The sequence below is a fragment of the Lytechinus variegatus genome, chromosome 3 (genome assembly GCF_018143015.1).
Source record: "Lytechinus variegatus isolate NC3 chromosome 3, Lvar_3.0, whole genome shotgun sequence".
Classification (NCBI taxonomy): Eukaryota; Metazoa; Echinodermata; class Echinoidea; order Temnopleuroida; family Toxopneustidae; genus Lytechinus; species Lytechinus variegatus.
This window is the reverse complement of record NC_054742.1, coordinates 36,017,211-36,077,269: the sequence shown is the minus strand read 5'-3', so window position 1 is coordinate 36,077,269 and position 60,059 is coordinate 36,017,211. Positions and strand designations below refer to the sequence as shown.

General features: G+C 35.8%; 2 protein-coding genes across 4 annotated transcripts; one reads left to right on the top strand and one right to left on the bottom strand.

The window, feature by feature from the left end:
* Positions 1 to 9,034: 9,034 nt before the first annotated feature.
* On the bottom strand, positions 9,035 to 27,531 carry LOC121410892 (ataxin-7-like protein 3). Its single transcript, XM_041603257.1, has 10 exons — positions 27,333 to 27,531; positions 21,849 to 21,980; positions 21,098 to 21,273; positions 18,631 to 18,710; positions 18,018 to 18,089; positions 17,526 to 17,587; positions 14,474 to 14,586; positions 13,439 to 13,540; positions 9,744 to 9,880; positions 9,035 to 9,440 (listed from the first exon to the last, which is right to left on the bottom strand). Exons 1-10 carry the CDS (start codon positions 27,393 to 27,395, stop codon positions 9,283 to 9,285), a joined length of 1,095 nt encoding a protein of 364 aa, XP_041459191.1. The 5' UTR covers positions 27,396 to 27,531; the 3' UTR covers positions 9,035 to 9,282.
* Positions 27,532 to 30,526: 2,995 nt separating this feature from the next.
* LOC121410891 (angiotensin-converting enzyme-like) lies at positions 30,527 to 59,594 on the top strand. 3 transcript variants are annotated; one of them, XM_041603256.1, is made up of 13 exons: positions 30,527 to 31,031; positions 44,414 to 44,572; positions 44,945 to 45,032; positions 45,839 to 45,982; positions 47,774 to 47,965; positions 48,358 to 48,455; positions 49,388 to 49,560; positions 53,209 to 53,432; positions 54,512 to 54,656; positions 56,069 to 56,167; positions 56,495 to 56,617; positions 57,055 to 57,236; positions 58,287 to 59,594. In XM_041603256.1, exons 1-13 carry the CDS (start codon positions 30,819 to 30,821, stop codon positions 58,367 to 58,369), a joined length of 1,923 nt encoding a protein of 640 aa, XP_041459190.1. In that variant the 5' UTR covers positions 30,527 to 30,818; the 3' UTR covers positions 58,370 to 59,594. The 3 variants fall into 3 exon arrangements, with proteins under 3 accessions (XP_041459190.1, XP_041459189.1, XP_041459188.1); XM_041603255.1 differs by lacking the exon at positions 53,209 to 53,432 and adding an exon at positions 50,625 to 50,848 and having other exon boundaries at positions 30,529 to 31,031; XM_041603254.1 differs by lacking the exon at positions 53,209 to 53,432 and adding an exon at positions 51,390 to 51,613 and having other exon boundaries at positions 30,532 to 31,031.
* The last annotated feature ends 465 nt before the right edge of the window (positions 59,595 to 60,059 follow it).

The following is a 60,059-nucleotide window of genomic DNA, read 5'->3' as shown; positions in this document are numbered from 1 at the left end:
GAGACGTCTACGGAGAAGCGAGGAATATGATAGCCCCAAGGAATCACTGAAGGATATTGGTGAAAACCCGCATAATTATACAGAAGAAAGCTTTAAGCCCAATTTAATGTAAAATACAAAGGCCAATTTGAAGGGAGTTTTCAGAAGGGGAATGCGTAATATGAAATAAACATGAAACCGGTGTGGGTAGTCTTTTGGCAGTTAAATATCCTAAGGCAGGAATATGTCAACATGAGGATAATTTGAAAAAGTCGGTGTAATCACAATGAAAATTTACATTAAACACATGTAACCGAAGAATCCGACAAAGGAACACGATTCATAATATTTGCAATACAGATTCTTAGAATTTGATTTTTTCGGTGTTAATTTCTAGAATGGCATGAACGTAAACTCCAAATTCAGGGCTTTAGATGAAATCATATATTCGGTGGCTGAGATTTGAATTATTTGCCATATTATTGATATATATTTTGATTTAAATCTGAATCCAGATTACGTTTGGTCATTAACCGAAACCGATCAGGACTTTATCCTGTAATTCAGAGTGGGCAATGTACTCACAGCTAATAGGTTCCAGGTTCCAATGTTGACGGCGACGCCGCCCCCGTCGGAAAAGCGGCGGCTAGCCTCACTCTGGTATAAAGTCCAGGCCAAATGAAAATTACAAAGAGGGCCTGTGAAGAAAGGAAAAACCATATTCAACATTAACACCGCAGAGATGGAAATCAAAACCGCGATTCACACCGAAAGGACCAATGCATATTCGCAGAATCATGTTCAAAACCAAGAACGAAACGCAGCCACAACGGTTTCATGAGGAGGCAAATACAACCATCTCTTGGGATATTCGAGCAGCCGCAAAATGACAGTAGTCGTAACCAACATGCAACTAACTTCCATATACAAATCTTTCTTCATTTATTTCTACAATCCTGAAAAAAAAAATTAACAGACAAAGAATAACGCTTATGGACTTCATTTCTACCTGCAGAAATATACTCTCATTCAAAATAATGCTCGATTTAAACCATTTTGTCGTTTAGTACTGGATTTCCACAATTTTAACAACGACAATAGGCATTACATACGGTAGATAAAAGTGTCTTTCCATACATAACTACACAGAACCCAAATGCCCTCTCTATGCACTGCCAGAAATATAGAGAGGCAACCGATCGTCGTCTCAAACAACAGGTTTCAATATATTGGTAATCTTGCAATATTAGCATAATATATCTTGGACCTCTTCATGCAAATGAAATTATACTTTATATCGCAGGATGTATGATACAAATTGAATTTGGGTAATTATTATCCTATAATAACTCATTGTTAATAAAGATTTCCAAAAAAGATGTAAGTTTTGTTTGACTTACCCGCTATATTAGGCCTATTCATTCTAATAAACTATGTATGCTCTAAAAATAAATTTCTCGAATTCAAGGACAATGGATATGACTTCCGAATGTTAAAGGAAATCGATTATTAACACATTGTCACTTTCATGCCTTTTGGTATCAAATTGTTTTTATTGAATTGAATTGTGTTCTATCCCTGACACATTTCTATTCTCAAAATGGGCATCAGTAAAGGTACATTCTTTGCATGCATAGGTGATGAAAGATATTGACAAAAACTGAACTGTAGTGGACATGTACCTTCAAATGATATGAATTTCATCGTTTATGTTATTAAACCTATCCATATGAGAAGCCATTTGTTTTAATTAGACAAATTATCATAATCACCACTACCATACACTATATCAATATAAATCCTATTCCATGCTAAAATAAAAGATAGTAATCCAAATGCCCACGCCTCTGAAACATGAGATAAAATCAGACGATGATGGAATGTACTAAGCAATCTAGACGTATAAGAATACCACTCAAAGACTGTCTAGACATGCTGTCTATTGGTCGGCAGAGGTACGGGAGAGTAGAATAGCAAGTCCGGCTCTGTCCCAGTGCGATTAGGTGATGGAGAAGGGGGGGGGTAATTTATCTGCAAGGGGAACAGGGGTCTATAACTACCGTCATTCTATTAATGGGACAGAGGTGGATGGGAGAATATAGGACATGTAGGGGGAGGGGTCATACTTATTATATGAAAAATACTGTACTGATTAATTTTGCCTATACATGGTGTCAACCGCGCTCCGTTTGTTGGCAGAATTCTTGAGTATAGCTGAGCGAGTTCTACATCTTCTTTAGATAGCAGTGATTCCTACCACTGCATATGTCTGATGTCTATTATACTTTCGAATCTAGATCAGCCGTGTGGCTACAAACAATGATTATGATATGATATGATGAAAGCTCGACTCTGTGTGTGTGTGGGTGGGGGTGTAAGGATGGGCGTGGTTGTGCGTGTGTGATTATTAACTGCGATATGTCGGTGTGTGTGTTTTGGGGAAAACAAGGTGTTGAATAAAGTGGAAGTGCAGGACCACATGTTTGTTTACTTTCACATGAATTACAGTCGAAATATAGAGTTACATGACCAATAGTACATATCTACTATGATTTTCTTTCTTCTTCATTGTATTTTCTTTCTCTTATTTTTATTTTTCATTTATTTTTTGTATTCATTACTTGAAAAATCATTGGGGCTGTCGCTTCCTACCACCTGTAGCGTCGCCTCTCGTAACAATAGGCTTAAAGATATAGGCGGATCCAGGGGGCCCGAGGGGCCCCTCCCCCAATGGTGGACTGAAAAAAGAGAAAAAAAAGAAAGAATGGAAAAGAGATGAGGAAAAAAAAGAGGAAGACGAGTGAATGAAAAATGGTTAGGGGAAGACTTGGAAAATAAAATATAAGAATATCTTTCATGTCACTATAAAAAAAAATCGTTCACACTGCATGTTCGATGAGAAACATAATCATTATGCTCAATAAATAGGCTGATATAGAGCTTAAAATATCAATATACAAAACATATTATTCTACCTCGGACATCGAGTTTTTATCATTTTGTTTGATTTACAAATTACTTTTCAAAAAGTGCTCTGCAAAATGTGCGTTTTATTGTATCAACATTTATAACTCGCGTTGTGCGCTTGTATTACTAGTAAATGATTTGTCAAGTACGTATTCCCTTCGTGTATTCCATAACGTTCTCAATATATTTCTTTTCAGGGTTGGTTGTCAAAAAACTTATCAGCTATAACGCTGTGCGCTCACATAACGACTACTTAAAAATCCTCTTTTCATGAAAGTTTATCAAAAATTTCGACTCGCGATTTGCGCTCGCATTAATTGCTAAAAGTATATATTAACCTATATGCATCCTCTTCATAATTACAAAGTGCTTAAAATGTCCAAGTTTTTATGCGTTAATAGAAACAAATTTCGCTCTCTCATTAGAATTATTTTATCAATAAATAAGATAATATTTGTCCTTTTTTCAGAAAGGAATATCTACAAGTATTATCTCGCACTTGGGAAGAGGACTAGAAAGTTAATCATAATTTTTATATGGTGACAAAATTTCTTAGAATGTCCCGGTCCTATATAGGTAAGAATAAAAATAAATATCAGCTCGCGCTTTGCGCTTGCATCATTTTTAAGTGCAAAAAATATCCACATCAACATTTTCCTACAAAGTGCTTGAATTACTGCTTAAATTGACCATTTTTCGGATCAGACTATCAAATATTTTCAGCTCGCGTTTCGTGCCCAAATGATTAATTTTCATAATAAAAAATGTATTTAGAATGGCAAGATTCTAGGTCTAAGTCTAAAACACACGCACGCATGATTATTGAGATGCGCAGCTTATTCTTTATTAAAAACATGCTTAGGTTATCCAGTTTCTGATCAGAATATCAAAAATGTTCTGCTCGCGCTTTGCGTTTGCATTATAAATGTAGGAATATACCCAAGTACCCATCCTTTTCATTATCTACAAAACATGAATAGAGCGTCCCGTTCTAGGTCTAAAACTAGAATTTTTCAGCTCGCGCTTCGCGCTCGCATTAATTGTTTAGTTATATAGCTATCCTGTTCCTGATTACAAATGGCTATTGTACCAAATGGTGAGTTGAAGAAATGGCAATTAGACTATGTGAATAGTGGACGAACTGAATACAAAAAAATTGTGCTCGCGCTTCGCTCTCGCAGTAATATACTTACATACGCATCTTGTTCAGGATCACAAGTATTGTCCAGAATGTTTAATTTTCAGGAAAAATACATGAAATTTAAACAAAAATATTTAAATGGGGCCAATGATATTATCATATATTTACGTTGTTTATATAGCTAGGAAGTGACTGTTAGGACTACCAGTCTTCAAAGAAACAAACAAATATGAACTTTAGACGTCCGATCGGGAACAATTTAAGTAAAATAATTTGTGGGCCCCCTATTGGCGAAAGCTGGATCCGCCCCTGTTAAGATGTTGTCATATTAATTGTTATATTCAGTAACATGATACGAGTATTTTCTATGATATTTTGTATTAGTTGTGCACTAGCAGCGTTGAAGTATGCAAAAAGTAAAGAATCGAACCTTTCTTATTATTTTTTTCTGGGGGAGGGGGCTGTTTTCTTCCAGTTTTCTTCCAAAACTTCATTTTGAACCCACAAAACATCATAAGACTATACCCTATGGCCAGGTATTCTGGTAAAGGGACTTCACTGCAATTAACAGATGCTTAAGAGCGACACAACCAAGCAAACAAAATTGCCGTTCTAGTCGTGAAAACGTAAGATTGGAACACAAAATATACAATAGCGTTTATACTCTGCTTGTATTTTCTCATCACTAAAACCCCCAAAACAGTAAATTTTTACTTATCTATTTTTATTTTTTTTTAATTTTCATAATACGGGGTCACCCCTGTATACTGATAAATGGTCAGTACCATTTATAAAGATATTTGTCAGCAGATTGAATTATGATTGCTGACATATATCAAAAATATCAATTCATTACAGTTCATAACTATCAAAGTATTATATACCTCAGTTGACTTACAAAATTTAGAATATTGTTGACACTGTTCATTCAATTAAATACAGAAAATCCAGCTATGAGGTAGAAAAATATCACACTTAACTGGTCTGTAGGAAAGAACGATTATTTTGAATTGAAGGTCAAACTAGCACTTACAACGCGAGGCTCAGCTGGTTATGGTCAAGATACATTAGTTTCTCTAAATTTGTATTCACCAAAGTAGGTAGCAATGTTAAATGGACTTGGGTAATTATATTAAGTGAATAAATCAATGAAGAGGGTTGCTAGTTACAATCCATTATGGTCCTAATGTGTGAAGAGAATAGCTTGACTACATCTATAGTCATGAAATGCTATCCTTCTTGTCCATTAGGAACAGTGATCCTCCCAATTCGTGATTGTGTCCTTCATGAAGAACTTTATTAGAAATCAGACTAGTCTCCATTTAAGTAATTTGAATCAATTTCACTGCTTTGTGAGATAGGCCGTAAAATGGAATGATTGATTTGCTTCAAAACAGTCAATTGCTTTAATCAGTTTGAAATTTGTATTTCAGTCATTTCTTGGCAAGGAAAAAGAAAAGGGGTTGGAATTGCTTTTATGTTGAAAGAACTGATATTAACAAAACAAGACTCATCGTTGATAATTGTTATTCTTTGCAATAATTAAAAGGTATTTAAAGTATATAAAAGAAAATTAGTGCGCAGTAATATCCTTTTCTCTTACTTAAAGTGATATTTCAGTTGTGCGATTTCAAAGCTGTAAAATTTGAATTTTTTTTCATAAAGGAGAATAAACAACATAGAATTCTTCAAATGTCCTTACATTCAGGCCAATTCATATCAATGATTTCAATTACAAGAAACACATATTCTTAAGTGCATTATAAACAACTTTTCCTCAAGACTATGAAACATGCACTAAATCATTATCAGAACTAAAATGATTTCAGTCATGACTTTATATGAATTTAGGTCACTTTGGCCAAACACACTTTTTTCAATCTCAACCAATCACACTGTCCTTCCATTTGAACTTTCTTTCAAAAACATTTCCTTGTTGTCCTCTCTCTGGACACTCATAAATCAAAACACTTCATCACCACATTATCTATATAAACAAAATTAATACTTGAAGGCAAAACTTAATAGTCTTTGGTTTTATTTTCAGAAATAACATAACCCAACTGATATAAACCAAACCATTATGGTAACAATAAGTAGGGAAATAAGCAAGTCTTAGTTGTACAATTGTCAGTAGGATTGTACACTTTTCTGCTTTCTATGTTTTTAAATAGTGTCCAATGTACTTGAGACAATGACAGGCCTGCTTGGTCTTGCCAAAAAAACTTATCAAAGGATCTCTTCTTATGAAGCAACATCATAAAGATTGTGTAGAATACAATTGCAATCTGTTGATTACACAATCGCAATGGTCCAAGCCCTTTCATCATTATGACCTTCTTCTCTTCAATGTTTAAAAATTCAAGCACAATGCATGTGATATATAAAAACATTTGATGCTTCTTACTTGCATCTCGCATCATGAAAAAAAATCAAAATTACTTTCATTACTAATATCATAAATAGTTTATCATCACGATGACAACTGTCACTAGTTTTAAAATGAGCATATATTCTGAGTGTCATTGGCAGATATCATAACCATTCACTAATATAGAAATCAGTGATATCACATTCAAAATCACAGGTTTAGCATCACATGAAAACCTTTGTAAGAAGTATGAAATAATTTTGTATCATGTTGGCAAGCAAGTAATCTTTTGTCTAATATATAAGACGTATTAATTACATTTAGAATGGTTGGATTTAGGATGTAGAAGGTCAACAATCTATTCATTTTGCAACCACTGAATCTAGACAGTCATACAATTATACCACCAACATCAATTTGATTTTTGGTGCATGGATATTGGATATCTTAACATATTCAATTGACAACTGGTAAATTTAGTGTCATAAATGTACATGTATAATACCCTCAATATAAATTTCATAATTTGAATAAGGGATTTGGGGTATTACACCATCAATTGAGAGCTAGGGGTGTTAGTGTCATACATGTATATCACTAATATCAATTTGATTGTTTGAACAAGAGTATTGGATTTGTGTTACATGTTCAATGGAGAGCAGGGAATGTATGAGTAATACATGTATAATGATTTCAATGGGTGAATTCTCACTGACTGAGAGTGATTGAATGCTATCATGCGTACTTGGTTGTGAGAGCCAAGAGGATGGTTCACATTACAGCATTGATTGATGCTTCACAATGGACACGTCTGTTTGTGCATGGAGATATTATGAGTCGCTTCATACACCTACCCCCTTAACCTTCCTCCATCAGAAAATGACATCATCCAATTACAAATAAATTGGGATTATATTATACATCTGAGCTGGATGTACAAGAATCAGTGTCATATTTCCATAAGGCTTGATGCAGACTATAGAAATCAAAATGAAAATCGTAATTGAAATGCACGGAAGACTAAGCAATTCATTAGCGTAAATGTATCATGATGGAAAGGTTTTTACTTTCCAACAATGGGAAATGGTTAACACAAACTTTTATTTTTAGCAAATTTCTTTTAATGTAAAGCAGCCTATTTCTCCTAAAATATTTGCCCACAGCTTAATCTACCAGTATTTATTTGAAATTCAAATTTTCTCACAAACATTTTGCCAAGGTAATCATTGCATACAAAATGATATTAAAATGATGATAGATGTATATCAACATGTATACAACATATAGATTGCAAATAGCAGACCAAGCTGAACTTTAATAGCCCATTGAAAAGAACATTATTATACACATCTTATGGACAGGTTCATTTGAATAGCTTTCAGGGAAGGGAAACCAGACACCCCCATCCTCTCTTTCACCACAACAAAATGAGAGGTTATATTGCTCGCACCTGATGACAGAGCAACCATAATGATCCCCCTGATCCCAGAATAGAGGGGTTAATATATGATTAATGAAAGGCCATAAGATGGGACTGACATGACCAAACACAGCTTACGCACTGCCAGTCATGTGTCACATACACTAGGGAAGGGTCATATGATTAATTAGTCTGCAAATTCAGTGTGCTGTTATGTCCTTGATATAATGCCAGTCATAGCACACACACACAGTAAATCAAGGTTAGATATTTTCATTGTCACAATGTCATTGCTGTATGAAATAAATACAGACGATGATTTAACATATGGTGAACATGGGGTTTTAATTGTAAATGGATAACTGAGTCATATGACTCTGCCCTATACCACCATGAAACAGAAAAAAATGAATAAATTTAATAAATATTAACTGAAGACTGTCTAAATTCTGAATATTGAATTTTCCAAATACCCAAAGGTCTATGATACCTATCATCAACTTCGTATATATCTGGTGGGTTAATATGCCACTTGCACTTATTTTAATGAAATATGTTCATGTTTCATCAGGCAGTGTTTGGTGAATGTGATGCTCCCGAATGTAAATAATTCAAAAGGATTTGGAATTGTAAATGAAGGGTAGGAGACCTCATGCTAAAAGGCACTTATAGCATGCTGCTCCAGATGTGATAAAATAGTCATTTCAGGGACACACAATGATTGATCTAAACCCTAAGTGCAAATGAAGCATAAATACTTGAAGTAATGAAATGTTGCAGCATGCCTCTCATCGGGATAAAATTAGTGTCAATTTCTTTATTTAAATAAAGTCTAAAGGATGTGAAATGCCATGGTGCTCCTCATCATCATGATTATTAATTAAAGAATTAATAAATCAATGCAGCCTTACTTTGTCTCTGCTTTTCATATGATATACATTTTCTTTTTATGTTATCCCTTCTTAATTCCTCAAGAAATCATACAAAGAAATGTTCCAGCTGATAGGCTGATCAAATTGCTACAAGCACTTGCTTTCAACTCACACAAATCTTTATGCCATTTGTAAGGAGATTGAAATCTCAAAGAAACCTGCAACTTCTGTCATTGTATACTCACCTGGAGATACCATTAAAATCCTGGGATTTCAATCAAAACACATTTCTGCAACCAATAAACAGACACTGAATTGTAACATTACAACTTTATCAATCAACATTCAATCTCAATGCTCTATTCTCTGTCCCCCTGCATTGGAAGACATTCATCTTTCCTCCATCATTTGGAAGATCTCTGCCATCTTGGCATGGAAGGAAGCAGCATACGGGATGTCTCCCTCCTTCAATGACATCATTCCTTCATCAGGGGAATCCCCCTAATATCAGCAGCCACACCTTCATGCATGATCAGTCAATGACCTCATACTGCAATGCAGCTGCTGCAGCAGATGTTGAACCGCTGCTAGTCTGTGACTGAGCTGAAGGAGGGCGCTGTTTCCTGTTCTTCCGATGGGTGAGTTTACCTCCCTTCTTTCGTTTCTTGGAACCCTGGCCCTCATTTGAGTCTGGTAATTGATACAAAAAAAATATTGAAAATATATCATTTACCTTTTTTGTAAGAAAAATAACTTACAACATGACAAAACTTTTTTTTATGCTACAAAGAAATTGATCTGATAGGGCAAGTTGAAATTAAGTTAGAACCTGCATTTACCTGATTGTGATGTACATGTATGTGATCAATTGTATTGCAGGATTTAAGAAGCTGGAAACAACAGCACGTAAAATTGCAACTTGCCATGGATATTAAATAATAATAAGAGGACCCAGGGCAGCCACATCTGATAACGGAGGAGCTTGGTACTTACTTGTTGTGGAGGTTGATTCAGCTGGTGATGGATTACTAATAGCATCCCACTGCTGTATTCTATTGAGACGTTCCCTTAGAGCCTGACTGTCTCCATCTTCATAGGTATCTATATCAATCTCTTCTGTCTCAAGAACACTGATGATAGAAAAAGAAAACTATAGAATTAAACCTTAACTTTACCTACATGTATCATCATTGCAATATCAACTTGATATCAAAGCAATTTGGTGGTCATAACAGAGATATTCTTAATTTACAGGTGGTAGTAATGTTTGCACATGATAAACAGTACAAAAAGACTTACAATTAATTGAATAGATTGATTAATTTACTTAAGATCAACAATTGATTTTTTTACAATATTAAACAGCTTAGATAGTGCAAACGTCGAAGTATAATAGATTTCTGTGGTCCAAAAAGTCTTAATTTGGTAAAGTTGCCTGTAAAGGCTGTAATACTAATTCACAATGATAAGGCATTAAAATATGCATGTGCATTGAAAAAGCATGCATGTCTCATGCAATTCTGCCTTCATACTACATATTTCCAGAAAGAAAATTGTTTAATATATTAACAGCTAAAATATGCACAGGAAAGTAAAAATTAGAATTGCTAGATAATACTAAAAAAAAAACTGTTGGTGCTCAAGCCTCAATTAAAAAACAGTGCGAATCCAGCATTAACCCTAAATTGACTGGGCTATTTCGACGCCTAAGAAGACTGAATCAGCCCCCCCCCCATGATCTCGGCCGTCGATAGCGCGATCGCGACGAAAATTGGCACACGTGTTACCCATGGCATTATCTACAAAACTATAACATCAAATTCTGCAAAAAAATCTCATGTCTCATTAAATATGCTAATTTATGCATAAAATCATAAGTTTGCTCTAATTAATAAAGTAATGCCCCTGAAATGCTAATTTTTGTTTCACATACTCTAGATAGGCATCTGATCAAATTGATTTTAAAAAAATTTGAAAATCACATTTATTTTTTTATGTATTCTATTGTTTTCTAAATTTCTTATGTATTTCTTTGTTTTTCAACTTTTAGTTTTTTATTGTTTTTTCAATGGAAATTGTTGGGGACTTTTTTTGGCCATAAAAAAGATAAAATTAATTGATTTTAAGCAGTAAAAGGAAAAAATAATGATGCATTTGTGAATATTGGCTAAGAACACTATTTGCATTGGATTTGTACACAAATTCACGTTTTTGAGTAATTTTGGGTCTGCATGCACTTACGAAATGTTGCGTGATTTCGTAACGCGCGGCGGATTGATCGCGAAAAATGTCGAGGGGGGGCTGAATCAGCCCCCCCCCCAGTCTTTTTAGGGGCATTAACCATTGCATCATGTACCATCAACTAAATTACACAATGTACATTTCACATTCCTTCTTGTTTACAAACCATCATTGAATATTTCACATTAAATATCATGTAAGTTTCTTACTAATGAAATCAACAATCAGGGTATGACACCACCTGGATGATGTATATTTCTACCTTGGCATGTCCTGTAATATACATACATGTACAATCTTGGTATTTCCTGTGTAAACTACACCTGAAATACAATAATCCCATTTATCTTCTTTCAAGAAAATGTTTTATTGTATTGCCCTGGTTTATTATTAATTTGATTAAACTTATTTTTGTACTATTTGAATTTTAGGAATGGTCTTTATACAACATAATTAGCAAAGCAAATCCATGAAATAATTTTTTTGTAAAGCCAACCCCCATTTATCTCCATTCTTACTTCATTTTTTTAACTGCTTTAACTATGATAATTTGAGAGTATTGATTTTCATATAAATTAGTAAATAGAGTAAATAAAGGGGGTTAGACGTATATATATTATGAGCTGGATAACAGGGCTTCAGCCGCTGGATCATTATAGGTCATGATCACTCATGGTATTCGATAGGGAATGATGAAAGTTAGTTAACTGTGCTGCGGTGGACCAGGCCGGGCGGGGGCATTGCGGTCTAGTGGTTACCACTCATCTTTCAATCAGAGGGACTTGTTTTCCTTCAGCAAAAAAATTACATACATTGTGCTGCACTCTACCCAGGTGAGGTGTATGGGTACCTGGTAGGATTTATTCCTTGAATGCTTTAGTGCCTATATGGCAAGCTCAGCTACAGCCAGGGTAATAATTATCATCAATTACTATGCAAACTGATGAAATGTGATGTACATCTTCCTCACTATATATAATTTATTTTTTCACTTCTACCTCTACTTTGTACATAATTTTGTCACAAAAATTATTATGTGGTATCAATATGTAAACTCTTGTTTTGCTATATCGATAAGACAAAAAGCAAATCTTACAAATATATTAATGCTATTTCCAGTGAAAAAAAAATAGAAGAGCCATGGGGGGGGGGGTGAATATACAGATTTAATATACCATGATGGAAACAGGAATAAAAATTCTCTGAATAAAAAATGGACGATTACTGTTATGGGATATTTGGAAAATTGTTGAGTAAAAAAGTTAATACAACAAGGCCAATTTAATATTTCATCTGTGTTGCATGGCAAGGTAGAATCAAGTCAGTTCAAGAAACAAATCACTATTGATACAATACTACATCAACAGGCTAGGCTGTCCAACTGTCCGTATAGCAAGCTCTCAGTCATATACAATGCCTAAAGCTGCCGCACACACCTAGCTGACTATACCTGTAACCCAAGGTGTTCAGCCACAATTTTCAAAGAACGATATTCATTGGATATTGTATGTAATAGAGTCCCATGTTAGTTATAGTCTTCACATGTTCTTCAGATATCACAAGACATGGGTCCAAACTAATGAAAATCCATATTTTATTCTTCGAAATAGAAATCTGACATACCCTGAAAATCCATTTTGTCCGAGTGATTATGGGCCCGGCAGCCACTCTGTAGCACCAGATCAACATAGCTCTATCCCTTTAATCATTGAACGCCAAACAGGGTAGAAGAAAATCCCATCTTTTTACATATTTTTGTGTGATGCAGCCAGAGTTTGAACTCCCGACATCCCGATTATGAAAAAGATGCTCTACCAGCTGAGCCGAAATCACCAGTCAAAGAGTTTGAAACTGTTATAATATATAGAGAGAGCTTAGACCTCCCTGGATATTAGATTTAGTCCGAGATTAATCTCAAAGATGATCTTGGAAGCACTAGCAGCAAGATGGTGGGAGGCCCAATGGGCGTGCCTGTAAAGGCCAGAGCACCTGTGCACTGCTGCAGGAGATCCAGTGCACTGCAGTTATTCTAATAGGCAGTTATTGTAATAACTGCATATCCCTCAGTCTTAGAACCATCGTTTTGTTTGCTTTATCTTATTTTATAATCTTCTGGATATAGAATTTTTTTCGGCAGTGATTTGTTAACTTCTGTGATAATAATTGTTCTCTTATATTGGTTTTGTTGATATGGTTAACAATGACTTTCTTGTTGAATGCATTTATATTTTCTTTGTTCGATGTTTAGTAGTCTGTCTTGTGTATTACCATTAATTTTATCTACAATTTTTATGTTGTAATTGTAAACATGTTCAGTTTGGTCCTTGGCCCTTTGTATCATGTATTTATGTTTTAAACAAAATAAATAAATAATAAATAGATTTTACATGGTCATACAATACAATGATGAGATTTTTAATGCTATGCCCAAGTGGAGATAAACTCACCCATCTGCCTTGTGTCTTAGTCTTTCCTCTGTCTCAAGGCCAAGAAGGTATCTCCTTACTCCTTGTCTCATCTCATCTGTATGCTGTGGACATCTCAGTGATCTACATATACAAGTAAACATATATATTAAAGAGAAATGCCAGTAGTTGCAGTAAACACTGATTTCATGAGAAAGTCTGTAAAACCAGTCTTAATTGTCAGTATATCATCAAGGATCTAGATCTGGTACAGTTACATAAACTGAACTTTGTGAAATCTTGAAATCTACGCTGAAAAATGTTCATACTGAAGATCACCAACACAGATAAGCGCACGTGGGACAGTGTATTATTATTGCTTTGAATGTCGGCCCGACGCTTGACCCAAATCCTGTGCTTATTTGCTAATTTCTCAGCAATTACACAATTTCTTCCAGAATCCTTTGGCACATATTTTTTAATCATACAGACACTTTGGTGGTCATTTCATTGGATTCTGTACGAACTCATTTTGATAACGTTACCACAACTGGCATTTACCTTTAAGTGAAAATCATTAAAGAGGAACTTAAGCACTAAAACGGTTAACAAAATAAAAACCTGTGAGCTTACTGGTACTCATTTTTTATACTATTTAAGCAACTTGTATGAATACATTGTACATTAGATTGAAATGTTCCTAGGACTGTATTGGAGAAAAATCAGGCCAAACAAGAGTATAGGTAAAAAATTCTTGCTGGATTTTGTATGGCCTAATATACTTGTATCCTATATGCAAAGCAAGCACCTAGTTTAAAATGTTGGTGAGTTTATAATAATATATAGGGTATTCTCCTTAACTATTGCACTAGAAGCTAGGATCATTTTTAACACTTCACATTAGATATGACATTTGCTTTGGGATCAATTAAGTGATCAGGGGCCCATAACATAAAGCTTAGCAATCATCGTAGAACCTTTTTTTTAATTGATTGACTGGATTGGCTAAAATGTGTAATAAATCATTAAAATCAAGCCTATGATTTATCACTAACCTTCATAATATATCAAACTTACTTTGTGCACATTTTTTTAGTATGCTCTGATATAACACCACAGGTTGTCATCAAGATGTTTTTCCTTTCTTCCAAAGTCAGAGTTTCAAAGACAGGAACAGAATTTCCCAAGGCCTGAGCAAAAAAAATAACACATGACACATTCAATATCAACTAAAATGGCCAAATTCATAAAGGTGGTTTTCAAACTGTGGTTTGATGCCAAAGTTTATGTAGATTACACATATCAGTTGTGCTTAACTTTAGTAGATATATTGTAAAAGAAGGCTTTCTTCAACCACTGTGTCTACGCATCTGGACGTGTTATCAGGTAACTTGTCACTTCTTGAAAACAAATTCAGCCTTAAAACAGGCTTTGAAAACAAACTCTTTGCCTGCCATGGACAAAATCACTCCTGCGCCACATTAATTTCAAGGTGCAACCTTAAGAGGGGTTTAGCATGGACTATGCTAATTCAGCTCACAATAGCTTTTTAATGGGTTTATTGTACATAAAAGCTTTGCATGCACACAGTACAATGCATTGCACACATCACTATTGTGTATGTGTGTATGAGCAATAGACTTAGTGCACTCTGTGTGTATTGTGAACAGAATGTGAATTGAGTCAAATTTGGCAGTCTGCTGTATGTGAATCTAGTCGAACAAAGCGGGCAAAGAGTTAAAAACATCTGGTGATTGGGTAATCAAGTAACCTAATTTTTGTGAAAACAAGCCCCATATCCATGAAAAAGATTGGGTAAATTGTGTAGATTAGTTTGTAATGGTTATTTGTGGTGGTGGCTATTGACATAATCATAAATTATTTTCTATGTCAATATCATGTAAAACACGTGGAATGCCTCTGGAAGTCTTGCCTGCATTACACAATTCAATATAAGAGCATTGTTGACTTTGAACACAATAAAGATGAATAATCCCTCAAAATAAGAGAAAAAAAACACACATTGATTTGATGATAAAACCCCAACTTCACTGACCTCAAATGACATTTAACATTAACTGAGAAAATTATGTTGAAATTCAAAATAACTTTGGTTAAAGTTAAACACAGAAGGCAGTCACACCTTCGTTATCATCCACAAGTCAGAGTTGCACGACTTCTTCAAACACATCAACAACCAAGACGTGAATATCAAGTTCACACAGGAAGCCTGTAAGGACAACAAACTTGCGTTTCTTGACTGCGAAGTACAAATAGTGGAAGGAGGCAGGTTGGATTTCCGAGTATATAGGAAACCAACTCATACCAACCAGTACTTACAGTTCAACTCTCACCACCCCCTGGTGCATAAACTCTCGGTGATAAGGACGCTGTTCCATCGAGCGGACAGCGTTGTGAGTAAACCGGAGGACAACTCGGCTGAAAAGAAAATCATTACAAACTCTCTTGGAAAGTGCGGATATCCCAGCTGGGTGTTCCAGAAAGCCACACGTCCGAAGCAACCTCGACTTGTAAGACCTTCGGAAGAACCGTCGAATACTCCGGATAACCAGTCTGAAGCTGCGACAGCCCAACCTCGCCGGAATAGGACCCTTGTTACTATTCCCTATGTTGCGGGTCTATCAGAAAGGATCAGTCGCACTTTTGGTAGGTTCGGAATCTCCACCTCACATAAGCCGCATAGAACACTGAGACAATTGCTTGTGCACGTGAAAGACCAACCGGTCAAGGAAAAGAAGCAAAACGTGGTGTATGGTATTAGATGTGAACAAAGCGAGTGTCAGGATTCCTACATCGGTGAAACTCAACGATCACTGAGAGCTCGGATGTACCAACACCGTAAATCTACTGGTTTCGCAGCCATTCCTGAATCGGCGGTTTTCACCCACTTGAACGCGACGGGACACACTTTCAACAACAAGGACGTGGTGATCCTGGACAAAGAAAGCAGGTGGTTCGAGAGAGGAGTAAAAGAAGCTATTTGGGAAAGAGTGGAGAAGCCAACATTGAATCGGAGAGGTGGTTTGCGGTTCCAGCTGTCACACGCCTGGGACCGAATCCTACGGGAAGTTCAAAGCCGTCTCTCACGGGATTAACTTCCGCCCCTGGGGAACCAAGTGACGCTACGGTCGGCTGACTCTGGCGCGGAGTCACTTGGAAAGACGTGATTGGCGTTCATTCGCCTGATGAAGCCAACAGCGGTTGGTGAAACGTCGCGACGACAGAGAATTGTAAGTTAATACTTTCAATTTTCAACAAATTACAGTAGATGATTCAATTTTTGACTGTTCTATCATGGTGTGTTTCACTATTTTTGAGAACAAATACAAGTACGCAAACACATGTTTCATCTTAGTTTGAAATTTGTTTTTAATTAGCTGCTCACAAAATGCAACAATCCCTTTCAATTTTCTAAGTTGATATTGGTTTATTGACTGCCAAATGACCTTTAATCTAGTGACCAAAAATTACATTCCTTCGTTTTCAGACAATATACATAATTGTTATGGAATAGAGACTTATATTTCTGAAATTAACTTTAAAATAAAAATCTGAATCTTGGTTAAGATTTTGATGTTTATACCTCAACAAAAATAATGTTGATTGAACCTAAATGACATTTAACCTTAATCACATGACCTGAAAATCATGCCAGATGATCGTCATACTTGATTTACCTTATGTGCAAGATTCATGAAATTGATTTTATAATTTATGATTTATGATCACATTTCAGAACCTAAAATTGGTTAAGATACATTTGTTGTTAATGATGCGATTTCTGCTGTTGGACAGGCACCACCTGTCTCACTTCTACTGTGCAGGTGAAAAAAAAACTGTTTATAAATATGTCAAAGTAAAATCTAGAATCATACATGCAATCTGCCCACGAGTTTGGGGAAGATGTCAACCCAAACAACCGCCTGTTTAGAAAAAGTATTTTATTGATACTGAAATTTTTGAATTCCCCCCATGAACAAATGGTAGTGAGCTTTTGAAGGCATATTAAAGAAAGTACCTGGAGTACTTGGTCCATTGAATTATGAAAGAAAAAAAATGTATCTTTTATTAAAAGTACATTAATTTTCCATCTCTACAAATAACATACCTTAAAAGTTGCCATGCTGTTCTCCATATTGGTACTACTAACATTGGATACATCACTGACATCTGAATAGTTGAATGGAATAGATAGGAGATTACAATAAGGATGAAATCGACAAAAGAGAGACCCCTAATTACACAATTTCAGAATCTGCATTTACAATAGATCTCCACATCTTTGGAACAATGAGAAATAAATATCTTGGATTTAGGGTATTATGTTACCAGTTATGTAATTAAAAAAAGAAAAGAAAATTCCATAGCACACATAAATTGGATGGTCTCTTGTACAATGGGTATGGGAATTGCAAAATCTAGCTGGCAATGGGTTTTAAAAAAATTGCAATGTTAGTTTATGAGCTCAGCTTTTGTGTTATTTTTCACAAATGATGGTCTCTTAATAGAACATTCAGATATAAATTTACATACAATAGATGGCCAACTATTCTCCTGTTCTCATACATGTATATTTGACTCTACACAGAATTATATTTACCAGGTTTCAATTTTGATTTGGTTCTTCTTGGAGAGTTATTACCAAGCTTTTCTTTCCTTGATCTCTTGGAACCTGTGACAGAAAATGAAAATAAGGAAAATAAATGAAAAACCCAATCTGAAATTGATTTTTATAATGACTTTATGATTTCATTGTGTGAGGTAAATCCGGTAACCTCCATCAATAAGGACAAAACCAGATCCAAAAATAAGCTTAAAATTTTTGAACTCCTGGTCAGAAACAAATTCTATTTAATCATGAAGAGACAATAGTAATTGAATGTGACGTAAATAATGATCCATGAAATCTTAATATTTTTCTGCATTTGTAGCTTGATCTTGATTCCTCTCCAATTGGACTGATTGTTGTGATATAAGAAAGCAACATATTATCATTAATACAATGGTATTCTTTAAAGTGATAACAAATACCTTGGGTAATTTACATAACACACATATAACCGTCTTTTTATTTTATTATGTCACTATTTTCATCTCAGAAGAGAAAAGAGAAATCTGACTCTGTTCATAGAAGAAAAAGCTAAGAAAAAAGGAGCAGGTTACGCATGTAATATCAACAGTTTGGTAAAAAATGTGACAAGCATCTCCATCACCTTTTACAGCCATTGTCCAGTCTAAATCTCTATCATCATCTTCATCACTGTCCAGTTTGGTAGTGTTTGCTATGGCTATCCTGCATAAGCAAAAGGAAACAAGTATAACATGTATTAAAACTTGTTCTGCATATTGTTTATCGTTTGCATACATGTTGAGTAGTCCCTTCTCTATTTGATTATGAAAAAAAGACGATTTATGTACATGCAAGAACATCAAGGACACTTCCTTCACAATTCCAGAATCTTCAGCCAGAAAAGTAGGAGTGGGAATTTACTTGGTTCATTTCTTGTTTGTGTCAATTTTTTAAAAGGGATGAGATAGTTCCTTTCACTTTATGTGCATTTTGTTTTGTTTGCGTTTAGTTCGCAATTTTGCACAACCATGTATTTCCCTTTTGACAACCCTTTGTTGTCACATAATTTAATGCACAGAACAATGCGTTTTTGGATCCAGGATTCGGAAACCACTTAGTGGGAGAACTATTGTACCTTCTTTATAAGTAAGGACAAAATCAATACATCCCTCAGCAGATTCAGGAATTTCATTTTAAAAAAAGAGAGGAAATATCAATAAAATCCTCAATCACAAAACCATGGTCAGGTTCATTGCTAGAAGTTCATGACTCATGACACCTATTTGAATGAGGTGCTGTTATAAGAGCTTTTTTTGACCAGGCAAAGATTTAATCTCTTTTATTTCCACTATAGTATGGGCTATTTTTTTCCAGATTATCATGATTTTGGTATCAATAGAAAGTTTGTCCAATGAACTTTCCAGGTGAATACAAACAAAATCATGCCAATAACACAAGAACCAAAATAAAAATGTCTGATATTTTGTAGGGTATATAAGAAAAAATAGTTCAGAAATTGTAATTTATTATGCTTTATTTCATTACTAATCTCATAAATTTCTAAACGACAATGATGATATATGATAAGAAATATTCCTGTCTAACTGCAGTTTGGATTCAGAAAAGTATTATCCCGTCAACTTATAGCTCTATTTCTTAATTATAGCTTATCTTAGAAGTCCAACAAGCTGAAAAAGACCAACCTTCATTGCCCTATTAGACTATGAAAATGCCTTTGAAAAATCTGGCACCAAGGCTTGCAGAACTAACTAACCAGTTCCTTCTTCAAACAATTGAGAGCCTGTATGAGGGTATGGATATTCTTATGTAATGTGATGGGAAAGTCTCACCTCACATCCATATCAAACAGGGTGTAAGACAAGGGTGGAGTGCTCTCATCTCCCACTGTCACTCTATACTCTCTCCATTGATTACCTAATTAAGACCCTTTGAGACAAGAACCTTTGTTGCCTCATCAATTGCTGGTATGCTGGTGTCCTTGGCTGGGCTTGCCCCAAGAAGAGCGACACACAGACAGGCTGGGAGATGGGTGACCCCCCAACCATCTGCAAATACTGCCATGACCAACTTGGTATTCCAGTCAGGTTCTTGCTTGGACACCACAGAGCAGATTACTTTGAAAGGTCTCAATATGTATTATGCTCTAAACTGCATTCCAAGAATGCTTTTCTTTTAACAGCAATCCTTCACCTCATCACAGCCAAAGCCATGGAGTCCAGGCTCAACAAGGCATATAACCAACTTTGCAAGACAGTCAGTCATTGGGGTTCCAACTTCTTCAGCTAAAGAATGTGTCTTCCTTCTAATTGGCCTTCTTCATATCAATGCGAGAATACACTGCAAGATGTTGCTTTCAGGACAGCTTCTTGGCCTCCATCAGATCAGGTACGAGTATGGGACCGTTCTCCTTTCTCTGCATGCCAACACCCAAACAGTCACGTCCCTTACGTGTATTCTTGGGAACTATGGGCTCTCTCTGCTAGGAGACCTGCTTATGAATCCCATGCCATATTGGTTTTTGAATGCACCATTAAGATGGCCCTCAAAGAACATGTGGAAGCTCAGATGTTCGGGGTTCGCCTCAAAGCCTCATGTTGCCTCATGGATGGTGAAACCCTCTACTGATTCTTCAGAGCTCTACCCCAAAGACCCTATCTACAGAGAACTCAACTACTAACATCAACTTATCTTAGTTCAGGATCTGCAAAGTTGGACACTGAATTTCCCCAACTTTTGCTTTATTCAACCTTAAAGAAGACAATAAGTACAGAGCAGATGACTGCGTACTCTTCATAGATAAAGATTATTCTTAAGGATTTTCCCAGCTCAGCAGCCTCCTTTAATGCTAGCAATCCTTGTCAGCTTACAGCATCCATCAAATTTCCCCATGATAGTTCCCTCACTCATTCTGTCTTGATTGTCAGAGCTATCTTACACTTCACATTTTAAACTGCATGTCTGATCTTTAAACCTGATGATTTTCAGTAACTTTTCATTTTTAACCCCCCCCCCCTTAAAACTACATAGAGGGTCTGTGTGATAAGGGCCTACTGTTTTTAAATGTAAACAAAAATAAAAATCAACAGTACCTCTTGCTTGCTAATCTGCTGCTGTTTCTACCCATTCCCATGCATTTCTCAAGATGTGGAGCAAAGCGATTTGCTGCCAGGTTGCGATTACAGCTAGGACACAAACATTCTAAATGCTTCTTCAGAGGAGGCTGACCAAATACATCCAGTCCTGGTTCGTCAACTATCTCATATTCCTAGGAATTTTTTAAATAGGACAATGAGATTGGAGCATGGTGAACTACAGTGTTTACTGAAATTTCCTTGCAGTAAATATACATATGTTAATGACTTGAGATGTCATAGTGGTTCTGTATTTGGTAAGTCACATGTAACATTATAGAAGTGATGTTGGCTTTCTAATTTGCTAAAATCTAAATCACCATTAAAGGATGAAATTGTTGAAATCTCTCATCATCATATTAATTACAAAATCCAGTTTTCCCAACTGCAGTGAAGCATGGAGTTGACAGATCAATGACAATAGTAATATATTACCATACAAACTATTTGTTTAAACATTTTATTTTAAAAGAACACTCAGCTTTATATGGTTTTGATTTGAACATGTTTCAAATGAAACCTTTCCACAGGTGGCAAAGTTCTGCAATACAAAGACTCCCCTTTTTGGTATTTATATATATATAACAATAATGACAATAATAATATGTCCATTAAAAAAGCGCAGTCTCTACGTGCATAAAATCAACTGCGCTTTGATACTTGGTATATTATATTATACATGTATGTATGTTTCATTGTATTTCCATACCTGCTGAGCCTCTTCTGTCATGTCATCCATGATCATGAGTCCAAGCTTGACAGAACGATGAACATCAAAACATAATCCAAGGGTCATCTCATCAATGAGGTCACTCCAAATTTCCTCAGCAAGTTCATTTTCCTGAGAATAAAACATTAAGGTAAAAAAATGAATAAATAAATACTCATATTACACCATGCAAGGTCATCTCTATAATAATAATACTCTATTTTCATATAGCACAAATTACAGTTAAGTCTCTTAGCGCTCTTAAAGGTAGTTTGCGAAAGAAAGAGATCGAAAGGGAAAAAACAATCATACTGAACCTACAAACATCATCAAACATAACCTAAAAGCATCATTATATTTATATTCAAGACAATTTTGACAATTTGGAACTACATGTATATAATACATCATTAGGAAATTTCAGCTTATCTTTGGAAAAGGTAACAGCCGTAACACTTCAAAAAAGACTTAAAAAGATCAAGAGAAGAACATTCTTTAATATTATCAGGAAGTTTATTCCAAAGTTGAGGGACTGAATATTGATTAGCTCTTTGCCCATATGAAATAGTATTTACATTTAGGGGGATGAACATCTTTCTGTTACTTGAGCATATATGACTGACCAGGTGATACTCATTGAGAAGCTGTTGTAAGTATAAAGGGGCTACTTCATTCTGACATTTAAAAACAATTACAAAAAGTTTTAAAATCTTTCACTGGTAACCAATGTAAGCTGTGAGTATAGAAAAAAATGATTCTCGAGACCTTGTTTTAGTGACAACCCTGGCAGCAGAATTCTGAATTCACTGCAGTCTACTGATCAGTGTGTCAGACAAACCATACAATAGGCCATTACAATTATCAACATGGCTAATTACAAATGCATGAACAAGTCTTGCTGTAGTGTCTTTATCAAGATAACACCTACATTGTAATCTTTCCAATCTTGTATACATCATAAGAAGCAGAACGACTCATCGTTTTATATGGTTAGACATTGTCAATTGACTATCAATCACAAACCAGGGCAAGTAAAAGTTAGAGTTGGGCAAGTGTTTTGAAGTAAAGACCGAAAATATTTGCCTGAAATTGGCAAGCACAATTATCACAGTAGAATGACCGAAATTAGGGTCTATTTGATATGATATTGACCATAATTTTGGTCATGGCAGGTAGGTCAATTCATGTCATAAGAGAGAAAAGGGTCAATGGTTTTAAAAACTGCAAAATTTTCTTTTGAAGAGTTAAGCGAAAAACTTTTTTTTTTCAAGGATTTTTCAGGCAAGTGAAATAGCTTTTTGGGCAAGTATATTCCAACTATTTGAAAGTGTATTTGCCGACTGGGCAAGTGCTTCTAAAAAATTATGTAGCACCCTGCAAACCCTCGGTTCCTAGTACACTTTGCCGGTTGGAGACTGGATTGATTGAAAGAGACAGGAAGAAGCAAACTTCTTGTTCGATGATGGGAAGACAAGTGAAAAAGTTAACTTTTTCATTGATTGTAAGTCCATTTTCAGTTGACCATGCCGATATTTTCTGCAGGCACAACTCTAGTTCGGAATCACATTCAACCAGTCATTACAATTAACTACAGCATACAGCCGAGTGTCTTCAGCATACATAGCGTGATTCAATCCAATTAAAGCAGCACTAGTGAATCAAATCTGCTGCACAGCCGGCAAAGAATGATACTATGAGATAAATTTCAAAGGCTGCTGAGTAATCCAACATAAGAAGAGCTGCCTCTTTACCGAATTCTAATCAAAGGAGGAGATCATTGCAAACCTTTAACAAAGCTGTCTCACAACTATGAATTTTACGATATGCGGATTGCATGATAAGATTCAAGTTGTTTAATGACAGATAGGACTGAATCAGGGAGTCTGCTGCACATTCAATTGCTTTAGAGAGGAACTTTAGATTAGCAATTGGTCTGTAACTATTCAAGTCATCAGCAAACAATTTACTGATCTCCAAAAGTGGTTTGACCTGAGCATGCTTCAAGGGATTTTTATTTCAATTGTAAATAATTATTATCATATAACAAATATTTACAATCAAAATCAATTTTTTTTTATTTCTAAAATAATAATTTTCATCTAAAAATTTTTCTTCAAAATGGCATTTTGTAACATCGCTTATCGAAGCTACATCATAACGAAGCAGTTCAAGCCTATTGTATTTGCAGTGTTTAAAAAATTATACACGAGATTGGTCTGATAAGAAACCTCTCAATTTTTTTATTTTAGGGGTGAAATTAACATATCTTTATATGCATTATTAGGTGTAGAGGTATGTAATTGAAATTAAATTTTAGTTTAGTCTTAGTCTTAGAATTCGTTGGATGGTTACAATGCCTCAAAATATACGAAGGGAATATGAAGATACGAAGGGAATTTCATTCTTGTGTATTACATTGTAAGTTCGCTAGGCACAGTCCCATATGCGTGTCTAGGCTCTGTGATGTAATGACAATCAAAATCATAAAAAATATCATCACGAAGTCCTAGGCTACTTATGACTTATATCACTCATTCTATGAACAAGGTTATGATATAACCTTGTTCTCTGCTACTACTGTGGTGAAATAAGGTTGGCAATGTTTGGCTTATTTTCTCTTTTTCTTTGGGACAAATGCTTGATTTTTACACTGTCAGTTTTCATTACGATTCATCATAGAACTTGGCTCTTAAGTAAATTTGATTCTCTAAATTATTTTTTCTTAATTAGAAATAATAATAATAATAGGCATTTATATAGCGCCATCTATCTAGAAGTATTCTATTCCGAGGCGCGATATTATTATCTCGGCTTTAGCTTGAGCTGCCTCTCAGCGCTCATGCATTCAAGGAATTATTTCCTGCCAGGTACCAATTCACCTCACCTGGGTCGAGTGCAGCACAGTGTGGATAAATTTCTTGCTGAAGGAAATTACAGAAGGAAATTAAGGATGATCAGTGTGAAGAGGTAAATTATTCACCTGATAACTATAGACCTATCTATAATTCATGCAGCAATGTTTAATAATATATTGCTGTGAATAGAATGTCATTAAAAACATAATCTCACAGATCAAATAATGCCAGCTCAACACGTGAGCTGAAAAAAAAAAAAATTCTGCCCTGATAATTTGATAACCCTAACCTAACCCAATTTCTAAGTATTTTTATCATAAACAGGATAACTATAGACAAAGAATTGAAAACTTTATATTCTTTTGCGAAAATGAATATGAAGGACAACTTTTCAATAAAGAACACCGTTTTAGAGCGTTATAGCGCAATTTATACCTACAACCGCTAAATCCTGTCACTGTCGGTATGAAGCAGTTGGAACTTCCTGATTCCATCAGCTTAATAATTTTTGCAACAGGCACCAGTCCAACAAACAGACAGACATTTGCCCAAACGGACAACATCTCAACATCTGCTCATTTCTTTTTGCACAGGCACATAAAATCTCGACCTACCCATCAATTTTCTCACTATTTTCTCCTCCCTTTTATTTTCGATTAATTTTTCTTTTGTTCACTTATTTTCTGTCCTTCTATTCATTTTCTCGTCTCACCGCTTTTCCTCATCCCCCAGCCCCCGACGCCCGCGCAGATTCACAAACAATATCAAGAATAGTGTTAGGCAAGGGCAGAAATATTTCCCCAAAGGTAGGGGGACCAGGGGCTGGAAAATTTGACAAGCAAAAAACAAACAAAAAAAGGATTATCACCCCCAAAACAAGGTCATCTTCACCAAAAGAAATTTGACAAGCAAACAAACCAAAAAAAAAAGGGGCACCGCAAAAGTAAGATCATCTCTTCCAAAATACATGTTTTATTTCGATTTTGAATGATAAGACCAAAAAAAGTAGGGGGACATTTCATAATGTGCCCCCCTACTATTTTGGGATTTGCGCCCATGTGGGTGGGGGTGTTGCGCCTCCCTTTCGGAATGACAGAATCATTATGGAAGAGTGTAAATACTCGCTGCGATTTCGATCTCATACCTATAAAAAAAAATAGAACAGCTACGCCTTGAACACAGGCCAAAATGCCTAACGATTTCTCCGCGGCATTAACAACTCTCGTAAGGGGCGCTCCATTTATAAATAAAATTGCATGTGTAGCTGTCTACCGCGACGGGGCTAGTCGCAAAATTATTGCCAGAAGCATGGGAAATTGCCAGAAAATTCAAGAAAAGAACCGGTGAGTACCGATTTGACAGTACCAGTACTTATCTATTTAGTAACATTTATTGAATTATAAGAATATTTATTTTTTAGTAAAACAAAGCTTAGTTCTAAGCTAGGGCGGCACAAATGCGCATGAGGTGGAGTCCCAGTTTCTTAACACAGGTAAGTATTGTGGTGTCGCCTAGAGTGCAGGCAGGATGGTAATAAACCCTTGGACTTACTAGTTATATGACTGGAATCTAGTCTTGAGGACTCCATGATGTCTTTAAAAAAAAATTGACGTATACTTCGTCATCATGGAGTCTTGAATCTCTGCCCATATAGCCTTAAGAGAACCAAATAAATACAGATGGATTCCCCTTGGAAATCCATCTTTTTTATTAAAAATCACGTAATTGGTCGTGATTTTAACTCTAGATCTACACCTTCCTAGTCCTACACCTAATGCGTAGGAAGGTTTAAAAAACGGGAAAAAAAAGTGAAAAATAAAGGATTCTTACCATACCGATGTCGCGTAGACCCCTCGATCCACATGTAATACCAATGTAAACAAACGCAAATACAATGGCTTCGACCCTTGAACCGCTTATGTCTTACGTACTTCCGGTTAGCAATGCCATTCTGAAGATTAATTTATAGATAAAAATTATTATTTTACAAATATTTTTAAAATATATTACATGATTATAATTAGTAGTATTATATCAATTATTTATAATTATGGAAGAAATTTTAATATTTGTGAAATTTTTTTATCTATAAGTTGTTCTTCAAAAAGGCATTGCGTATCGGAAGTACGTAAGACATAAGTGGTTCAAGGGTCGACGCCATTGTATTTGCGTTTGTTTACATTGGTATTACATGTGGATTGAGGGGTCTATGCGAAATCGGTCTGGTAAGAATCCTTTATTTTTCACCTTTTTTTCCCGTTTTTTTAAATCTTGCTACGCATTAGGTGTAGGACTAGGTCAGGAAGGTGTAGATCTAGACTAGACTTTTTCTAGAGTTAAAATCACGACACGACCAATTATGTGATTTTCAATATAAAAGATGGATTTCCAAGGGGAATCCATCTGTATTTATTTAGTTCTCTTAAGGCTATATGGGCGGGGATTCAAGACTCCATGATGAAGAAGTATATGTCCATTTTTTTAAGACATCATCATGGAGTCCTCAACTCAAGACTAACTGGAATCTACGGCTACTCGAACTGTTAAACTGCCGACACGATTGTCAACGTATGGGACTGAGATTAATCAGTTCATTCAAAGTACATTAATACCCAAGACTATTACCTACCCCAGAGTCGTCACGTTCGAACTGTCCGACATCTGCCATCAACAAAAGCTGTGGATTCATCATCACTTTACAGTAATGTCTGGTAGTTTTGACATGCACTTGTACAAATCAACAAATTGAACAAAGTCCTCCTCTGATTTCAGTCTTCGTTTTTTGGCTCTCCCAGAGGTTCCAAGAAGCAGCCCAATTGTCCTGCCAATTGTACTATGCCGCCCTCTTCGATAAGCGCAGCCATAACAATTATTAGTTATAATATCATCGGAAAGCTGTGAATCATTCACGCACTTTCACTACTTACTGGTGTAAGTAGTTTGTAAACACTCGAATTCATGATTCTAGATAATGGGCTTCATTGCTTTTCTCTGCCATTTATCTTATGTGATCATAGTGATCGGACCTTTACAGGCGTTTGTATGTCAATTTTAATAGTTTAGTTTATTTTGCAACTGTAGCAAAACATACAATAAAATTTTGAAGTGCTTATTTTTATAATTGCTTTTCAAAATTACGAATAGGAAATATTTATGAGAACAATATACGCATAGAATATCTTCAGCTCATATTATTATCGAAACCCAAGCTCCAGAAATTGTTTTTTGTCATGCTTCATTTACTGCTTATGTGGCGCGGCTTTTTACTTTATGTATAGAGTTCGGTATGTAGGTATATTATTTACCTGACATAGTGGTTGTAGCCGAATGCGATCGAGGCAAAAAAATAATAATAATGAAATAAATCCCCCAGAATAAGATAATAAAGCTGTGGGTTAATGTTCATTTAAGCTTTAAATTATTCCAAAGACGTACATGTATTTCTTTGCAAACGGTTTAAATTATGTTATAGTTGTGTTTGCAATCTGGAAAAAAAGAAATGCATCTTCTCTCCATGTAATCACAACCCCGTTCACACACGATTATATCAATCCTTGCCAGAAAATAGCACAGTATCAATGATACTCATTTTTTATGTTTGCGTTTTGGAACGCTTCTAAATGAAATACTGCTCAAGCATGAAAGCATATTATTGTTGTTGTGTTTTTGTAGCTTATTAGCTCGCCATTGGTCAAAATATTCATTTCTAAAAAAGTATTCAACAAAGTTTGGAAGTTTATTTCATTAAATCAGGTGGCATGAGCAAAAACGTTTATTAATTTTAAAACCAAAATGGAGGAACATGCAACCATCGAATTCTAATTGTGTTTGAAAAATACAGTAAAGTAACTACATCTATAGGAGCGTTATGGTATAGGGTGCATGGGCGGTCCCCGATTACTGTAAGGTATGATATAGGCCTTATCAATTATTCCTCTTTTTCGTCCCCATTTTTTCACGATTTTCCTCCCCCCCCCCTCTCTCTCTCTCTCTTGGCATTATCTTCTTCTTCCTGTCCATCCGACATATCCCCCTCTCTCTTTCGCCAAGCCAAGATAATTTCCATCTTTAAAAAAAGAAACATTTTTTTATATAACCGTAGTAAATAGTGCTTACATAGTTTATACAGATTGCTTGTGATAAGCAGGGCCCTCCTAATTATGAAACCATTATTGACACCATAAAATGAATGATACATTAAAGAGACCTATACGACCCAACGAGTCATGATAAAGAAATTAATTGAGATTGTGAGAAATGATAAAGAGGGAAATTTGAATTTGTTGTATTCCATTCCTTCTCTCTCCTCTTCCCGTTTCTTGATATTTTAACAAACTATTTCCTTTTTCTTTATGAGGGGAAGACAGCCCTGACGAAAATTTGAATGTCAATATTTCAAATGTTCATTATGAGTTAAAAGAAATCTTTCAGAGCTGGAATGTTATGATTTGTCTGCTGATAAATTGACGATAGCCTACATTTAAGGTCAAGTCCATTTCAGAAAAATACTGATATGAATCAATAGAAAAAAAATCAGACAAGACTAATGCTGAAAATTTGATCAAAATGTAAAATAAGGAAGTTGTGACATTTTAATGTTTCGCTCATTTTTCACAAAATATATATCTAGGCTTAATGTTTTGTAAGAATTAAGCGAAACTTAAATGTCATAACTTTCATCCGATTTTGATGAAATTTTCAGTGTTACGTTTGTTGGATTCTTCTCTTTTTATTCAAATCAACTTGTTGTTGGGAGTGGACTTACAATGTTATGAGAACCAGAGGCGTCGATCCTGGGGGGGGGGGGGTGGGGGGGCAGGGAGGGGGCGATCGCCCCACCAATGAAAATGTCGGGGGGGGGCAAACATATCGTTTTGCCCCCTCCCGCAATAATTCCGCTTGTGCAAAAATAAAATAAGATTGTAATGTTACACAGAGATCAGCAAGCGAGATTGAGATACAAAACTTGTTCTTTATTTAAAATCGTGCTTAAAATGTCAGCTTTTTCAGATTGGAATATAAAAATTTTCAGCTCGCGCTTCGCGCTCGCATCATTTCGGTGGCAAAACCCCATACTTTCCATGATTAAATAGGTAAATAGAATGTCCTGTTTTCAGTTCTAAACCTCAAAAGAACTCCCGCTTCGATTTGCAATAATCTTTATATCTTGTTCTTTATCAAAAACGTCAATTTAACTCATTTTTTCAGATCGAAATATCCCAATTTTCGGCTCGCGCTTCGCGCTCGTATTAATTTGTTGGTGAGATATGTGTCTCTTTTTCATGAGTCACCCACACACACACATATATAGGCCTATATATGTGTGTGGGGGTTGTTTGTTTTGTGTAATTGAGCGCCTATGGAACGTTGATTCACTTTATGAATTTGCCCCCCCCCCATCTGAAAAATGGATCGACGCCCCTGATGAGAACATTGCATTTCATATGGGCAGGAAGCACGTATAAGACGTCACAAAAAAATCTAATCTAATCTTAAAACTAAGAATTGTCCCCAACCTTCAACATTTTTCAAAATTATTAAATGCTGTTTTAGATTTAACTTTCGGCCGGGTAAATTTGCCCTTTAATGAGCTAATTTTGATTAGCATGATAGAGACCATGAGTGACACCAACCTAGAAACAGATATCAAAAAGACTTCTGTTTACACCCTGGAGATAAAATAAGCATTTATTAATCAAGTGAGCGCCTGGTGCAGTGTCAATAGTAATATAAGGAAATGTTATAGATGATGATACGCCCCTTTCGAATTCCATAAAGTGCATCGCTCTATGTAGTTTGGGACCGTGCAAAAAAAGGTGAACTCGCTCACTATAAAGCGAGTGGTATCGGCTCATTCGTTGCCCAGACCGTGACGGGGAGGGTACGTACGCATCGGTTAACAACTGCTGCATCGGACAGCAACTTCTCAAAGTTGTTGAAACTTTTTTTATATTATTAGATAACATTTAAGTGAATCTTGATTTTCATATCCGTTTGGTTTACCCTTCCGAATAGTCATAAGAGTAGTCAGTTTCTCAAGCTGAATCAGCAAGCGACGACGGAAACATTCTGTTTTGTTCAGATTGGCCTCTTCACATTTAAAGCTGAAAGAATCATGGCGGGGTTGAACTGGCTTTCGATGGCCGTATCACTGGCAACGTTGATAACGATGATGAGCACTACTTCAGTACTGGGGAACAACAATGAGACAGCTGCGATCATCTTCCTCGAAGATTATAACCAACAGGCCATGGTAGAATACTTTAAATCTGTATCGGCTTCTTGGGACTACAATACAAATATTACAGTTTACAACCAAGAACAATCGGTAAGTTTGAATTCTTGAGACTTCTTCTTAGAGCGGAAATCAGAGGGGGGAGGGGGGTGAATTTATAAGTTTTAGATGGTACTCCACGCTGAATATTATTATTTAAACAGATAAAATAAAAATCAAGCAAACAAAGACACAGCGGCAAACTTTATCAAAACCGGACAAGAACTTCGTGACATTAAAAAAGCAAAATACTTCTGTGAAACAGCTTGATGCATGCCTTTAAGAATATGCAAAGAGCAAGCTGGTGATGTCATATCCACAATTTGTTCTTTAATAAAGAAATGAAGAAGAAGGAATGAAGGGAAGAAAGTTTTTTTAAACAGAGAAAGATGAAAGAAATAAAACAAAAAACGAAAGAAAGGAAGGGAGGAAGAAATAACTACATTATTAGTATTTAAAATGAAAATTTCGCTGAAAAATATAATCACAGAAACTCAAAGAAAGAATAGTTTGACAAGGTTATGAATATTCATGGGATAAAAAAATGCAAAATTCTATGAGGTTTGATTACAAACATATTAGCCATGCGATAATTTACTCATTTATTACAAACAGCAATCATGCACCATTTCCTTAGCAAAGCATTAGTATTCAAATATAAGTTGAATACGAAAATTCGTATAGAATTTTTATGATTTTTGAAGAAAAACGAAAGAAAGAAAGAAAGAAAGGAAAGAAAGAAAAAAAAGAAAGAAAGAGAAGGAAAGAAATAATTAAAGAAAGGAAAGAAGGAAGAAAGCATAAATCTCGTAATCTTAGATCTATTTCGATTTACTGTAAATGGGTAGTTTTGACCCTCTGCATGTTTGTTATTTTTCGAATGAAGTGATGATGTTCATTTTGAGTCGGACAGGAAAGACGGATGTATTAACTATGTTTCGATCATCCCAATACTTTTGCAACTGAAAGGCATAGATCAAAATGAATCATGCAATTATTCATAGCCACACCCCACAACAATATCCACCACTTTATATACAAAGACACATGTTTTTAATTTTGACATCAAGGACGATGCTGTCAACACGCAAAGTTTTAATACACACCTTGTATGGCCTTTGAAAATAATCCAACTTCCTGCATTATAAATTAATTATTTCCACTTTCGGACGAAATACAAATGAGAATTAAGTTAAGATCTCACCACTTATATTTGATTTTCGGTGATATCGTTCAATATTGTTTATCAAGAAATGTTATCAAATAAAATAATATACATTAATTCCCATCATGCAGATGTTCATTTTAGCACAACAATATTATTAAACAATAGAATGAAATGATAGCTCATAATAAAAATCTATACTGCATTGTAGCATTACGGTTAGCCCATTGTTGACAGGTATATGGTTTTTAGACATACCCTGTCTGTGGGGAAGGTGGTGCTTTTGCTTTCTTGATGCTTGGAAAATACAAGGAAATTTTCTATCTTGTGTAGCGGGAGACCAATGACTCGGCAGCTTGAAATTGATGTCTTAAATATTAGCCCCCCCCCCTCCCATTTCAGCGATGAATTAGTTTCAATTGTTATTGTTTGTTTGCTTGAAATTTATTTCTGCGTTCAACATGTTCAACATAATACAACATAATCAATTATTACATAGATTTTACAATTACATGTATATACATTTTAGACACACGTATCATTTACGATCTCTTTCTGAATATAAAAAAAGTATATGAAGAATATTATTTAACTCAATTTCAGAACGCAGGAGACCGTCGTCATGAGGGCACGTAAAATATGAGGGCACGTAAAATATCACATATATGAGGGCACGTAAAATATCACATATTGAATAGCCATTGTATTTTAGAACAATATTTCTACATAATTATACATACAGCATCTGAGAATATGCTTCATGGTAAGATAAGGATGATTCGACACCCTCCGGGTGTTTCAATTTTTATACACGAGATATCGAAGCGAACGATCGAGAAAAATTCGTATTTTCGAGAATAAACTTGAGAATTTTAACGGTATAACGTAGTACATGATATTTGAGATGAAACATGGTATTGCACGAAAAACAATGATTAACTAGCCGGCCCTATATCGGGCCCTATTGTCCGAGGAAATGTGGTGATCGAGTTTAAAAAAAAAAGTGATTTCACATGTGGAAGCACTCTATTATGAAACTCCTATCCAGTATAGGCCTAAAATCTTTTCAAATTACTGGATCGGATACTCGTCAGATAGATACAAATGAACATGACCCCGGGATCACCGCCCTATATTATAGTAACTTGCACAATCTGTCAATGAGAATTTCCGTTTCTTTTCTGAGAAAAACTATTACGATTTTGATCGCGTCTGACAAAATATGCAACTTCATGGTATAAATGTGTAATTTATCCACAGGCGTAAATCCGTTACGTCATGATATTTAGGGGGGGGGGGGGTGGAATAATAGACCCCTGAATTATAGGTGTGACGAAACGATTTACGCCAGTGAATTTATCCGAGGCGGGGAGAGTTACTTAAAAAAGTTGTTCCTCGCCACTTGCGTATTGCTGAATAGTATCAAACAGCGTATGTGCATGGCTCTCTACCCTAATGACCAGGGAAACAATAGACTGACGACACTCACCCTTTGATGAATTCCAAACCCGAGCGAGAAAATATACACAACAAAAAAAGTAAGTCCCCCTTAAACAAACATCAATAATTTCCGAACCAATGCGAAATTTTAATATATCTTTACATGAGCGTGTAGGTAATTTTATAAGCTACCCTCTGAGTAAATGTTGTGGACGTATTTTGCGTCATGCTTCAGTGAGCACCGTCAGAAGGCAAAAATTTCACTTTTCAAAAGTCACAAACCAAATATTATCACTTTTATTCCATTTTATTGGAACTAATTCCACATTCTCATCATGAAAAATAGGCAGAAGGCTTGTAAAAGGTACTTTCTAAAAGACGATACAACTTTTCTGGCTAAATTTCACGGTTGAATAAACACAAGTCCATATTTGCTATAATTTGATTTTTACACATTTATCAATAAGAATGAAAGAATATAATGACAGTTATTTTTGTAAAGAGTATCTTCAACAATATTCATCGTTTCACGGTTCAATGAACATTCAATGAAAAAAAAATACGATTTTCAAATATCATAGGCAAATATTGTTTCATTTTGTAACTGAAAATGATCTTTTCTCAACTTTTTCGTTATGTTCACGACCATTTAACATGTTTCAATGTTTCAAAGGAGTTTGATTAAACATTCACGCTTGAATGAACATGTGGAATGTGATTAGCTCTTTTTTACGTTATTGGAAAAAATGCAATTTGTAACTATAGATATCTGTCACAAACCTCCTTGCATAGTTCATTTGATTTGATTTTTATGAAAATCCCGATGTTTAATGCATCAGTGAGCACACAATATTAGAAAATTATGCAAACGAGAAGAAAGTTCAAGGCCTTGGCCCCACTCTGTGCCGTGTCGAATGGTTATTTTGGTGTGCGCGCCTTTTGGATGCTCCGAAGCCATGTGCGAAGTTTCATGAAATAATTACTGTTGGCAGAAGTAACAAAAACCGTCCATGAAACAATCCCTCATTTCATTATTTGTGAAAATTTTTACTTCTTCTCTCATAGACTTGTGTACATTATGGGTGCATATGTTTGAGAATAAGTAACCCCTTATTCAATATGGTGGAACTTTTTTTCAAGGCTGTCTTTTGCAATGTCATTTGGCAGTAATGTTTATCAACCTATGGGCAGAGTTCTGTGCAAAAATGAAATCGATATCTTCATTCATGGATGAGTGAGCACGCATCAAAGTGGGAAAATTTGTATTTTCAATGTCACAGACTCATTTTAAAGGGTAATATAGTGAATATTGAGAGCAAATTCGGTTTTATTATTTATCATCCATCATTTCTATCACACCACACTTTCCGAACTTTTTCATGGTTTTCATGGTTGAGCGAGCACATTCGAAAACTTAGGAATGAATACTCTTGATACGGCATAAATGTATTCTTTTCGTAAAAATTTCTCATGATCAGTTTAATTTATGGGCAAATCAGTGGTGTATCCAGAATTTTAAAATGGGGGAGGGGCCTATAATCGGGGGAGCCACCAACATTTTCAAATTTTAACATGATCTAACAAGTTGTAGAAGATACCATAAACCCCTATGATGATACGTCACAATACAGGGGCCGTGAATCGGTTTTCAAAGCTGGGGGGGGGGGGCTGAGCCAAAAGTGTGAGGGTGGGGGCTGACCATGCAATAAATCACAATATGGTCATTTTTACATTTTGTACATTCTTTTTTGAAAAAAAGTGGGGGGGGGGCCGGGCGCTTCTGTGGCCCCTGCAATACAATGTGCTCACTCAACCATGAAATACGATATCAAAATTGTGTGTGGAGTGGCTATATGATGGATAGTAAAACAGTATAACACCATAAAATTCACCTAAAATCAACTTTTGTCCAACTTTGTATTTGCACAATCTGAAAAACGACTCTTGTGACTTTCAAAAATGGTCATTTTTAATTCAATCTTTGATTACTCATGCATGACTCAACCGATCAATCTCATATTTCCCCAAGAGTTGCTTAATGAGTGTAGAAAACCACCTACGAAATATCATATCTCAAATTAATTCCGTTCAAACGTTACAGCAATTTGATTTAGGGGGGACTTACTTTTTTGTTGTGTATATTTGAACTTAGGTGTGTGTATGTGTGTGTGGGTGGGGGATCTCCAAGCCCCCCCCCCCCTCGTTGACCCGTACCTGATTCAGACTACTTTGCCAATTTTATTTCACTTTAGCGCAAGTTACCTCTGGCACTCAAACAACAACGATTGGATTTTTTCGTTCAAGCATTAACATAAATCTTTTTATAGGGGAGAGTGTATGCTAAAACATCTTTGAAATTTAGAGATATTATTTTGACAGCTTTTCCAAAGTGTACATTTGTATTAATACCCTCCGCTTATTGTGCATCAGTATTACACGAGATTATTTCAAACAGCAAAATAATTAATGTTGCATGCATATAGGCGTACAGTACATAGTGGCGGAGGACAGTTAGTTATGTTGGGGTTTTGTTTCTGATGACCTGTGAAGAATGAGCTGCTGATAGATAGAATTAAAGTCAATGTCAATCAGAAAATGTCCTGGGGCTTCCAATCATTGGTTAGGATAGGTCAGAAAATGATGGCAGTGTGGTATCTGTTCTGCTCAAATTTAAGAACCACAAACAAAGGAGGTGTCGTGGTCGAGTAGTCTAAGGACTATATAGACATTGAAGTCTGAGGATCGATCCCTGGCCATGGCAATGTGCCCGTGGGCAAGGTTTTTAATCGACAGTGCTCCTTATCCTACAATTAAATAAACGCCGTACATCATATGATGATCATACTTGATTTAACCAGTCGGATTTATGGCTGGAGAGAGAATGATGACGAGGGGAGTTAAAGAGTTCTAGAAATCACAAAGGAAGAGAGTGATAGTTTGTTTTTTTTATCTCATTCACACAGACGAACGCGACCCCAGGGGCCTGTTCGTTGCATAAAAAAAACTCTATAGCTTTTTTTTTGCCAGAGTTTTTGTATGGCAAGTTTTATGCAACTGACTCCAGATAGTTTAAAGCTATTACGACGTTATACCAACATCAGCCTTCGTGAGGTATGGAGCTGGTCTACTGGATGTGACTTCAGTGTAGATGACCATCAGTCTCCATGGTCTCAGAACAATATTGCGTATGGTCTGTTTTTTTATATAATAAGGTATATTATGTTGGAAACATCCATCTGCATCTCTTGCTCGATTACATTTTTTACTATACGTTTGGACCATGCATGACACATGTTTGTACCCACACTTGACCTAGTACTCACCGGGGTCCTCAACCTATAACCCCAATCTGAAATGAAGATTCAAGGTTGCCCTATAATTTTATCAAAGGAAGGACGAAAATGTAACGATTTCTTGTTCGAGTCGAGACTGATTGAGCGACACTTCTAGAACATACTAAAGCAGCATTACGCCTCAGCCCAAAGACGAATAATTTAGAATAACGTTTAAAACAAACATTATAAGGCCAAGTTCGAATACAGGGTGCTATCTTAAAAATCATAGACACGTGACTGATGTAATCTTACACGATTGTAATAATTATAAACCATCGCGACCAACGCAATGTTATACTTTATTGCCTTATACAAAAAATATTGGGTTAAAATGCTCTATGAGGGTAATTATGTGTCCAGCCAACATTGGGCATTTCTTTTGGGTATTTTCATTTATCCAGTGTGGTGAAATTTTGCCCATTCTTAAGTAATTGCTGCTTATTTTCTAACCTTACTGGACAATATGCTTCCGAATCCCACATTGGGTAAAATACTGCCCCAAATTGGTTGGACACATAATTACCCTCGTGCTGGTTAAAATATTACCCACTATTTTTTTAGTGTATATGCAACAGTTTATCAGTTATGGCGCTGTCACACCTTGGCGTTTTAGACAGCGTATGCCCGACGTATCAAAATTTCTCTAAAACGTCGGCATACGCTGAACTTTGATTTTTTATTTCAACTCTGGGCGTATACTTAGTGTATTCATAACGAGTTGGACGTATACATAACGTATTAGTAACTTATATCGAACGCTTCGTTAACTTATAAGTAACGTATTCCAACGAATGCTTAGCGTATTGCTGGCGTTCACAACTTATGCCCTACGATAGCCTAACTTACGCATAGCGCGCGCCAGCGTATCGCTGACGAACACCTGTCGTAGCCTATAAAAAGGCTGCCGCTCGACTATTCAAATCATAACCGCACGATACATCACCGTATCAACACCACGCCATGCCGAAGAAAACTCCTGTGAACCCCACCTTTATATACCAATTCCTATAAACGTTGTCAATACGCCATTATACGGTAGCTGTAAGTTATAAACACGTTCAGTAAGTTTTGTGGTCGTCCATAGCACGTCTTCATACGTCAATATACGTTGGAGTTAAGTTACACATACGTTCAAAGCACGTTACTCATAGGTTAGAAGTAAGTTTTAGGGTACGCTGGACATCATCTCGACGTACATCGACTTATGAGTAACTTACGAGTAACGTGTGTCAACGTGTATCAACGATCGCGTTACTTGCCTACAACTTATGGCCCGCGTATGCAGGACGTATGAGCCATACGCTGGCATACGTCGAAAAATTTTGTGCTTGCACAAAATTTTTCGACGACCTCGCCGTATGACGACGTATACCAGCGTATTTTAGCGTACTCTTAACGTATGCAAAACTTACCCTAACCAAAGCCCGTAACGTATTCGACGTACGCCAGCGTATTCGCCAGATTCCTCATACGTCGGGCATACGCTGTCTAAAACGCCAAGGTGTGACAGCGCCATTACGAACCTCACTAATATCGACATTTTTGCATAGTGTGCGGCAATTTGTGAAGAGGAATAAAGGAACAAATTGCCCTAAAATTATCATCCCTTTGTAATTTGAAAGCATCATAATGATTTTCTTGGTTTATTTATGCTACTGAAGTTGATCTATCATAGTATCTGTCCATTTGAGGAGGGGAGTTGAGGACCGTAGCTAATGATCACGGATCCAGGCTCCCACCTTTGGAAGAGGGTTATCAATTCATGTATCGTTCCATTGTTGTTTTTGGCCCGTGCTTTGAGAGGCACAAGAAGTATTTTATTGTGAAATATGATATAGGCAGGTGAAAACCTTTGACTTTATTATTTTTTTAGGGGGTTGTCAATTTTTTCCTGGAAGATATGGGTGGATTTTGTAGTGAAGACCTTTTTTGCTTGTCAAAACAATGACGAAATAACGTAGTTTTCCTAAGGAAAATCTTTTTTTTTTTTGCTTGTCAAACTCTTTTTGGAACAGATCACTTCGAATTGGTAATGAAATCCCTTTTTTGCTCAAAATTTTCCTTAAAAATGCCTCCTCCCCCCTCTTTTGGAAAATCCTTGATCCGCTCCTGGTTTTGTCTGCCAGACTTTAAGTGAGAATAATTCATCTAGGGTCCGCTCATCCCACATTATATCCACTTCCAGGATTTATTCCAAACGCAATTTCCATATTTCTTCACCTTTCTCTATACGCATCGCCCTGAATCTTGGATTCAAAGTCAATTTTTTGAACAATTTTTAAAACACCATCTTTATTGATTAAAGACCCATATACCTGTCACTGTTGCAGTTCATCACTGCATAAAGTATATATGAACGTTTTTAGAGGACTTAGTTGTGGCTTCACATAAAAATTGTTAATGAAAAAAAAAATGAAAATTTAGAGGAATAATAATAATAATAATCCGCTTTTATATAGCGCTTAATCCATCGGAACGACGTTTCTAAGCGCTTTACAGATATATTATTACCCCGGTCATCGGATTCAATCAGTCATTCCCGCACACAATGTGTGCACATCCTCCACTCCCTGGGGAGTATTCCAGTCAGTCGCCTGTGAGGCGCACACAATACTGGACAAGCTACAATGACTTTCACATCCTACCGGGTACCCATTTAGCACCTGGGTCAAGATATGTTTTCCCTAAATTTATAAAGCACGTATTCAAAGACGTTTTCTAAAGAGTATAAAACTTACTCCAACGGAGGCGCAAAATGTCCTTAAAGGTAAAATTCATAATTTTCTGAAAAGAACCAGCCAATGGAAAACGATCTGATGGTCACTCCACATTCGCAAGAGTGGAATTTCGGATGATAATTCATATTATTCAACATTTACCATTAACACGATTAAGCCTTCATTCGGATGATAATACTTACAACTGGCTAGCATATAGTGTCAATTATTCAGGTTTATTTTGTGACATTTTCCTTCTTAACTGTTAGAAATAAGTCATGGAGATATTGAGTGATAAGAACGAGAATTTCATATGGCTATACAAACCTCGGTTACACTTCGTAATTCCGAAATACGCAAATTGCCTATAGCTCGATGTTCGTTAATCCGAAAACGTAAAAGGGTTCGTTAATCCGAACATTTGTGGCGTTATTCCGAAGGTTCGATAATCCGAAAACGAAATAAGGTTCGTTGTTACGAAGGTTCGTTAGACCGAAAACGAAATAAGGTTAGTTGTTCCGAAGGTTCGTTTATCCGAAAACGAAATAAGGTTCGTTGTTCCGAAGGTTCGTTAGACCGAAAACGAAATAAGGTTAGTTAATCATTTAGTTTTCGGATTAACGAACCTTCGGAATTACGAACCTCATTTCGTTTTCGGACTAACGAACCTTCGGAATTACGAACCTCATTTCGTTTTCGGACTAACGAACCTTCGGAATTACGAACCTCATTTCGTTTTCGGACTAACGAACCTTCGGAATTACGAACCTTCGGAAATACGAACCTTCGGAATAACGAACCTTCGGAATATCCGAACCTTCTGAATAACGAAGCTTCGGAATTACGAATGTATGCGCAAGCCTCTACCTAAGAATGCTAAGAGGAAATAACAATTGAAAATTAACCGGTTTGTTGCATAAATTTGGGTATTTTCCGATTAAAAGAATAGACCACTCGACTACCTGTATTTATTTCCCCATGTTATACTGATATTACTGTTTGCTATCATTAAGAGGTATATTGCTCTGCTAATATTTGAACATAAGTGACAATTCAGGGTGGATAAAAGATAAAGGAAATAAAAGGTCATTCGTTTACGCTTAGTGACCCTCCGAAACAAATACGAGGTTAGATAAAATAAGAATAAATATTAGATCAACGCCTTTAATAGGTAAAAGTTAATGTATCCCAGCATTATGTAAATCAAGTTTATAAATAAGCTTTGGTTAAGTCACGCAGAGTGGTTACTCAAAAGGGTTTTAAAATGCACATCAGATGTAATTTTGGAAGAAAAAAAAATAGTTCCAACAACTTCAAACATGGTCTAAGTCTGCGCTAAAACTTTGGGAAGTAGAAAATGTCAAAACTTTGATTCCAGTAATTAAGGGATTAATAAATTTAGATGTTTTTCATAAATTTATTTCATTGTTTTAGTTTCAGAATCCTGAGTAAAATCTGAATCATAGACTACATCTTTATAAAAATGTTACATCAGAGTTCAAAATGAGAACCTTTAATTCATGTCAAGGATTATTAGATTAACTTGCACATGAAGACGCAAGTTTTTGTATAAAAAAAGACACGCCTACCTGTGTCGTACAATTGTTATGTCAGATGAATAAATCAGGGGCAGCGGAGCAAAGTTGAAAGGGGGCACAGGGAAAAAAGGCACATTTTCTTTCGAAAAGGGCACTATAAAAACAAAGGGAAAAAATGAACAATGGTAATGAGCCAAAATTTTAGAGGTGGCTAGATTTGTCGTATCACGTAAACTTTATAAGAAGTTGCGATCGAGCAAAGCAAGCGAGCAGAAATTGTAACATTTTTATAACGAAAATCCAACTGTGAAAGATTTTGACATAATTTTTCAGAAAATAATATCATATATCACCCTTCTCTCTTTTCTTTTTGCCTTTTCTTGGTCTTGATTTTTTTTTTTTTGGGGGGGGGAAGAGCCCACCCATCTGTACGCCATTGCTTATCTACCCCACTTAAAGGTCAAGTCCACCCCAGAAATATGTTGATTTAAATAAATATAGAAAAATCAAACTAGCACAACGCTGACAATTTCATGAAAATCGAATATAAAATAAAAAAGTTTTATGACATTTCAGAGTTTTGCTTATTTTTCACAAAACAGTGATATGCACAATTCATTGACATGCAAATGAGACAGTCAATGATGTCCTTAACTCACTATTTCTTTTGTGTTTTTTTTTTTTTTCATTTTTTACTCGTTAACACATAAAACGGGTCTTTCTCTCGTAAGAAGGCACAGAAAACGTTAGTGAGGGACACTTTTCTTGGGTAAAAAGGGACACTGATTCGGGTCATTGTCAGGTGAAAGCGGGAACAGAATATGTTCGAGAGGGGGCATTTTTTTTGTAAAACTTGGCACTTATACGAGAAAGGGCACTTTTTCAGTGCTTCAAAAAGTGTGTGGGGGGCTCTGCCCCCGGTGCCCAGGATCGTCGCTGCTGGAATAAATCATGATAAACTCTGAACGTACAGTTAAATAAATACCGCAAGTCTTCAACGAGGTCTATCCTTGTTAGATGGTAGAATAAATTTGAGACGTCTGTAGGCCTATGGTCTGTTGATATCATACCCAAAAAAAAAGTATTTAAGAGTTTAAAAAATTGGTCCTGTAATATTTTGTTTGTTTTTAATGAATATGATTAATAAGACATTGTAGGGCTTGCACGTTACAGTATATTCTCATGGAATTCGGAACACACATTTGTCTTGGGGTAACGATATGCAAGACACATTTTTCGCATGTGTTGGAAATTGTGTTGCCATGGTAACGGTATATTGTGGAAAAAAATGAGGTTAAAAATTTTCGTTTCGAACTTGTTTCTCATTTTTTAGCTAATTCTCATGGAAATTGGCAAACACATTGGTTTTGAGGTAAAGATATAAAAGATTTATTTTTTTATGTGTGTGCTTTAGAAATCGTGTTGCCATGGTAACAACATTTATATGGCGAAATTGGGTAAAAATCTTGCGGTTCGAACTTCTTCATCAGTTTTCAATCGATTCTCATGAAATTTGGCTCATACATTGGTCTTGAGGTAAAGATGTGCAAAAAATGGGCTTTTGGACGTCTGTCGGAAAATCGTGTTCCCACAGTAACCGTATATTATGCTCCAAAACCCAGAAAAACTCTTTGTGGATCAAATACGACCGCTAAAAGCTCAAAATGCGTTTTGAACTACTTCATTCGTTTTACCCAATTCTCTTGAAATTGGACACACACTAGTTAAGGGGTGCAAAAAAAATTCACCTTTGTTTGAAATTGTGTTGCAATGGTAACAACATGCTATTGTCCAAACCCTCGAAAACTACTTCCCCTTTTTTTACCATTGCTCTTGAAATCTACTGAAATCCCAATTCAGTTTAATGAAATTGCTTCTCATCTGACTTCGCTCAATACAAACCGTATCATAAGAACAATAGGGCTGACGCCCATATAAAGTAGATCAACAAGTTACGATAATTAGCCTATTTGCAAGCATGATGTGATTGATGCTTTATCAGACACACCAACAAAAGCGATTAAGAATTGGCCGAGGTAGTTTAAGCACGGAGTCATGTGCGTCATCATGACATATACTTTAAAGACAGCTAACAGTTAGGATTATATTATTGATTAATTATTCATTAAATGTTCTCCAGGAGAACATTTAATGAATAGACTTGTCGGACGTTTTATCCGACAAGTCACATTTTATCCGATCGTTACATTGGTAACATTGCTTCTCGGCCAATCACGATCAAGAAATGTTGTCAGATGAAAATGTTTATAAATCGCTCCCAAGATCTTATCAAATCAATCTCCTGGCATTTCGTTTTTTTCGTCCTCATCAAAACGATACTTGAACTTCATATCTCGTCATTTCATTTTTCATGGTCTTACGAAGTCTGTAATTGCAATCTCGTCTTGTCAGCATCATCGTGACCTTTACCCTGTTGATTTCTGATATTACAAACAAATATTTGTTTTTATTTCCCCTAATAACCTCCGTGAGCAAAGTCCAAAATTTGTTTTGAAAATACAATCGTTTTCTTCAAAACAAAATACATTCATTATGGTTCCGAAACGTAATATAAGGTATGAGCAACTTTTGTACACAATACATATAGGCTCAGCTTTTATTCCAGTTTTGTATAATGCCAGAAACGCAATCCACATCTTTTCTTGTTTTAGCAGCCAGTCGCAGGACAGGACATTAACATATTTCATTTAGTAGGCGCGAAATATTAGAATGAATCCGTTACATTCTGTATCTATTAAATTTCAAGTTAGTATCAATGACATATACCAGAGGGGGGGGGGTGGAGCCATGCCTTCCAAAACCAAGACAAAATAAAAATGAATTGAAAATCCACAGACAAAAAACTACGAAAGGAAAACAAATTAAGAGGCAAAGAAAGGATAAAGTGTGATGTTATTTTCTGAATATTATGTAACAGATTTATCATACCATGTTGCCCCCCCCCCCCTCAATTTTTGGCTCATTACGGCACCGCTCGGTAAAAAACCCCTCTGACATCAGACAGAACGGAGTCCTATCACTAATATTTCACTATACCCTTTATTCAATGATTTGAGCATACATGTGTAGGCAGGGAAAAGGATTTGTGCAATACAAACACTGTATCCTATCTTGCTAAATAGGTAGAAATCTATACAACCGTACAAGCATTTAATAAACATAATACTTCATCATGAATATATTTCAAATGATTGGTTGTCTTCTTTTTTTCAAATCCCAGGTGGCTGCTAGTTTGGCCGCATCAAACTTTGATAATGAAATGAGAACGCAGGCTCTGCAGTTTGACCAGACTGGGTTTTCTGATAACACGAAGCGACTGCTGGGTAAATTGATATACATTGGTGATGCTGCTTTGGAAAACCAGGAAGATTTGGAAGAGGTAGGGTAAAACATCCCCCGGATAAGATTTGCACATGCGTATTTTTCTAGTCAGCACATCAGAAGATTGGCGGTTAGCCAAAGAGCAAAATCTTCAAAGACAAATTTTCACTCATCGGGGAGTTGCTCTACATGAAGAATATTTCAAATATACATTTTCTGGCGCGAGGAGGGTGATGCTTTCGAAAGACATAAGCTAGTAGTCATTGAAGTATGTGAAAATTTATTCAAATTTATACATTCATTATTTTTCAGGGCAATACAATATCAAAACTATATCAGTTTATTATTTCTTGCGCATTATTATTTGATTCATTGGTAATTTCATGTTCAACTTTTTGAGTTATTTGTGAGTTTGCTCTACTTCATACAGCTGACTAACTTACTATCGGACATGGAGACTCGCTATGCAACAGGAAAACCCTGCAAGGAGGACGGTACCTGCTATTCTTTAGAACCAGGTGAGGTTTTGAGATGTCATCCTGTCAAAATAAATCCGCTCTTCCGTTTGAATAAGTTACATTTCCGTAATATCATATCAAGGAAAATAATAGATGTTTTATCAGTTTTGCTTTATATTTTCGAAAACATATATTTAAAGAGAGAGAGAGAGAGAGATTGCACAGCGCTTTCTTTTAAACAACATGGCCCGTATTCTGATAGCAGGTTTAACTTAAACTCAGGTTTAAAGTTGTGGTTTAAGTATGGGAAGCCAAAAGTAGCAAATTTTTTATTAAAGTTGTATGTTTCTTATGTTTACTGTGCTCTTTCCTGATTCATCGATGGTGAAGACAATCATTTATACTTCTTAGACAATTAGAATGATTTGAGAGCCAATTGAGCTGAAGTATGATATCTCTACTGTTAGTGATTAATGTAACAATTGGCTATCCATACTTAAACCTGAGTTTAAGTTAAACCTGCTATCAGAATACGGACCCATGGCGCAATGATAAATGTTATTTAAGGGAGACTTTTCGGAAAACATTTCGGAAAACATTTCGGAAATTCACTTTTACTAAATACTCCTACGACTACCCTGTTCAATTTTCCTAGTTTTTACTTGCTTTGCTGGCCCTTAAAGTTGGATTAGCTATTTCTATACTTGGTTGCATGAAATTGTGTTCGAATTCGCAGAACGGGTTTCTTTTTCTACATTAATAACGAGTTTCTATTATGTCGGTGAAAAAGTATGAATCATGTAAATTTAGCATCATATGTGCTATATGAATTTTCTTCTGTTTATATTTCAATGATATCTGCAAAGATCTCACCAGGATCATGGCTGAGTCACGTGACTACCAGGAACTTTATTGGGCATGGGATGCCTGGCGCGATGAGGTCGGAGCTCCAGCCCGACAGGACTACGTCCGATACGTCGAACTGAAAAATATGGCTGCTCAAGCCAATGGTAAATAATTATCATGATGACGCACATGATTCACTTTTCATTGATTCCATTGCTATCAGTGGCGTACAGATGGGGGCTTCAGGGCGCTTGCCTCCCCCCCCCATTTGTCATGACCAGGGAAAAAAAATAAAATGAATTAGTGAAGGGTGTAATATGAATATTGTTTTCTGAATATTATGTAAAAAATTATCGCAAAATTGAATTTTAGTCATAAAAAATGTCGAAATTTTTGCTCGCTCGCAACTTTTTTTTAAAATACGTCATTTCTGACCCTAAAATTTTTTTGGGCTCATTACGCTACTGATGGCTATAACAAATAAAAATAGCAGAGAGGCATTGTGCAAACCCACTCATCACGCACCCACACCAAATCCTCTTCAGCCCCCCACACACCAATGCTTTATTTTTAAACACCGATGTATGTATAAACATATAATGTAGAGGATAGACATTAAATCACGTTGGTGAGAATCTCGGGACTTTTTACAATTTTATTTTAGGATTTGACCTTTCATGATTTCTTTTGATTTTTGACATGGGAAGTAAATGATACGTGAGAAATACCGTTTTTTATTTCATCATGCTAACAGTCCAACGTGGTGTGAATGATAAGATTGTTTCACGAAACCCCTAGTTAATTAAAATCCTAAAGAATTAGTTTGCTGATGTTCTAGCATTCCAGCATTCTAAGACTGATAGTTTTACATTAAAATATACCTGTTGTTGAGATGTCGCTGACACTCATTGTGGAATGCTTTGATATTATTCAATTTTACTTTGCAAAATCAATCCAAAGAGGAATCATTGGGGAAAAAAATAATGTTTAAATGTCATGAACAAAAACATTATGCCAAAACACGATAATACAATTTTAGTAAGGCTATTTTCAAGATTAATAATGTTAGTCAAGACGATAATACTAGGCCTATACAAATACAATGGGGACAGTAATGATGAAATAAATTAATTATGTAATTGCTATCAACATAGTCAATTTAAAGGGGCAGCCCATCGATATTTTTAATGAAACACATCTGCTTATCAATACAATCAAAAGATTTACTTACAATATATTAAATATGAGTATTTCGAGGAATTAATTAAGTACATAGCAGTTAGGCAAGACTCACTAATCAGTACTTTGTTGAAATGGGCGTTTCAATTTGTTTCTGAGAATGAAACTATTAAATTCATAACATATTTAAGACATGATCTGCAATGAAACGAAGGAATTACCGACATACTGATAGTCGTGGTCGAGGCATAGACATTAATTATTTACAAATCGACTGTCTGCGTCATTAAAAACACTCCATGCTGTGACGTCATAACGTATTCCAATTGGAAATGCTGTTTATCAAGGGTTTCCCCTTTGGGCATTTCCGCCCTCTTTTATCTTCAAGTTAATATGGACTGTTGGATATGGAGACGAAAGAGGAGAAACATAATAAAACAATATTATGCCGTGTGCTTTCAATTAGATATGAAATGGGTAGAGCCAATTAACGCTGAAGAGAGCTGCATCATTGGTCCTCAATGCACACTGGAGCTGTTTCATTGTTTGTTATTATCCAAATAACATGCTCTATTGGTACGAAATCAACTGAGTCTATACGGGCCAGGCACTGATCCAGGGGACATTTACTCCTAACACACCCACACACACCTTCTGAAAATTACCCCTGTTTGGAAAAGGCTTTTCCCTCAAGAACAATTTACCAAAAAGCTCTACAACTATGACAATATAATGAAATTATATTATCTATCAACTGATTTTTGTTTTTATTTTAGATCAACCTGACAACGGAGCTTACTGGCGTTCTTGGTATGAGGTGGATAATCTAGAAGAAATGACCGAGGAGCTATACAATCAACTCACACCACTTTACACCAACCTGCACGCTTATGTTCGTAGAAAGTTATACAATGTGTATGGCAGCGATTATATCAACCTGCGTGGACCTATTCCTGCTCACATACTTGGTAGGCCATATATACTTTAGTCAAATTAAATAGATGATATGATTTTGGGTCATAGCGATCATGGTTTTGTCCATTCTTGAAATAACGGTACATTTCAAAATAATCGTTGTTGCTCTTAAGATCATGAGAACACAATGCAGCTCCGTTGTGATGTATGTAATTTATGGCGCTATTTCGTAACCAAGTTCCGAAACCTACTCACAAATCGAAGTTTTTTTAAAGGCTAAATAGATATCATATAAATAACAATGATTGTCTGAAATCATTTTAAATGGTTAGAATACAAAGATCCGAAAGTAAGAGAAAATCTATTGGGACAAAAGTTTGAAAGAGGTAAGCTTTGAAGTTTTAATTCAATGTTCTCTAATCATGTGGTGTCTCACAACATACAGGTAATATGTGGGCCCAATCCTGGCTCCAACTCCTAGATCTCTGCCAGCCATTCCCTAATAAACCCAGTGTAGATATCACGCCAGTCCTTATTGAAAAGGTAAGTTGCACTATTTACATTGTACGTATAGAGTATGAATTATCATGGATATAGTATGTCTATGGTATAACTGCTGATTCCTTTATATGAGAGAAAATGGTAAGGAGAATGAAACAAGTAGAAAGTGTTTCTGTGTAGTTGAACATGTTAGAGAGAAACTGTCTGGATGTTTGTGCGTTTGTTATAAGGAGTGGTGTTGAGTAGAGTAGAGAAGAAAAAAAACAAATATTGAAAAGAATGGACAATCGAGCATTACAGTCGAGAATATATCCTGATATCCACTGTCATGTTTGTGATCATTGGTCACACGTGTCTTGGAATTTGGCAGCATTATTTATCGGAACGACATAAACTTGGTGAACGTAGTTTTTATGTGAAGAAAAAATATGAATCAGGGGGTTGTTCGTACTGAAGAAAGGTTTTCTATATAAAGCAGAAAAAATGATTTAAAAATATTGGTGAAGGTTTGAGGAAAATCCATCAAATATAAACAAACTTAATAGAATTTTTTTTTCTGTGACGTCATAAACTAGCAGCTGCCGCATGTGTTATGTAATATAAAAATTAATGTACAACTCTCAATTTTGGAAAGGATCGTGATGATTGATATTAATTGTCTTCTTTCAGGTGCGTTGTCTGTTGATAATATGTAAGGTACAATAACAACGATTTTCATTTTTTTTTAGGAGAAAGTGACATTTCATCGATTTTTTTAATTCACCATACATTGGAAGCTGCTCACATATGCGCAAATCAAAATTCTAATAGCCCTTTTCTTAATTTTGGTGGTATTCGCTCTGACTTTAACCAATATTTATTTGTCCTTTTTGCAATGTTATTTTTTTCTGTCGGGGTGAACCTCCCTTTTAATATGATGGCATGATTCTAAACATCGTGTGTTTTAAAACGTTTTCCGTGATACTTTTATACAGGGTTATACTCCCCTGCAAATGTTTCAAGTCTCAGATGAGTTTTTTGCGTCACTTGGACTGATCCCAATGCCTGAGGAATTCTGGAACGAATCGATGCTTGAACGACCAAGCGATGGACGTGACGTTGTATGCCATGCTTCAGCTTGGGACTTTTACAACCAAAAGGATTTCAGGTAACCCAAATCTCTCAGTCGGTTTTTGATAGTACGAGATTATGATTATAGTAATATTGACGATTCGAAATTTGTGGGATTTTTGTACATTCGTATTAGGACTACTTAACACTCATCTCAAATGTGGTAATTACCTTTCTCTGATATCGGTGTATTTTCCATTTTCGAAGTTAAGGAAATATTTAATGTTTTATAAACACTGATAAAGGCTGGCTTTAAATTCTTCAGTTGTGTATTGAAACATTATGATATTATAGTACTAAAATAGCATGGTAATAAAGTATACGTATTAATATCTACTATATATGCTAACATCATTACTTTACATTTACTGTCCCCTACCTCCTGCAACCTTCCCACTCCTATCCCCCCCATCGCCCTCCTCGTCGTATTCTTCCACCTCTCCTAGAATAACCCAATGTACCCAGGTGATCATGGAGGACTTCATTGTCGTCCATCACGAGATGGGTCACGTAGAATATTACCTCCAGATCAAAGAACTACACGTTCTGTTCCGCAATGGCGCCAACCCGGGGTTCCATGAGGCTGTAGGGGATGTTATTGCTCTCTCTGTATCCACACCTTCTCATCTCAAATCAATTGGTCTTTTGAAAGAAGTTGACGATGATCTAGGTGCACCACTGTTGTTTATGCTGTCTTGTGTAGATTGGTGTTGCTTCCCTTCGTTGTATGGTTCTGTTTCATGTTTTGTTTCAAAGGAAATTTGGAAGCTTGAATCATTGAACTTATATTTTTCCATTTTCCCCACTTTTTACAGCGTAAATTTCATATGGTGTAACAGAGACATAATATATTACTATAATCAATATCATATATCGATCATTTAAAGATTGAGATATTGGGCTTCCAACACTTTTTTTTTTGGGGGGGGGTGGTTCTAGTGTGATGATCTGTATTAATTCAGTGTCGGAAAAAGACGATTTGGGTTTGAGAGAATATTTATGTACCTTTTATTTTTTGCTCAAATACAATTTTGACATCCTTTGTTGTATACTCTCTACATTCTCTCATTGCATACCCGGATGTATCTGATCCATATTTAGAATCAAACAATGTACTGATATAACCATGGATGATTTCATCACCATTCACCATGAGATGGGACACGTTGAGTATTTCCTACAGTACAAGGACCAACCAGTGTCATACCGTGACGGCGCAAATCCTGGATTCCACGAGGCCGTAGGCGATGTACTCGCTCTGTCGGTCGCGACACCAGCCCATCTCTATTCTGTTGGTCTCCTGGATGAAGTCGAGGATGATGAGGGTATTTTCTATCTACATCGTTTATTCTGGATACACAATCTTGTTTTCATCTCATCTTTATCAAGTCTCATTACATCTGTAAACGTGATATTCTCCATTTCCTTTTTTCAGCCTGTTAACCAAAAATATGTTTGGGTCAACATAGAAATAGCACATTCTGAAGTTCTTTTATTATAACTTTCCAAATTATGTACCAATTCAGCTTTGATGCTGTTTTATCAGTTTTGGTAATTTCTAATTTCTGGTGGCTTCAAATATACCAATGCATCTGGCTCATTTCAACTGACTTAGAGTGAAGTGGTACAAATTCAGATTCATCTTCATAGAAAAATGAACATAAGGCAAAATAAACAAAGGGAAAACAAAAGTGAAACGGAACAAATGGCGCTACTAAGTTCGAATAGGTCAGAAGGTTATAAGTTTATCCCGTTTACGACTTATTTTATTTTTACATTTTTCAACTCATACCTCTACGAGCATCATATTCTAAAAACTGGACGGACTTAATTGATATTTATAATCAGCGACTTTGTGTTTCTTAGAATAAAGCAATGTACGGATATAACCATGGACGACTTCATCACAGTTCACCATGAGATGGGACATGTTGAGTATTATCTGCAATACAAGGATCAACCTGTAAAGTACAGACGAGGTGCCAATCCTGGATTCCATGAGGCTGTGGGTGATGTTCTAGCTCTTTCTGTCTCGACACCGGCCCATCTTAAAGCTGTTGGTCTCTTAGACGAGGTCGAAGATGATGAGGGTATACTTAATACATATTTGCCGCCTGCTTCAGTCATACACATTCCGTATTTTTCGTGATTATTATCGTAACTCTATTTTATTGTACAAGATTGCATTCTACATGTCCTATTAGGCTGTCTTTCATGATTTTAAGAAAATGCTATAAATTATCCTCCGCCGTCAGAATAGTTAAGGCCATAATCCCCTGAGATAAAATCACTAACATAGGTTGCAATTTTGCACGATTACCAAACGCATTTTAAGCTTTGGAAATCAGCTCATGGATGAAATCTCAAGTTACTACAAGACTCAGATATATTTCAAATATACAACCTGGGAAGGATTAACAAAATGGATGAGGTCTTGAACAATAATATTGAAAGACAGCTTGATATATAGCAGAGTTCATCATCTGCGTCAGCTATTACCATTTAGAATCTCACCATCTTCCGTAAAACATCCCGAATACACTGCTCAAAATAACCCAATCAAATCCTAACATCATCTGGGACATCAGCTAACTCATTCCAACACCAACACTTCTATACAGTTTAAACGATTCGAAAGTGGAGCAAAAAAGCCCAATTATGGTTTTCTTCAGATTAAAGCAATCTACTATACCACAAGACAAACTGTTCAGTTCATATAGTAAACAGCATTGCATGCTTTTGAAGTCAACATCTAGTTCACTGGGCTGAGTATTGTATTATTTTTTCAAAAGAGTAATTCCTATCTCCATTGTTCTACTAATATCCAGCAGTTTATAAAGTGATCAGTATTACTCACTCCGTATACCCAGTCAGTATAAAGGCCGAATATAACCTTAGATGGATAAATTATCTCATAAATATCATATTTGTATCATAATTCCTTTAAAAAATCAATCTGAGTATTTAGAGTTTTTAGAGAAAGGATCTTAGTCAATTTGTTTATAGGAGCAAGCTGAGGGGTGTAGCCCCTACAGTCACAACAATACGCGTGGCAACTTTGAATATTAATTGAACATGAACTGGTTGTTTTTGCAGTACACTTTAAAGTAAATAACTTTCTTATCTACGTCAAAGTTTGTTAACCATCGATATAAACTGTGGGATACTTGGGATGTATCAACGCACTCATGAATGACATCCGCTACGAACGATCGAACACCTCACCGCATCCAGCGATTGCCTGATCATACTAACACGACTAACCTTCTTCGGGACCTATGTACGCAAAACGCATGGAAGAATTATGCTCAAAATGCATGGTAAAGCACAACCTAAATAACCCATAAAAAATCATTTTATGCCGCATGTATTGGCTGATTTTTTTTTAAAGTTAAACATTCATTCATCCCCCGGCACTACCAGTTTTGATTCCAACGAGAGGTGGGCCTATGTTTCGCAGGTGGATCAGAGAAACCGGTGGACTAGAAGTCTCAGAGTTGAGCTCTGTCCAAAAACCACTTGTTGGATTAAATGAAAAACCTGCCTCATTCACCTATTCTACCGTGGATCCTAGTAGGATCCACAATTCTACCATGACTACCAGTCCACCCCTGCCTGCATCCGAACCCTATCTTGATCTTGAAACCAGCATGCAATGAAGAATAAAACTTGATTGATTTTCTAGAGTCAAGCAATGTACAGATATCACGCAGGATGACTTCATCACAATTCACCACGAGATGGGACACGTTGAGTATTATCTGCAATACAAGGATCAACCTGTAAAGTACAGACGAGGTGCCAATCCTGGATTTCATGAGGCTGTGGGTGACGTTCTAGCTCTTTCTGTCTCAACACCACAGCATCTTTTCTCCGTCGGTCTTCTGAATGAAGTTGCAGATCACGACGGTATATCAGGGATTCCCTTTTTTATACTCCCCTTTTCCGAATCTGAAACTTAGGATCAAATTGATGGATGGATAAGTCGGGGTTAGTAGTCCTATAGGAAATAGTTGTTCAAAATATTTTTGGTGTCGATTCGTGGAATTTTTTTTCAACCGATCGAATATACAGCTCTTCTACATGTACACTATTTAATAGAACCAAATTTGTTCTTATGCGCTATATCATACTTTTCAGTAATAAAACCTTTCTTATGCACTTTGCCTTCCATCCATCCCATAATGACTAAATTGGAGGCTCTACATTTTTATAAAAAAAATGGAGCCTCCGTAATAATACATAAATTAAACGTATAAATATACGTCTAATTATTCCATGCTCACATCAAAACCATCTTATTACAAATCTATTTTCTAAGTCTGGGTCATTTACCATAAGTGTTTGTGTTTCACTTATTATTTAATCCGAAAACAAAACAAAGTGTTGTCTTTTCATTTTTATAAACACATCTTGTAAACCGTGACCTAAATATAAAATCCATGTTACGCACTCGTTCCACCAATCTGTTTCAATTTTGTCTTCGTATTTTTCCATATGTAATGTTATCATGCAAGTGTCAGTACAGTATCAATTTTTTGTAGAGTGAAAAATAACATTTCCCATCAATGATTGTACGAACTTAAATGGTATGCTTTTTATCAGGTTTATTGATATATCTAGGGACAAAGTAACAGTATATTATAATTTACTAGCAACGGCTCATTACATTTTACAAACAAAACCGAATCGAGTCACAATTTATAACAAACAATGTTAGATATGCTTTTAAACATTGTAGTTTCGTTTCTTTATGAAACGTTGTTGTTTTTGTATCATATTTCCCGGCATATTTCTAATGATATTGTCCTCTATAAAATATCACAGCAAAATTATTGTTTCTGCCATTCCCTCTTCCCAGTAGGATGAAATAGGTCATAACTAAAATTGCACAGATTCAGACCATTACAATTGCACAAAAAATATCCAACGCGCTCCCAATACAGCAATATTATTATCTTATTTTACATCTAAATCCGTTATTACAGAGGCCGATCTGAATTTTTTGATGAGCATGGCACTGGACAAGATTGCTTTCCTTCCTTTTGGGTACCTAATGGATCGATATAGATGGAGAATCTTTGACGGAACTACCCCCGAATCAAAGTATAATGAAGACTGGTGGAAACTAAGGTATAGTCGGTGGACGCATTAACATAGTACCTGAAGTATCTAGTCAAAGTATGGTGACATCGCAAGTGTTATATAACATTTTAAGCAGTGGTGATAAAAGATGATTATAGAAGTAAAATGAAAAGTAAAAGGGAAATGAGGAGGGAGAAGAAATAGATGAAGAAGAGGGAAAAGAGAGGTGGAAGCAGAAATTTGGTGAGAAAGAAGCAACTAGGGAAAAGAAGAAGATGTAGACATGGTAGACGACGCCACCCAAGTCCTTCCCAAATCTTCCTATCTTTCCCCACCCTGTTGACACGTACCCAGTCGAGCTCGGGCATATGTTAGGGGAAGATTGTTGGATTAGGTTGGGGTGGGTCTTGTGAGTCTGTTGAGTATTGGGCTTTGGGCTTTGGGAAATGCAGCTTCCCGTAACAGGGGCGAAGACTAGTGAACGGATAGCAGGGGCCAGGCCTAAGCCGATAGCCTTGTCTAGTTAGTAGTAAGTACTTGCATTATTAACTTGTAATGTTTGTATGAATAACGGTACCTCTATCAACTGCACCAACACGTACTTCTTTTATTTTTGTTGGCTGTGACTCTTTCATTCAATATCGGTGCAGGCGAATACAGTAAACCAGAATTTATCAGGATCTTATTTTTGTTGTTTTTTAACTCATCAGATTTAGGTTGCCCCTTGGGCCGCTGCCGCTGCAAGTCAAGGTATCATGTTTGCCCCCTGCTGAAAACGTAGCTCTGCCCCCCGCCCGGCCGCGCCCCGGTCCCGAAGGACCCATCACCCCTATCAGCTTTTCTGTGGCTAGTAGAGCTATCTGCGTTGGATACAGTACACTAGCTTTAGAACGAAAATATTTTAACGATGTTATAACTCCCCAAAATACCATGAGAATAAACTTATTTATCTTTATCAAATGACATTCCACTATTCCTGAATCAAAATATATATTCCAGAGATCACACATTTAGTCACTTAAGAATTTTCCTTCAAATAAAAAAAAAAGCTTATCGGGTATTTCGCACGATAAAAGATTGCCACTTGGGGACTCGAGCGTTAGATGTCTAATCAATACTCAATAGCAGAAGCGCCAGTCAAAGAATGGAGACACGCCTCATCATTAACATAACAAAAATAGACAGTGATTAATACTTATTTCTAAATGACAAATCACAGAATGAGAATGCTACTTGTACAACATTGATTTGAGAAACGATGCAGCGGGACAGAAAAGGTGGATTTATAGAAACAATCCCTATTTCACTTATTAAAAGGCATTAAACACAAAAAGGGTTTATAATTATAATCAGGATGAATTTTGAGTTGGAAATTAGGTTTCAAAGATCCCAACCATAATATTGACCGAATTAGCGTCGTTGTTATTTTTCTAATGTACACTTTTTTTTTTTTCCATAAGACTGCAATACCAGGGCATCATCCCACCTGTAACCCGTACGGAAGAAGATTTCGACCCTGCAGCCAAGTTCCACATTCCTTCTGACGTACCTTATATCAGGTGAGAATAAAAGCTGAAATTATGGAGATAACATCGTCAGGTAATTTTTTGCCAAATAGTGGCCACGTATAAAAAGGGAAACTCCTATTTGATGAGAAGCTCTCATCGTAGTTAACAAACATGCATAAAACAAATGCCAACTGATAACATTATTGGTGTCTGCAATTTATTTCTTGTTTGTGTTTTCTGTGGAAATCCGACGCATGGGAAGACCCAGACTCCATCAAACATTTCACAGACTGAATTTTGAAACTTTCATGTTGAATCCGATCATTCATGTGGATTTTCTTCTTTTTTTCATCAAGAGATTTGTCTCATTCTTTGCAGGTATTTCATCAGTTTTGTCATACAGTTCCAGTTTCACGATGCTTTGTGCAAAGCAGCAGGTCATGTTGGTCCTCTTCATAAATGTGATATTTACCAATCAAGAGAAGCTGGTACACTTCTGTCGTAAGTTCCGCGTTTTCAGCCATTTTTTTTACTATAAAAGTGTTATGAATATTTGAATCAAGGCAATTTTCTTTGTTCGATAATCTATTGATTTAAATAAACGAAGATGATATTGGCGTGCTTATTTTGTGTACGTATTCTTTATATTGAGAATAACTTTCATCTTATGTAACCTTTGGGTCTATGTTATACGTCCTAAAATCGAAATTTGCATCACAGCAAACAAGTCAATCCAAGTGTAAAAGCATGCTAAATAGAAATTATACAAAAATAATTAGAAGATAACCATTTGGTTGATTCACATTATCAGTACAATGCGGTTTAAGAACTGTCGAAATTCGGTAGAGAGGGATTGGGTGCAAAGATAAATCGACCCCCCCCCCCCGCCCCCTCCTCTCTCTCTATTAAAGGTGATATACATTTATCTATGATTTCAGAGACATGCTGAAAAAGGGTTCAAGTGAGCCTTGGCCTAACGCCATGGAAGCAATCACCGGTTCTCGTGAAATGAATGCTACTGCTCTTGTTACTTACTTCCAACCCCTGATTGACTATCTGGAAGCAGAGAATGAACGAAATGGTGACATTGCAGGATGGCCAGAAACATACACACCAGCAGGTCAGTACTATACCCGGTTTGTTGCATGTCCACACAGGTTGGTTTTTCGGCCAGAGACAAGAAGGAAATTTGCGACCAATATTTCATCAACAATTGAAACTAATATCAGACATTACAAAGCACAAGCATTCAAAATTATTGTTTATGTTTTATGATGTTTTATCTACTTTATTGTTCGGACAACGGACCCCAACTTCCTACTTGCCACTTCACAACCATTTGCCTTCGTCACATTTGTCTTAAAAGACATTGTACTCTAAATGAATGCATGGCTTGAAATTCGTCTCCAAAATGCCTCTGTATTTTTTTTATTGAATCTTGTTTACTTTCTTATTTTGCACACATTTAAGCAGGGCTGGTGTTAATAGGTATTCATTTTAGCATACCTTGTGTATCCATGATTTATGTTAGCCATGTTAAAGTGAAAAGATTTCTCATTATGCGCTTCCAACAATTATAGTCATCATATTAACACTTTATTAATTAATACCGTTTTTATTGTTTATTCATTTATTTATTAGTCTTTTTTTAGTAGGGTGGCTCCATCAGTAATTGATATGCTGTTGTCCTTGGAGGCCCTACAACAAAATACAAACATATAACAAACATGAATATAAAAAGTGTACAATGTAAGTTGAAACGAACAAACTGTAAAGAAAAGAACAACAAGGGGCCAGTTAATAAATTAAGACTATTATAACGCCAAAATAAAAGACTAAATGAGGATTCGGATTAAGCATTTCTTAAAAAATTAGGTAGTCAAAAGACTACCTAATAAACTAAGGCTTACTTGACACCCACCCGAAGGTCTTTATAGGTGAATAACTAACTGACTAGATATAATTGACAAGCCAAATATTGTCAAAGTTACAATCCAAATATTGCCAGATTGACAAGCCAAATAAAAACGGTTTTCAAAGGAACTTAAAAGCTGAATGAAATATTTGAGCTTGAGCTTTAATGCCATTTTTAAATTACACTAAATTGAGCAAATATCATTTGATATCTGAATGAACTTACAATCTGTTCTTTTTTGTTTTAATCTTGCAGATCCAAACTTTGGCGTAACAGTACAGCCTTCTACGACAGCGATCTTCCTTTGCATATTCATTATACTTGCGAGAATATTTTAGGAACCAAGATTTGTAATTCTTTAGTAGCTTAAACTTACTCCTCACCGTGATCTGTTACATCAGAACGATTATCATGGTGTAAAAAAAATCTTTGGTGTCTTTTGATGTCATCAGGTGTGACATTTTTTTTCACAAAAAAGTGTGTATTATAACAACGAAGAAATTATGTTTTATATCCGTACTAAAGTTGAAGTCGAATAATAGTGGATTAATGAAATAGCAATCATAAATTAACTTTTATATGCCGGTCTTAACCCAAGTATTGGTATTCGAAAACGATTATTCACGGTTAGGGTTTTATATATATTCCATATCACAAACTACTATTTTTTTTCAATTATGAGCATAGCTACGATGTTTTCTGTAATAATTAAATAGCAATGCAATATAGATGCATTATTTCACAAATTTTGTAATCTAGATCATATAGATAAGTTAGTGGAGTACAAATTTACAAACACTCATTTTATTTGTATATTAGAAAATGAAGATAAATACTAAGACATACATTTGTAATTCAGAAGAGCATTGGTTTTTACTTGAGTTGAGATCGGGACATAATTTAGTAGTTATGTTCTTATGACACGGAGTACCAGTGTTCAACGACGCCTGGGTAATACAGTGAACTGGAAATAAAACACAAAGACTTGACAATTTTGAAACGCTCATTTTCCAATGACTTTTATTATACCAATAAGTAACAATTTGCATATTCAATACCATATGTCTACATGCATCATCATCTTCATCAGTAGTACTTTTTAATTTCAGAATAAAGCACAATCACTATTTCAGTTCCGTAGAATATTTTCGTCATTGAATTCATATTTTTCACATATCTCTTGACATAAATTTAAGAGCCGTTTACATTCAACATCTGTATCATGGTTTTCAAATAGATATGGAAACATGAACTCTTGAATAATCACTTCAAATCATCTCATTATTCTAGCGTATGTTATATTACATATACATGTACAGTATACTTAATTATATTAGCCGATATCAAGAGACGTAAGTTGTTCTAGCTGTTAGGCGGTTCCACAAAATGAAACCATCAAAACCAGGGAAAATACAAGTGTCATTTAAAATATGAAATAACGATATAAAATCTGAAACCGGAACTGAAAAATAAGATGAAATATCATACAAATATAAAAGTAAAGTATGTTCTAAACATAACAACATGCGAATGATATCATCATGGAATGCAACGCAATAAAAATCGAAAGAAAAGAGAACTTATTCATATTGCGAAGCAGAAGTACGGAGACGATGAAGAATAAATAAAAATTCAGCGACCGTTTTTGCTTGTATTAACACCCCAAAAGTTTAATCCCGAACACTGTTGTTCATGTTTACCTAAAAATATACCTGTGAAATACTACTAATCGAGCTCATCACTGAGAACATTAATATTGATGGAAATATGTTTCTTTTATTTCATCTTATTTTAACTTTATACAGTCAAAAATCTATAAACACCGTCATGCATTATTACATCACAGGGAAAACGTTTGGTATATGTTTATTTTATACTTCATATTCTATTCTTTAAGTCACATGTATCTTGCTATGTTAAAGGTCAAGTCCACACCAGAAAAAAAGGTTTGGAGAAAAGACGAACATCAAAATTGGATGTAATAAATAGAGTAATGACATTTTAAGGTTTCGCTTATTTTTCACCAAA

What these genes read in the sequence shown, in the direction of transcription:
- LOC121410892 (XM_041603257.1), bottom strand. Translation starts at nt 27,395, where the DNA reads ATGATGAATCCACAGCTTTTGTTGATGGCAGATGTCGGACAGTTCGAA. An exon ending in CTGGACAATGGCTGTAAAAG is followed by an intron (nt 18,090 to 18,630) that starts GTGATGGAGATG and finishes TTTCTGTCACAG; the next exon opens with GTTCCAAGAGATCAAGGAAA. An exon ending in TGAATCAACCTCCACAACAA is followed by an intron (nt 9,441 to 9,743) that starts GTAAGTACCAAG and finishes ATCAATTACCAG; the next exon opens with ACTCAAATGAGGGCCAGGGT.
- LOC121410891 (XM_041603256.1), top strand. Translation starts at nt 30,819, where the DNA reads ATGGCGGGGTTGAACTGGCTTTCGATGGCCGTATCACTGGCAACGTTG. An exon ending in TATTCCTGCTCACATACTTG is followed by an intron (nt 47,966 to 48,357) that starts GTAGGCCATATA and finishes CACAACATACAG; the next exon opens with GTAATATGTGGGCCCAATCC. An exon ending in TGAAGTTGCAGATCACGACG is followed by an intron (nt 53,433 to 54,511) that starts GTATATCAGGGA and finishes CCGTTATTACAG; the next exon opens with AGGCCGATCTGAATTTTTTG.